This window comes from Gavia stellata, chromosome 9, assembly GCF_030936135.1.
Source record: "Gavia stellata isolate bGavSte3 chromosome 9, bGavSte3.hap2, whole genome shotgun sequence".
NCBI classification, from domain to species: Eukaryota; Metazoa; Chordata; class Aves; order Gaviiformes; family Gaviidae; genus Gavia; species Gavia stellata.
In genome coordinates this window covers 18,021,198-18,074,933 of record NC_082602.1, presented here as the reverse complement: position 1 = coordinate 18,074,933, position 53,736 = coordinate 18,021,198, and the positions used below count along the sequence as shown (strand labels likewise).

The following is a 53,736-nucleotide window of genomic DNA, read 5'->3' as shown; positions in this document are numbered from 1 at the left end:
TAAAATGAATTGCATCAACTCAGGATTATTCTGCAGAGCTTTATGGAAGTGTACTTCCTCCTTCACAGTAGCTAGGATTAAAATAAATAAAAAAAATCCAAACATGTACATTTTCTTTATTTGAAAATGTTTTATACTCCGTATTGATTCTTGAAGAGGTGACTTTGTACTTTATTTTGGCAGATTATTTTTTTGGATAATTGAGTTCAAGACTACTTAAGCCTCACGCTGCAACCTGAATATTTTAGAGCTGTATTCAAGCAAAGTGTCAAATACTTATCCATGCCCTCATTTGCATCCTGGGGCTACAGTAACTTTCTCCAACTGCTGAAGGTAACAAAAAGCTGAAAACAAACAGGGGCTGCTTCTGCCCAGATTCCCTCTACTCCAATAGCATCGTTCTACCAATAAGAGAGAGAGAGAGAGAATATGAACAAACTGCAACAGGAATGTTTCTCTCCAAACATCCACCTCTGCATTGCAGTCGCTTCCTAAAACCGTAATTTCTACAGCTAGAAACTTAGCAGTTGGCTATGGCATGTCCATGTGCAGCCAGAGACACTAACAATTCCCTATCTGTTGGGAAACCTTAATCAAATAGTTGTTTCAGTAAAATAACACTCCATTGTTTATATATATAAAAATAGTAAAAAATTAGTACTGTTGAAAATTTCACATTATTGAATTGACAAAACCAGTATGTACAAATGTCAGAAGTCCGTAGGGCTTTTTTGGAGTGGAGGGGTGGAAGAAGAGAGTGCTTTGTTCTGGTAACCACACCTAGTGAGGGCAGTTAAGCACAAAGTGTGCAGCATACTCCCAAATGTAAAACACAATTTAGCATGATGTAGTTACATGAGATTGTAACAATAACAGACATAATGGCAATTATTTAGAAACAATAAACTGAGCAATGACATTTATTGAGATGAATGAGACTCAGACTAAACAGCAAAAACTGATGAAATTCCATCAAGCACTGAAGTGCAAAACCTGAAATTAAAATGAAGACCCTGACTTAGAGCAACAACTAGAGCAGGTTAGCAAGAAGTACCATGCACTAGAGGGCAGCCTAGACCTTCCGCTGCCTGGCTGGGCTAGAATCACCACAGCTGCACCCACTCACAATGTAAGCATGTAACAGAAACCCTCCACATTTTTAAACAATCATAACCACCACACCTGAAACCATCTGCAAGACCAGGAGTGCAACTCCTATTAAAATGGTACTTCTCACTACACCAATAATTTCTAATGACATTTTTCGTGTAAGAGTCCTATCTGCATACACTATGATCTTGCATGGATTCTGTAGTTTTCCCTCCAACAAAGAAGTCTCAAAATACTTTTCAAAGGACACTGTTAATTACTGACCGTTATGAGGGGAAAGTTAAGCACAAAGTAGTGACAAAACACATAAAATCCAGGGAGAAAATTAGACATGTCCTCCAATCTAACTGAGTATTTATTACATAAGCTTTGTTAATGAACTAAACAATTTACTCATGTTTGTTAGCATATAGAAAATAAATCAGCAGTTTCAGGCCAGCTGATGAGTAAAGCCAAATAGTAAAGAAAGCTCATACACAGACAGGTAAACAGAACTATTTTCATAGATTTATTTGAAAAATACTTACAAAAGCAAGTATGTTTGACACTAAAATAGTTAAACTTACTCTGTGTTTACATTGGTGTAATTAAGCGTGCAGCATTAACAGTCTTTTCTGTTTGAAGCATTGTTAGTTTGCTTTAAGGAAGTGAGGAAAATTCTGGTTTACTGATGAACAATATCTCCCTGCCACTTCCTCAGCAGCAACTACAGCTGTGATCTCTCCCCGAGATCTCAGTTCACTGAAAACTGGGTTTGCTTTACTAACTGCCAGCCTACCAAGTGCAGATTTACTGGAACCTGGAAGGTGGGTCAGTTTTTTTCCCCTAGGAAGGAACAGGAGAGAGGAAGGCAAGGAAAACAAAAGGATTGGGTTTTTACGTGAAGAATTTACCAAAGCTACATTTCATGAAAGAGTCCTTAAAAATGTCCTTTTTTTAGTGGCCATCTTCCTTCAAAACATGCACGTACTTCTGAACTCACCCGTAAACCAATGCCCCTGAAGCTTATCATTCCCATAGCACTTTTTTGCTAGGAGAGGCCAGGACTAGAAAAGCTAAGGCTCCCCATCCAGACAGCAGTTCAGTAGTGTCAGAAATTAAATACAGTGCAATTAGTTTCCACATACTGTATAGCTACATTTTAAGACAAAACTGGCACAGATGCTGATAGAAAGAGTTTGCTGTCTCCATGTAATCCATGCTCTAGCAACAGCTATAGTCTGTTCACAGAGTGGTTTATCAGGGCACATGGAGTGGATGGGATCTCACCAGCCATTATTTTGCATGGTGCCAGTAGCTGCTGCTGCTCGAGCCAGCGTATTTCTGTGTGCCTCTGAAGCAGAAGAAAAAGTCCCATCCATCACATGCATTGGCAGCATTAGCCTTCTGCCAGGCTGAGGGGTGTAGCTGTTCTGTCGCCAGTCATCTTCTGGGGGCATATCAACTCTCCTTGGACCCGGGGCCTTAACACAAGAAGGAGGCACAGGACAACCTTGAGAGGCACCGGGATCCCAAGAAGGCTCACGTGGTATTCTTAAAGTGCTGTAGTCTGTGCTGGCTGGTACCCTGCGACTGATGGCATAAGATTCATGCATTTGATGTTGCGAAGGCTGCTGGAGGAAGCCTTCCTGTAAACTCTTGTCTGACTGGCCAGCATGTTTGCCCCAGAACATAGTTTGTTTATCTGGTAATGTGGCTGTTTGCCTGGCAGGGTAGCTCGTGTTCAGCCAATGGCCAGAGACACTTGATGCTCCACCTCCTAAATGCGGATTAACAAGAGGCTTTTGCCCCTGGGAGAGGGTGCCTTTGGGTGCGCAAGGGAGACTCCCATAGCTCAGTGCCACACCTGGGTAGTCTTCACCTTGGAAAGCTTCACCCCTGTCAGGCACAACCAAAAGTTTCTGGATGATGTTGTTCTGATCTCCTGGAAAAAAAAAAGAAAAGAAAAAAAGGTTTGCTTAGTTATATTTTTTGTTTCGTCCTCTCAGAACTTTCAGCTGTGGCCAACAGGTGAGAGAAGAAAAACAGTATCACTTGTACATCCAGTTACTCGTTGACATGCAATTCTGAATAAAAGCTAGCTGTACCCTTTCTAGCATTCACTTTCCTCACTGCATTTCCACAGCTGCTGTCACAGACTTCAGATTTCTTTAATAGTCCTTGTGTCATCAAGGAGGAGCCCAACAAAATATTTCAAGGCTGGTAGATGAAACTGGTTTTGACAGCTGTCACAGGGAAAATAATTCTCACACAGGAATTAGTTCTTTCTATTGGCACAATTACATGTGTGATCTGCTTGAATAAGTAGCTTGTGGAAGTACTCACATATATGAGAACAAAGTGGTGGGTCTTACTGCTACTTTTACACTAAAGAAGATACCTCACAAAAATGTGAGTATAATTTTATATAAAGTCATCATAATGTTTCCATAACAATTATTCCCTTTTGTTATGTTCACTTAGCACAGAATCATGGAACAACTCAAGAGGGCAGAGAAGAAGAAAAAGAATGTGATGCGTCCTTCCAGATTTCTGGAGGAATTCAGGCAGATGGTGAAACGTCATTATGAAAGACAAGATCTGAAGAGTTGTATTTCAGCAATATTTCTGATTGTGAAGGAGGGTGAAAAGTCCTGTGATTACCTGACGGTTTACGTGCCTTGCCCACCATGCTGGGCATCAGTACATCATGGGTTAGGTGCTGCACCTGGTTTGGGTTGTGCTGGGGATCAAAGGGAAACACAGGAGGATCATGGGGGAAAGGAAGGGAAGTGGAGCTGGAAGAACGGTGGCTGGTGTCCGCTGGCATTTTCCTCGTATTTGGTGCTTCCTTTTATAAAATGAGAGAGGAGAAGAAAAGAAAATAAAATGATGAGTAAACACAGAGTTGGGTTGAATCAAGCAAAGATGGTGTTGATGCAAGGAAAGGGATGAGTCACTGGAACAAAAACATGCATCTGTATGTGAAAAAGAAATACAAATAAAAACTCCATCAATTCAGTAAGGCTCTTACTGCAGTGATGGGCTACTTAGGAGGATCATTTGACTGGAAATATACCAAGGAGAAAAATCCAAAACAAACGCAAACCAGTCATGGAGGTTTGGTTTACAAACTGTATCCACAGAATGATGGCAGACCTGTCAGCATTGGAACTGCCATGCTATGCAAGCCATGAAATAAAGAAGGGTATTGCTGATCCTTCCTTCCTATTTTCTAGCAGGCTTTACTGAAAGCTCTGATTCCGGAGTACAAACAGATTTAGCTGTTGCAGCTGAAGAATTTACCAGTGCTCTACCATTTCCCTCTATTAGGGAGTACCTACCCCAAAGCAGGGATGGCTGAAAGGCACGATAACAAACCATCACAGACTTGAGCCCAGTGACTAACTTAAAGAGTGGTGACAGACAACCATCCTGTCAGACCAACCAGTCTACGTAACTGATTTTACAACTGAGACTCTTCTACACTTATTACGCAGTTGGTTTCAAATCAAAACTTAAACACAGTTCGCAAAAAATTCAATCCACACCAAACCTTCACATTATAATCTGGCTATGTTGCTAAACACCAACAATAATCTGTTACTGTTTTCCTCACCAGCAGTTTTAACTTGCACCTAACACTACTTAACAGAGATAACAAAGGAAAAAAATCAATCTCCCTATTTTTAGCTACTTCCTGTATGTAACTGGCTGCATGTTATGTACCGAGTCTTGAATTGCCTCCCCTTTATGCTTACTTTTACTTTCTAAAAATCCTACTTGCTGAGTATACCCACAAGAGAGCAGAAACTTTCACATTGTTAGTGGTGTCTTTTTAAAATTATAGGTGTATTAGAAGCTTTCTTGAAAATAAGTCAACTGAAAAAATGATTATACTGGATGTCTTCGTATACTGTCAAGTAATATTAGCTCACATGCTTATCAGCTGCAGCAGGTACTACTCTGCAATGATTCCTCCAGAAGATGGCTTTGTACTTAAATAAAAGCTCATTCTGCTTGAAAAAGAGAACAAAAATTCACAAAGACAAGCTTTCGTCATGGCTTATTATTTAGCTGTCTGCTGTCTTGTTTGTTAACTACTAAATGCAGACAGAGAAAACAGCAACCCTACACACAGACGATGGCTCTTTGGAAAGCTGCACATCATTCTACTTACAAAACTGTGAGAAGAGACCAAGGTCTCTTCTCTGTTTGAGATGACTGTCCCACTGAGACTGCGAGCAATGCGACGGAAATTCTCTGCACTGTACATTTCCTCCTCTTCTGGTTCCCTGCTATGTTCTCCGGTATACATGACCTGCAGATGATAACACACATTTCAGAAAAGGCTCCCCATAATATCAATTTTGTATAATAATTATAGGAAGAGATCAATATAAATCTAATAGACTACTTATACTTCAATGAAACTCCATGACCTTCTCTTGTTCGAAATCCTTCATTCAAGTACTACCTTGAAAACTTACAGCAAATGGGTCTGTTTGGACCTGGTGATCAAAAATATTATTCCTCATAGTCTTTGTTTCTTTAGTAAATATATGCTGATTGACTTGTCTAAGTGAGAGTCATTCTTTTATAAATATCTAAAGCCAGGACAAAAAGTCTCTACTGGGATGAATCTACCTAAAGGACTGACTGCTGCTACAGGTATCACTGCCCCTGTAGAGATAATCATGGCTGCAACTGACAGCCATCCTATGATACAGTCCTATGGTCTTCTCGTAACTAAAAAAAAAAATCTAGGGTTATTTGATGAATGCTGGAAGCTTGTTAATCTTATGTTAGCAAGGGAAATGCTTATTCCTTCTTTCTTTTTCTCTATTCCACATAAGCAAGACCATTTAAGCTCCCTTTAAGGAGTACGAAAGTATTATAGGAAACATCATTTCCTCTTGAAAATACCTTTTTTGTTTGCTTGTTTTCATGTACAGGCACTGATATGTAACTGCCAGTTATTTAAACAGTTTATCCCCAGAAAAAAAAGAAAAAGCATCTTCTCCCACTCTGAGGTGACCAACTACCAACTGTAGCAAATACCAAATTATCCCCCATTTTCAAAATATGTAGTGACAGTCTGTGCCCCTGCAAGTGGTAACATCCAGAAGCAGTTATCGTAAGTTGTGATGCAAGGCAGTTCATGTCAGTATGTTCAAAGAGACTAGATCTTAAACTTTTTAGGGGTATGTTCCTCAAAGTCAGAATTTAGATAATTTGATTGCATCCAAGCTGCATGTAGCATGAGTCACTCATCTTTTAGCTAATTAATCCTGAGCTAGACTGCACTTAAAATTCTCTCTAACATTAGTATCAATGACCCCAGTACCTTTTTCAAAATATATTCCATTTCTCCCATCGTAAATTCTTTCACTTGCACAGGCCAAGCCCTTCCCCCTCTAGCACATCTTAAGTAAAAACATGTCACCTTGGAGACAGAAGAGACAGTGGATCCACACAGACTGCGCTCGATCTCCGCTGTTGGGGTTTTCGAGAGACCCATGCCAGCTATAGCATGCAGCTTCCTCACATTCAGGTTCGCACAGACTGGGAAGGAAAATGCTATGATTAAATTCAACGCTTGACTGCACATTATGGGACATTTCTGTCTTAGGTCTGACTCCAGCGAAGACAGACAGACTATACACGCAGAACGAGAAGTCATCAGAGAGCCTTTGAACATTAATACATAAGCTAACTCTGAACATTTCAAGGGGAGACGGTCTATCAGGATACTCATGCCTGTTTCACTTGCCCTTTTGCAGGCTGCTGGGGAGCAGTTAATTGAAGTATTTAGGTGGTAAATGATTTAACTGCACATCAGCACTTGTTTGATACAAAGGTGAGATAGTTTAGTGTCCCAAAGGGACAGAAAATCAGCTACCAGGAGCAAGTTACCTAAAGTTACTTGAGATTAACAAGACTCATCAGCTTTAAGTTCCCCACACATTCCCCTGCTTGTTCCCACTCAATGCTAGTTTGTCAGCCATTTGTTGTGCTGATTAAACAGTTAAAAGTGTTATTTTTAACTAGGACTGCTACAGCTACTTCACTTCAGTGTAATCCCCACCAACCAGTTATAATCCTAAAATTTCTCATGGAATAGACAGGCAGATGGATGGCCTAATAAAAAGGGTCACAGGGAATCTCTCTATAAAGGAAGAAAGGTGATATGCTGGTAATGACACATTTTCTGCATTGAGGTGGCATTTGGAGGATCAGGTCTTTGCTTTAATCTCTGTTGTAAAGTTCCAGTAATGAAACAGAGGTATTTTCACCTCTGAATGCAAAAGATCTGACAAAACCAGTTGATATGGGGCAGAAAGCTTAAACAGCATTTGCAAATGAATAGGTAATCCAAGTTAAAAGTGAGAAAGAGCTGTCCTAGACCCACTCAGGTGATTTTCATCCAGTTTATCACAGTAGATGCACTGGTTCAAACTTTTTGTTTTCATAAAGAATTTGCAGAACACTTAGGAAGAAACATCTGAAAGTCACAGCAAACCAGAAGTAAAGATCTCAAACACAAACTTCACTTTGGAGGAACATCTGTATCTCATAACCCTCATATACATAGTGGGGAAAATAGGCAAGAAAAGTGTCAGCATAAGAAACAGGGCATTTGATGACAGAACTCTGAAGCTCCAGCTAACACTAAAGCAACTGGGCTTTATCCTGTTAGATTTCCAGAAAGAGCCTCCAAAATCAGTAAGCTAAGTAGGAACACATAAGACCTTCTGACTCAAGCCCATGCGAGAGAGTATCTGCAAGGTTGTGAGGTCAGATCTTGCCTAACTCTAAAAGAAAACCAAAGGACAACAAGTGGAAAATGGCCACCTTCGGATGTGTCACCTGCTCTGCCAGTGGACTGCACGACAAGAGAGTTTCATAGAAAACACGAGCTGTTGAATAAAAGCCTGTTCAAGAGTTTACTGCAGTATTAACTCTGGTCACAGCCAGGCTTGGTTTGTCAGAAATGACGGAGGCTCCACCTCCATGGGTGCAGGGCAGGGGAAAACCTGTCTTGTGTATATATTGCAATATATATCACATCTCTCTATATCTATCTATCTCTCACTTTGGTATCCATCAAGTTTCAGGCTGCTTTGTAATTAACCAGAAAATTCGTAGCTCTAATGCTATGACATGGATTATAAAGAAATTGACTTCACTTATGCTAAGCAGAGAATCAAGGTTGCCCTATCTCAGGCAGGAGATTAGATCAGCTTAAGTGCAACCAGACTGCTGTCATCAGACTCTAATTTAATGTCTCCAGCAACAGCTGGATGTTCTCACCAACAGCAACAGAATCTGTTCATTTTCTTTCAGCACCACTGATCCAGAAGGTCTCAAGGATCTTAGTGCAGATCATGTACCCCCAGTGCTGCTTTCACAAGTAATTTTCCAGAACTTAAAGCAGGTAGTCCTTAGCAAAACACAAGTTCAACTCTCATAGATCTGGAAACACTTTTAAAAAGTTATTGCCCTCAACCAGGTACAGACTAAATTTTCAAATACAATACAATCAGTTAAAGTTCACAAATGTGGAGAACATTAACTTCAGGCATAGAAATAGTTCAATAAATTCCAGAGGTGATGTAGGACTTTCAAACAGCAAAATTCAGCAGCCTGACCTAAGCAGCTAGCTTCCTACTTGAAAACAGGATCAATTATTTCTATGTTTCTCTTAACAGATGTTGCTCTCCATTTGCCAACAGCAACAGCTACTCTGTAGCCTCCCCAGGCAGTGCTATCACACTGCTTCTCTGCCTATATAGTTAAGAATGTTTTCAGGGTCCACAACCCGAATCTTTCTGCATCTGTGCACAAGTTCATGCCCATTTAACTGAATCAACTGGAAAACATACCTGGAGTACACAGGCAGGTCAACCAAGAAAAACAGCTGCATCGTTCTTACCTGATTGGTCAAATGGATACCTAGCACTGTCCTGTCTTCCCAAGAAAGGCCTAGTGGCCTGAGATGCCTGCAGACTAGTCTGATAGAGGGATTCCAGTTCTGAGAGCTCCTGTTCTGTGTCTTGATTCCACTGTGGATGCAGATGTACTGGGATCCTGCTCAAGTCATCTCCAACTGCTCTCTGATCAGAAAGGGGTGGACTCCTCCTCCCAGGTACAGGAAGCCATTCAGTATTCTTATTAGCCTTCTGAGAACTGTAATACCTAGTAACATTATCCACCCAACGGTCCACAGGCATAGAGGCAACCATGCTACTAGTAGCTCCATCATCCACCTGTTTCATTCCTCCATCATGACAGTGCCTTTCCAGGTAGGGTGCAGGGTCTGCTATATTCTGTCCACCTCTTCTACACAGCTCTTCACTGTGAGAACAAATACTCTTAGAAGCAACATGTTGGACACTAAAACCCTCCAAAGAAACTACCCCATCCCTAATATCCACAGTTGAATGTAATTTTTCAGAAGACTGGTTTTTGTTCTCTTGGTTTTGATGGATTAGCTGTCTGTAACCAGAGGATGAAGAGTTGATGAAAGATTTTTGTGTTACCTTTGGAGACTTCTCATCCTGACACACTGCAGCAATCCAGCCTTTTTCATGAGTACCTTTTCTCTGGGAGACTGCATGCATTTTCTGAAACTGCTCTGCCAAGGAGCGAACATGTCCCTTCGTACTAAAAGCCCCAGATTTGCAACCTTCTGCTGTGCCATATTCGTCCTGTGAAGGTAATAAAACCTCATGGCTGTTTGCTCTGGAGTACTTATTTGTTTTCTGCAAAGGATCCAAGGAGCACTGCTGTGTAGGGGATGAAATTGCAGGGGTCATTGCATGATAGGCCCCTAAATGATCAATGCTGGGCCGCACTGGAGAGCTTGCAAGTTTGGAACAAGGACTGTGCTGGCTATCCTTTTCAGGAGATGCTGCTTGTGGTGGATGTGGACAGGGAAACAGTGTAGGCAAAGACCCAAAGTTTATTGTGTTAGCCTTGGATTTGTACTGAGGTGTGAGAATAGGTGTTATGTTACGAATCTCTTCTAACTTGCTGCTACTGCAGCATTCCCTATAGTCTTTTGGCCCTGTGGTTGTGGTGTCAGCAAATTCCACACTATGGTGGGCATCATTCTCAGTTCTTGCAGACCTCTCTGTCAGCCCTTGCCTATAGGGAAAAGAGGGAACTTGGTCATGAAAATCAGCAGAAGCAGACTGGAAGTTTGGAGAGATCCTGTTGGATGGATTGCTTTCAGAAGGGGGCAAGGAGGAAGACTCTGGATATAATGATGAGTGCAATTCATGGCAGGAAGCAGGTGGGTGGAAGAAAGAACTGGACCCAAATTCCACTTCTTTGTTGGGTTCCAGTGGTACCTCCTGGCTCAGCAGTACTTGGAGCGGGCCAGTCTGTTCACTAAAACACACAGAAGGGTAAATGATTAGCAGTAGTCATTGCTTACGTTTATCCCTAGGGTGCAGAACTTGCACTAGGTGACATACACCTCAACACACTTCCCTTTGCTAATGGTATTCAGATGAAGACTTTGCATTAATTCAGTAGATACAGTGTTAGTCCTTTGCTTCTAACCGTGTTAGTCCTTTGCTTCTAACCCTGATTTCCTACTGTAACTGATCTACTGAATCCATTTCATATTTTTAAGAATATTTTGCTACCATTAGGCTCTGTATAAAGTATTCCTGTACAGCACCCTAGGCACTTTAACCAGCAGACTGAGCGTGTGGGTAGGGATAACTGTAAGAATCGTAAAAACAGAATTTATGTAAAATAAAACAACTGTTTCCAACATTAACACCTTAGATATTTTTGAAAATACTTTGGACATTTTCATGATCTGAACATGAACTGACGATTTTTCCATAAGGTCCCCTCTCTCCAGGCAACTTCATGAAGAATGACTTGACAAATGGAAGGAACAGGTTGAAATCTCTCTCATATCATCTTTGTATTCTAATCTTTGAGATATTTATCCAACACATTAAATAAAATTCAAGCTAAATTTATAACTATTATTTAGTAATAATTTGTATTCTAAGCATACTTCTAAAAATAAGTTGTATTCTTTTATGTACCAATGCAAGACAATTACATCCTTGAGTCATACATGTCCTTGGCATTTTTCTGCATTTAGTTAGCATTTTAATACGCAGACAGAAAAAACAGTACCAAGTCCACGTGCGTGTGAGAAAATGACAGGCTACCAACAGCTCAGAGAACTTAAGGAAACTGTAACATCATTGCTTTGTTTCCTCCTTGAGATACATAGAATTAAAGTTATCATGAAGATCTAGTTGGTATGTGTAGCAGGATGACCTTGTCTGTGAGTAATGGCAAACTTTGCACCATCTACAATGTTATTTATATCAATGCAACAGTAAAAAACTCTAGCTATGAAGAGATTCTTTTCATTGGGTGAGATATTAACATTTGGTTGGATATAACTTTTTGCAAAAGTAATGTTCTTTTCACAGAGCAGCAGTGAGCAAGTTCAGCATTAATAAAATTAGTTTACAAGGTTTCTTTCTTTCATTTTCGTAGAACCTTCCAAAATGCATAATTTGGATTCTGCGTCTCTGTTGTAAAAAAGGATATAATGGACTCTTGATTGACAAAAAGATCAGCCCTCATTACATGTAATTCAGCTACTGCAGGAAAAGAAAAGAACATTATGAACTATAGCCTGGCAGGTGTGCAAGTTAACTGAGTTTTAGTATATAGCTGTATGTGGCATTTTAAAAAAAGGAAAAGAAAAAGGATTCTCATCTGAGATTTCATCTAAGCTTCTGACAAATACAACATGTAAGAAAGGAGAGAGGGAAGAAAAGTAACAGTTCAAGAAACAGCCTAGAAATTGGATAGGGGTGGTCTAGTGCTAGGAGGGAATGGCATGGGAAGAAATAAGGATTAAGCTGCATGATAAAGAGGATAGGAAGAAAGGATCAGTTACGGCAGAGAGTTAATTATGCTATAGTTGTAAGTCAGTATGGAAGAAAGAATCATGAAGAGACACTGAAGAGGCTGCTAAGCCAGGCTACAGGATGCTGGGAAGCACAGAAAGAAAATGAAGAATGATACAGGATCAGGGAGAATAGTCAAGGTGACAGGATCAGGATCTGGATCCAAGAGTTGTACCAGTGCACCACTAGAGAGGTGGACTAGAAAGAAAAGATCAGTGTACTTTCAAACTACAGAGCACTAAAACTGGTTGCTGTTCCCAACATAAAAGCAATTATAGCAAGATTTTTACTGTAGTACACTCTTGCTGACTGAGTCCTGAAACTGCTCCTGATTGTAAACAATTGCACATTTCATCCTAACACACCCTGCCTTTTTAGCCAGGTTATTGTCTGTTGTATTCTTTCCCCTCGTGCATAAAATATCGATGAGTTACAGGCACCGACTGCTACAATTCTCTGTCACAGGTCACATTCTGAACATGTGCACATTGAACTATTCTATAAAGAGTGGGGGGGGGGGAAAAAAAGGGTAGTTCACCATCTTATAATAGGATTTGACCTAAAGAAGAAAGGAATAGGAAGTAACACTGTAGGATTTGGACTATCCAGAGGAATATATATAGTTTGCTATTTCCTTCCAGACTGCACTGCTCATAGATGCAGCTCAGATCTGGGTCTAGGTGATATACTTGGACTACCTTGTAGACTGGGCCATGGTGCCGCCCTGTGGTGGGTGGCAGGCTGGCGGCGGCAGCGGCTGCGATGGCTGTTGGTGCTGCATGCGATCCTGGAGGCTCCGGGCTTTTCGGATACTGATTTGCAGCTTCTTATCGACTAGGGCTCTGCTGTGAGTGCTAGCGCTGGCATCATGCATGGCAAGTCTTAGTTTAGCTAAAATGCAAAAGAAAACATAGCAGAAAACAAACAGAAAAAAGGAATAAAATTGAAAAAGAAAAAAAAGAAAAAAGATGCAGCAAGAACATAAAACATGGACCATGCAAATACTGCCACAAGAGTTCACAAGGATGCTATTGTTTCCATTAATGCACATTCAGCTTAGCCAGGTGTCCAAACACATTAATTGAAACTAAACCAAAATAAAGTAAAAAAAAAAAATTATCCATGTTTTAGCCCGACTTCTCATCCCCTTCACACAGGCTCTTTCCAACCCTGCCACACTGATGCTTCATTCTGTCATCTACCCTTCTTCTGTATCCTCCCAGAACTCCCTTTATGTGCAGGAATACTCAGCTGGGATTTGAGATGCAGCATATACCTTGCTGGAATGGAAGCTAATAGAGCTCTCGCAACAGCTGTATGCTGTGCCTCTTATTCTGCAGTCCATAAGAGCTGATTTCTAAATGCAAATGCACAGGAGCTACCCACTCTGTCTGCAGCCATTCCATACAGACAGAGAGGAGCATGGGGTGAGACAGCCAGCCAGTCATAATGGAAAAAGATCAAAAATAAAACGAAATCACATAGCACACATTCTCAAAGGTCACAATGCATTTAAGCACTTCAATGTCCTAATGCTTTTTTCTTCATGAAAGTCAGGTACAGCATAGCTCATTTCTGTTAATGCAGAGGACTCAAGAGTGCGCTACCATTTTCTTCCTACACTACACCTTCTATGAGAAACAGGGGAACTTAATGCCCTTTGTAATTTGGTCTGAGGATTGGGAAAAATTGTTAATTGAGGACTGAGTGGCAGGGGGAGTTACCTACTAGGTGCTTGCCAAAATTCACCATTTAGCACCAAAATGGGCACATCAGCACCCCAGTGCTGTTACTGCCATAGTGCTGGAGAGAACAACAGAAATGGATGCAAACATGAAAAAAAACAGAGATCAAGAGGAATAGGACTAAAGCCCCCAAAAAGGGAATGCTTGAAAACAGGAAAGATTCTGTCTCCCTGCACATTCCTAAAGACCAGCTGGATCCCCATATTACTACCTGACCATTTAACGTGATTCAATGTTTCAGACTTTTTTCTATGATATTAGTAAACTGTCAAAAGCTCAATAGCTCAAGCGGTTAGAGTTACTTACATATAGCTTCATTACAGAGAGCCAAAGCTGCAGCACAATCCCCCTTCTGCTCCTGATTCAGCGACTCTTCAAAGATTGAATCTGCCTCCTGCATCGACTTCTCAAAGCCATCACTCCTCCCTGCAATGGGCAGCACCCTTCATTTTGGTTTCATTTATTGCAGAACCCTCACTTACCCTCATCCCATTTGTGATTGCCAAATTCTTCCACATACAGAGTCTCACAGAGGCTGCACATATCACAGACCACACCACCTAACCTTCCCTAAGCAGAAGTACAACTTGAGCACCCCGGTATGCTTGACATCCACACAGTAAAACAATGTGAACCACATTTTTTTCCTCAAATTTTTCTTACTTGAGAGAGTTGTACTGTCTTACTGTATTACTTTCAACAGTCTAAATCAGTACAAAAGGTGGTATAGACATATCACAGAGTCAGTTCAGATGACTTCTGTCAAGTAGGAATTAATCTAAATTTAGAATTAAATCTAAACCAAAATACATCAGTAAAAGAAATACAGCAGGTCAGGGCTTTCCTTGTACATTATCTTAAGTCCCCTGCCAAAAATCATCTGACTCTTCTTCAGATATCCAATCACTTCCATACAAAATGGAAACAAACTGAAACAACTGAGATGTCTGGAGAACAAAAAACTCAGACTTGAGTTTGAGTGTGCCTGCACGAAATACTTCTACAAACGTGTGTTCAGTGCATACACTCAACTGCTGAAAGAGACATATAGAATATGAGAACCCAACAGCCTTGTAGCTTTAGGAGGAAAAACACATGTGTAAGAAGCCAAGAAGAAAGGGACAATTGTCAAGAATTCTTTTTGCAACAATTTAGAAAACAGTATTGGAGAAGAGAAGGGTAAGTCATCCTTGGACACAAAAGAGAAAGATGAAACACTGTGTCCTGGCATCAGAACATCCAATTCTGAGAGTAGGAAATGCCCAAATAGTCTGGTCTCCTCTATTAGGCATTATGCAAGTTATGCACTAAAATGTATACGTTCAAGTGAGGCAGGGGAAAACAGAAAATAAAACTTGACTTTTTGTTCTGTTTAAGGGTGGGTTTTTTTAACAGAATGTCTCTGTCATTGTGGTAGAGAACATGAGTATCTTTATCAGCCAACAATAAATCATGTTTTCTCAACTTGTATAACATATGCTATGGCCTGGCCTGCTCCCCAACACTCTCGTGCACAGATGCAAACACAAACTCTCTTATACCATAAACCCCAAAGAACTTGCATGAAAAGCAAGTACTGCAGAGAGAAGTCAGAGTTGTTAGAGCAGTGAGTTAATGAAGCAGCACATTCAGTTTCAAAATCAAGGCTACTGAGGCTTGTAATCAAGGCCAGTATACTAAAGTTAGCTTTCTTTGCATGAATTTAGCAGTTTACTTGAGGGAAAATGAGTCACAAGTGTTCTAGAGTTCTGTGTACTTCCAGGCAGTCAAGCAGTCTGTTAATGTTAAGCTATTACATCTCTGACTGGGGTGGGGAAAGGCTTAAAAGGAATAAACAAAAACTTTCCCAGATCTCAAGTCAATGCCTGTAAACTCCTCAAACGTTCTATTGAAGTCTTTTTTGATTAAGCATTATTCTAGTTTACTTTCTTTTGAACAAGGAAAAGCTAAGCAATTTTTGCTTTTACCAACTAATACAACAAGAGATCAAAGAGGAATAACATCTTGGAGAATATACTATTTTCTTTTGGGCAGGAGAAGCAGAGAAGACAACATCCTCATGCTCAACAAGAGAGGTTTACTTTTCAATTTTTACATCATTAGCATTTATGTTATAAAAGTAAACACTAATACTAATAAAAAGATATCTGTCTACTCTGGTACATCAGAATTTTTCACCTGGTTACTGGCAGGTCACAGGAGGACTGTAAGGTATAACTAAGTGGCTCACTGATCGTCAGCAAAAATTATAAAAATATTCCCACAGTCAGACATTCTCATAAAGCTCATATTTTTCAGCTGCCATTGACACAGTGACATTCTGGTCACTGAGCAGTTGGCAAGTGGTAGGCTGCAGAGCACTGGCTGTAATGTGCCCAGAGCTGGCATTGCTGTGGGGTGCCCCTCTCCTTCCTCTCTGTCCTGTAGCAGTAAACCAGCATCTCAGCTCTTACCTACAACAGGTTTGAACAAGCAGCATGGGGATAAAAGGAGGCCTGGCAACACAGGAGGACACAGTGGGTTTGCCCCAATCACGCATGCATTTGTGGGAGCAGGGCCTAGGTGTTCACTACACCTTCCTCGGCTCTGCTGACCTACCAACAACCCCCCAGTTAAATGCTCTAGAAGGCTTCAGGCTTCACTCTCTACTGGGTCAGTAGACTTCATCCCACCTTCTCTTTGACTCCCCTCACTGGCTGATGGAGACTGAGAGCTAAAAACAAAGTTGAAGGCTAAAACAAAGACACTACATGTGAATCCTGTCATCAAGTTCCCTCTGCTGTGGCTCCATCCTTCCAATTAAACCTTTTGTGCTACCATCCCCTGCCAGAAATATGAGGAGTCATGGAAGAGACAATCAAACTTAGTATTTGGCTTTTTTCGATTCTTTTTCCTTAGAAAAAGATATGTAAGCTAAACTCAGCTCAGATTTTCAACATTAGATCCAGCTTAAGCCTGCCACAGTACTTGTTCCCATCCCCGTGCCGCGGCTGCACAGCCCAGGGAGAGAGTGGTAAGTACAAGGGCAGGAACAAGCAGAATTGCTTAGGGCAGTGATGCTACCAGAAACAAAACAATTGCCTAAATGGACAAGCTATGCTGTGGGTGGACCTGAGGCATCTGAAAGGTACAAACAGCGCTGCTCATTCCAGAATGTTGGTTGAAGCTTCGTAGTTAAATCTATATATCAATACTACTAATGGTGCATGTCACCACATAAAAATGGAAAGGTGCAAATATATTAAAAAACACCTCTGCATTACTTTGTTGTCTCATTTAAGAAGGAATTCGGTCAAAATACCAAACACAGTTTTTTGCATCCAACAGGTTTGAAATTGATGGTCTTTCACTAACTGAAGGTACAAAATTTTAATGGAGGGGGAAAGAGATAGAGAGAGAGACTTACAATAGGAAATTAAGTTCAAAGGTTCAAAAAACTTCAGCACTACAATCTTGCAAAACATACTGCATTCAAAAAGTTACCCTGATTCTGCAGTTCATCTAGATCCATGAACCTGCTGGGACGGGGATTAAAGCCCATTGCTGCCTCCATTTCCTTTTCTCTTTTTCTGCGTAGCTCTTGTTCATGCGCTCTCCTCGCCACCTCCTCTTGCAATTCATCCAGTTCACTCTTTAAAGGGACAAACATCTCCCCACCTTCCAAAAAAAAAACCCCATATATTTTTTGATAGTAAAATCTCTTAAAGTATCCCTTAAAAGACAAAGAAATATTAATGAAGAATACAATTAACATTAGAAAATAACAGACTGATCAAGCAAAGACCACAGAATTTCAGATCACAAATTTTGCTTTGTTAAGTTTTACTTTTAAAACCCTGCCCAAGCCATTTTGTTTCCAACTGCCTTCTCTGTGTCAGTGACTGGCAGAAATGCTGCAATATTGCTTCAAGCTCCTCTGCAGCACAGCCCATCCCTGGATTCACTGACCCAAGAAACAGCAAACGGAACAGAGTCATTGGAAGAGATAACCCTAAGCTGATGCTGAAATCTTGAGACTTCTTACTGTGCTTGTAATTTGTAAATAATACTATGTCAAATTAGCCAGATCACTAGCTTTAGTAAATAAAATGAATTCCAACTGAGATGCTTTTCATCTAACTGCATAAGCAGATGAAAATGGGAGGAAAATAAAGCATATCAATATCCTAGTCAACACAGCAGAAATCAATCAATCACCATTCTTACTTCAAGTACAACCTGTATTCAAAAAGTGTCTCCTCTCCTCCCTTTCCCTTCCCCAGACATTCTCTGGAATAAAGTATTTGCTCAGAACGATACATAATCAGAATGCATATCTGCAGAAAAGCTCAGCCTTAGCCCAAACATCTTGTAAATATCCATTCTCATTTCTGACAATTTTGAATTTTGTATAGCATTATGAGCTTCTTTTCAGGACTCATCAATCCTACAAAGTTACTATGAGTTATGCTTGGGAAGGTGTTTTCCACTGATGGTAGATGACTGAGTTATGGGAAAGAATAGGAAAAATAGCTTTACTTTATCAGTTAAATCAATACTCAAAAAAGATGCCAGAGCAACATGATCAAAGGAATATTCCAACAAAGTTTTTTGCAACCGCCTTTGGTAAATCTTTTATCTTGTAAAAACTGTGTTATGTTCCTCAATGTTTCTCTTACCTTTCCTCAATTTCACTGTGAAGATAAACATCCAGAAAGTAAAGAACAACTCCAATACAATTCACCTTGCAAAACCACTGCTACCAAGGAAGTGTATCTTACCATTTCCAATGGTGTGTGGGCTGTTTGCCCAGCTCCCAGTTGATGAAGTAGACTCTACTTCCAAGATGCTGCTACTGTGAGACTTTGGGATGTTACGCCAGGCAGGAACCAATCCACCTGCTCGTTTCGTATGAGCATCCCTCCAAGAAGAGATAATTATAGTTTACCATTTTACTAATCTCTCCAGGAGAAATTATATCTACCTTTTTAATCATCACATAAATACTTACTTCCATTTTAATTTCATTAAAAAAAAAGTCTACCATAAGAAAATCTTGGGAGAAACAGGGGAAGAGAAAGTTAATAAAGGGGAAGACAATAATTCTAATCTCCTCCATAAAGAGTATGCAATGCATATTAAAACCATGGTCTGATAGCTGTTCTCAACAGATTCTTACAGCCGAAAATCTACCATTCTGGCCATAAACAGTCCCAGTTTGTGATTGCCTGAAGCTTCCTAAGCCAAGGAGAGAAACACATTGTGCTGCCTATTTATTTTTGCATATAAATATTGCAAGTGTCTTGCAAGACTTCAATGAACCTCTCAAACTGAAAATGTCAAAGATTTCTGTACAAGACTGCTAATTTCTCATTTTCTACAAGGCTTCTATCAAGCAATGGCTTAACTGAAACAAAAAGGTCTATGAGCTGTTCAAAGGACAAGCACAAAGTCTGTTATTTCAGCTGAGTTTTTAAGTCATAGACTAACGGTAGGACTACTTCAGATGCATCATTTTAGTCAACATTTCTCATTCCACTGAACCCCATTTCTTTTCCTTCTCACTAGCAGTAAGCTATCAATATACTGACAAGAAAAGGAATCAAACTCACTCGGTTTCCTATTTCCCTTCTATTTCTCCCCTGCCCCAATAAACCTGTATTACAAGTTAGGAGCGCTGTTTTGCATTTTTTAAAAAAATGTTCTACACCATTATGTAACTTCAAAAAAGAAATCAAGACTTCAATCACTCCAAAAATGAAGTTTGTTGAAATCTACCTGTGGGTGCTTGAGCTTTCAGACAAGGGCATGTCCAGACTAACTGGGCTGTTGCTGTTGCGTTCACTGCTTTCATAGCCAGACTCCATCCTCTGTATTAGATGAGGATGTTGATCCACCACATGATGCTGGGTGCCCCGGCCTAGCATACCACGCTTGTATCTGGTATTTGACTGGCTTGATCTTGTTTCTTGAATAGCGTGTTCCTTCACCTCATTCTCAGTAAGCTCTTTACCTGTCAAGACAAAAGAATATAGCTTGGTAGAAGATCCAAGCTTCAATACTAGCAAATCATCTATACATATGTTAGCTTCTCAACCATGCTTAAGCCAGAAGTGCCGCCTTTAATTTAGCGTAAAACTAGCAATATTAAGCAGAAAAACACCCCAATATTTTCACAGCATTCCTAGTAATATTATGCAATAATCTATTCAACAAATTTATTTTTGAATCTCTCCCCTTTAGTATAACTTACCATATTCCCCCCCACGTAACAATCAAGTCTAGAAAGAAAATCCCTTCCTCCCCATAACAATTTGTATTTGTACAAGATCATTTTACAGTATACCCAACTGTATTTCCAGTTTATATTTGTTATTGTACTGTCATATCTACTTTAGATGCTGCACTTCTTACATTACTTATTGCCACTTATGATTTGATAAGGCTTATATAACATTAGTTTATTGAGGACAGGAAAACAACTTTTTTTTTTTTTTTTTAATTCTTCTTTAGTGATTTCACTGTGTATTCTCACTTGCCTCTTGTTTGGTCCCCTTGCTTCCTTCCCTGGAGCTGCGTTCTCTTCTCCCTTCATCTTCCCTATACAGATTTCTTTATGCTTCGCAATTCTTTTCAACCTTTAACTCCTTCTAGTCGGTATCATCTGTCCCTCCCTCCCTCTCTCCAGGCCCCCAAATTTCTGCAGCACTAACCACAGCTCTACTGCCAGTCACACAAACTTCTGTACTTCAAGCACTATGAGAAGGGAGCGCAGCAGCTCCAGTAGTGTAACAGCATAAAATCCAGGAACTGGTAAACTGTTCCCCCCACCCTTTACAGTTTCAGGAGTACCCTCCACTTGATAGGGAGTAAAATAACTGTTACATTCATTTGCAGACTGAGAAAAGGGAAGTGGGACACTGGGGCAGGGACAACAAAAGATACCCAAAGTTGTTTCACAACAGATTTTATTACCTTCAAAACCAGCAAAGCCGAGGACAAAGGCTCTATGTAGAAGTTGCATAGCTCCTGTGGTGCTAAATGGTCCCAGATAAATCATGACTGGGTGACAGGCTCTTGTCCTCACAAGAACTCAGCACTGATACACAAGGTACTGGCTGCACCATAGTCTGAGCCGTCATGCAAAAATACCACGATGAGCCAGAGAAAAACACAGACCAAATACAAAAGGCCATTCCAAGGGATGAACTTCCAGATACTTAGCAGGCTAGCCCTGTGTCCATTTAAGCAGCGCAGACAGTAATGTTTCCCTTATTATTTCCTTACATGTGAAATTTAGCACACAGAAAGCAAACAGAAGTATCATACATGCAACATGAATACCCACACAGAAACTAGCCTTCAAGGACATGATTCACCACTGACCTAAATGCCACATTCAAAATTTCACTTTCCTACTTCACTTAAAAAAAAACGGATAGTGGAAGATTATAAATTCCACACATGCTGAAATGAATCTTTCTTCTCAAACTCTTACCTGCCTCTTCAGAGAAGGGGATAAGTTGAGTGTAGCCACAATGTTTCCTCTTGTCTTTACTGAAGATGCTGTCTATATTCAGAGACTCTCTTTTGGGTCTCCAGGTTGGCCGGTACCTGCTAGACGAACTGGATTTAGACTCACTACTGGTACTCTCCACTTCCCAGTCTCGAGAGTGTACAGACAGGCTTTTTGAGGGTCGTGTTTCTGCCTGATCCACACTACTCCCTCCACGAGGGGAATTCTGGATGGTTTGAGAAATCTGCTGTGGTCTGCTGTGGATCATATTGCTCACTGTCTCTTTAAATTCCCTCAGCCTGCTGGTGCTGCTGGATGGTTTGGGGGCAGTTCTGGGGGCTTGTTTCTCCTTCAAGGTTTCTCCTGCAGTTTACAGAGACAGCAAAAGCCACAAAAAATAACTTCAGCTTAAACTAGCAGCCCTGCTTGCAGCATCTTCATGCAGACTTCGAAAAGTAGAAAACAAAACAAAGAGCCCCCCAAAAAATTAAAAACACCCCAACTGACACCCCCCAAACAAACAAAAAAAACCAGCCAAAGACAGGCAAAAATACAAAGATGTAAGAAACAAGGAGGGAAATGCATGTACACACTGAGGATCTTAAAAACATGCAGAAAGAGATACTGGTATTGAAGAGATATTGATATTTGAAGTAAAGTAACATCTCTTGCCTTCACTATGGTATCCTGACGACTGAGCCTCATCTCCTTTTCGCCGAGACCGGCTAGAACTCCTCTTACGGTCTGCCAGCAAGCCCTTTTTGGAAACATGTCTCTGATTGCACTCACTGTCAGTCAGGTGCCCTGAAGGACAGAAGAACACAGTAGAGATGACAAGAGCCTTCGGACCGAGTCTTCTGTGTGCTAACAGCAGCAGGGCTCTCCTGCTCCTTAGGAGCTGCAGACGCTCCAATACTAAGTGGCAGGTTTGGGTAAGTTTTTGTATCCGAAAGTTTTTGGTTTTGTCTTGGGGAGGGGAGGGTGTTTCATTTTTAGGGTCATAAAAAAGCAATACAGCCCCTCCGAGGACTCTGGTTAATGAGAGTTCATCCACAGGGAGAGGAAAAAGTTGATTCTGCCTTGTCTTCTAATAGTCTAAGGACATCATTCTCTTGCTGTCTGAATACTTTTTCAGTTTTAACGTCCAGGAACACGAAACTCCTAAGGATAGCTTGCTTGACATTGCTCTGTTGAATGAAGACTCAAACACATGAACGAGTTACCACGTAATAATAAATTACTGCACAACATGAGCTGCTCTGCACTAGCTACCCATCTGCACTCTCTTCGCCTGTATCAAATACTAAGTAATCTGAGTCAACTTAGTCTACAGTGAAGAAGCCTCAGTTGGCTCTCAAGGGCTAAGCCAGCTAATTCACATCTGCCACAAGCTAAGAGCATACACACAAACCATCAACATGGATCAGCTGACGCACGACAACGTTCCCTTACTACAGCTCATGTGTCTGAATGCTAATAATTGTCTCTTGCACACAATTTATTCCCCATTTCCTCACATCAATTGTGAATTAAGAGTATTTGACATCACAAGTTTTCTGTATTGCCTTTTCTTAATTTTATGATTCTCACACATTCACAGTCCTAAACCTGCAAGCACAAACACACGCATGGCTTTACTCACGTGAGTAGTCCCAAGCAGTGATGCAGGATAAGAAGGGAATTTATGAATAAGCTACAAAGACTTTTTTCTAGCCTTTATATCACGAACTTTCACCTTGCATAGAATGATAGCAAAGGAAAATCCCTACTACCCAATAGTGGATTAACAGCCCCCAGACTACAGCGCTGGCTGTTCTGAGCCTTCCCCCTTCTGCAGAAATTAACATAAAAATAGCAACATTTAAAGCAGATTTTACACATAAAATTGTACCTTCAACAGCTGAAAAAATAATTCACTTCAACTACAATTGTTACAAAGATACTACAATAAATGCGTGGGAAGGAACTCAAGCAACAAAAAGCAAGATACGCAAGACTCGCATTTCTATTCATTTACAAAGTGGAGAGTGATTTTGTAGCCAAATTCTTTAGAAACAAGCAGATTATATAAAAGAAAAGAAATTAAGCAAGTAAAAGAGAAATGTTGGCAGTGAAGATAGATGATGTGCAACATTTAGGTGACTGAGCATGAGTCAGAATTTTTTTTTTTTTTCCCTTCACAGCATGGACTGTCACACATCTTTTAGGGACGGGAAGAACAGTATCTTATACCTTGTAGTGGCTCCCCTCAAGATAGAAGAGGCTTATGTTTCACTTGAGAGTGTACATCTTCTCTAGTTAAACATTTTTCTCCCCAAAGTTCTTTCAACCTGATAGGGAGTGCTTGGTTAGCATCCTTCAAATACTGTAACAGAAACTATTTAAAGATACTTAGTGCTGCTGGAGCTAGCTTAGGGTCTGCATAGACTAATTAGAGCCCAACTTAGCCTGGTAGAATGAAGGCTGCTGGCTTTGTGTAAATATTTTCTCCCCTCTTCATACATTGCAAGTTTTGTCTTATTGTCTCTGGACATTTAATAGCCATGGAGGAGATGCCAAGAATCAAAAATCTGCAGGACACAGGCTTTGTTGTCTTTACCCGGACCCTCTGGAACAAACACTAAATCCAACATAATGCATGAATATAGGAATTACAATCCCAAGAATATTAGCTAACACTTTACACTAATTTTTTTTTAATTCACTAAAATAACAAGCCAGGATTTCTGTCTGCCCAATCATATGCTTAAAAGGTGTCCTTTGCTGAATGTATCACTTAAATACCTCATCCTCTAGAGGTAGGATGGCTTTATAAGCAAACAGTGATATTCAAAGGAAAAGCTTGTTTTTGTAGGGGTTGTGTGCATGTCTAAGAATATGTCAGAGAAGAGAATGAAATCAAACAGGTTAAGACAGAACACCCCCTACTCCCTCCCACTGAAATCTCAGTTGCATGAATAGGGCAGCCAGAATACGCACATTTTTCTCAGCAGCACAGGTTGGTAGGAAGAGGAGAGGGCTATGCAGCCACTCTTCATACCCCCATTCTGAAGTACCCAGGTGCCTGAGGTCATACAACCCAACGGTAGTCCTTCCCCGGAGAACGATGTGGGATAGAGTCCGTAATTTTCTGGGCTGGAGTAGTGGGTAAATGGCCATTAAATGAACAATCCTGCTCTTGCCCAGAATGACTCAGTTGACAGGTCAATGTGGATGGCTTCTTTATAGCCCCACGGATCAGCATTTGATGATTGAGCAGTTGTGTAAGTTGGCAGACTGACTTTTTTGGAACAGTTTTGGGTAGGTAAAAAAAAAAAAGGGGAAATGCCCAGACAGGTGGTTAACTAAGGGGACAGACTGACTATAGGTAAGGCTGAATCAGGGAAGATGAGGACAACTGAATTTAGGTGGTGAGATGGGCTAAGCTGAAGGGAATAACATAGGATAGAATCAATAGGAGAAGAAAGAAAAAGAGAAGGAGAAAGTCACTAAAAATGATAGAACAAAAAGGTTACATGCTGAACTTCATGCTTACATGTTTGCAATCATCCCCCTATCGTCATCCCTTGTCTGCTGACTTCTGCATGGCAAGTTTCGCAGGGAGGAACCTAATCCAATAAACTCTGTGCCGGTTTTGCAGACTATATAAACAAAATTCCACTAGCATTTTCGATTTTGTCATCTTCATACTCTGAAGATCATCATAAATTTTGTTTCCTCATCACTCAAGTTCTGCTTCAACTTTCCCTTCTTTCTCACACTCTAACCTAGGACTATGACTGGAACCTACAGTGTTAAGTATTTGCTAAAACATTAGAAGTATTCTCGGGCCATCTAAAACCATGTGTTACAGTTACTTGGACCTCTGATGAAGAATGAGAGTACTGAAGGAAACCAACTTGATTTTGATGTGAAAAATATTTGTACCATAGATTGTTTCAAATTGAACAAATACGCACGTATCATCACAATACAACTATTTTGCAACTAAAAGGACAAAGTGGTATGATAGCTGTTGACACTGGTACAACAAACAGTTGCTGATTCAACTGTTATGTCTTCTTAGAAAGTCTACTTAAGTAAATACAATAAAGTAACTTTTCAAACAGACTTAGCAGATCATATTTCTGATGTTTGAGAAGTCTGACCTTAACCCATGCACTACTTTTTCAGAAGTGATGTTAGAAGTTAGTACTGTATGCAGAAACAGGCTGACTAGGGTCACTGGACATGAATAATAGAGGAGATTCTAAGCCTTCAGACTTCCAGTTAACCTCTCTTCAACTAAAGAGTGTTCAGGCAGACTGCTCAGTTGCCCAAATGAACATATATACAGATTGTCTTCTCATTGCAGATTCTCATTTAACTGCTGCCATGGCACAGGCAGGAAATCGTCTTATGCTCCTCCCTGGTGCAGTAAATACTACCAACACCCACTTACATAGAAAGTCCTTAGTGCTCAAGTATGGGAGATTCTGGTGATGAAAACACCTTTCCCAGACAGCTGCAACTCCTGAAATGAAGTAACTGCCCATAGATGAGTAAGTAGCACACGCAACACTTACCAAACCATACAACAGACTCCAACTTACAGAATTACATAACAGAGAGCAGGTGGGATTGTAGATAACAGAAAACATGTCTGTAAATGTTTGTCTGGCTAGATACAAGTCTACAAAAGCCAACAAGACATTTAAAATTACGCTTATTTTTTGTGAATGCTAATGGTTCATTACAAACCAAAAACATTTAGGATACTAAACACTGTTCACTATTCTGTTATCAGTTGCATATATAGAGATTTTTCACTGGAATCCACTGCAGTCATCATATTTAATGACAATGATCACGCAGATATAATGGTATCTGCTACCTGTGTCCCTGCTGCTTTGTGAAGCTGCATCGTTCTCCACATTGTAGATGACCGTCCCCTGCGAGTCAGAGGAGAAGCGACTGACCACAGACTCATGGTGCGCCTGTTTATAAGGATAGCTGTCTGTAGAAGAATCTGTCCTGGTGTCACTTGAGATGGAAGGTTCTCTCCCTAGGGAAGGAAGCAACGTCAAGGAAGCAATGTCAAATTTCAATCATTTGGGGCTATTATAAAAGTCAGGAGAGGCTAAAAAAAGAAAATAGAAGTGGAACAGAGGAAACTACTCAGAAGTTAACAGAAAAACAGAGTATCAAACATACAAACTCAGATTCAAGGATGCCAGAGCTTACGGGAAAGGGCTTCTCCTTTGGAAGGGGGGAGAAAGTGTCATTCCTTCTGCAACTCTTTATTTCTTTCTCTCTGACAACTCCACATTTATCAAATCCTTTTATTATGCAAAATTAAACTACATCCATTGGACTGAAAGTACCCAGTAGTACCACACTGAAATTATTCTTCATTAAATTTCACCACTGTCAGGTGTAATTAAAATACAAAACACACTGCTTCAGGGGAAGTCAAAGTTAAAACATTAGCCAAATACAAAATATTAATAAAGGTAACAAGAACATCACAAGTTATAATAATTAACACATTTCACCTACTATGAATCAAAAGCTTATCTAGTACAACTTTATACTGAAATTATATTATCTAAAGCAAAGTAACCTGCTCCTTCCCAAGAAGCTAGCATTGGTCCACTGCGCAAGTGGGATGCTGAAAAGCATGAAGCGTCATGATTCAACTTCAGTACAGTAATTCCTAAAGTCATTAAAAGAGGAGAAAAAGACAAACCTCCTCCCACCACTTTCAATACATAAAAGTAAAAATCTGAACAGTTTGGAAACTGTTGGCCATTTTATGTATATGATGTATACATTGCTGAATATTAAAGGGTATTCAGTTCATACTCATTTCTCAAGTGGAGAAATTAAAGAAGAAAGTAATTCTTATGTCTAACGGCAAACACTCAGCCTGAGGGCACTTCATGTTTTCAGTGAGAGCAAGTCCTGTAGCTGATGTCCTGTTTCAGGATGCCTAACAACTTTTGAAGTCAGAAACTTCCCCCCATCTCCCTAAAGGTTAAAAATCTTATTGGTCTAAAGAAATACAGAATACAGATGTTAACAGAGATGACAGTCACAGAAAGGTGAATGTAGGCAACAGAATCAGTGTTGCGGAACTGAGTACTGGAAAACAATTTGTAAACTGAAGTCCTTATCAAACCAAAAACATTAAGAAGAGTTATTAGCACTTAGCTTCACAACATTTCATACCAGCACCTTTTACAATCTTTCCTCCCTAATTTGTAGTATCAGATCTTGATGTGATTAGATGCATATATCAGATTCCCTTGACAAAAGTTCAGGTACAATATTGTGATTAACAACTTAAGAATAAGCAATTTCTATTAATTTCTGAATTATGGGCTGTGGATATCTGGTAACACTGAGGAATTCAGAAGAAGCTGTAGTTAAACTTAGTGAGAGACAAAAAGACCATTCTAAAAAAAGGTATATTAGGGTAGAAAACTCTGGATATCAACAAGGCTAGAAAATAATTCACTTCTATTTGACAGGAAAATGTGATTTCTCCTGGCACTTCAACCTACAGTATCTCACAAATTCTCTCAAGAGCTTGGTATCAATGTTGAACACTGCAGACTACAGCAGTAAGCCTTGAGAACTCACCAAGTGTTTTTGAAATGAAAGAGCAGGTTACTCACTATAGCCTTCTGATTTTTATCTGAAAGGAAACACCTTTTTATATATATTTTTTTGTATTCAGCTTCCTGAAGTCATTTTAGAACACAATAATATTAGATACTGCAGAGACAATGAGCAGAATGGTTATCTATGTACTTCCTGGAGATCAACCAGCAGAACAGCAAGGCAAATTTACAGCATATATTGACCTGAAGCTTGCAGAAGTGCTCACAACTGATATATAGTACTGAAGGCCCTCCTATCCCTTCTCCAGACTTCCCCTTTTTTTTTTTCCGGAACAGGAAGACAGGTTTATAAATCACAATGCATCTTGTCAAGTGAAAAGTGAAGGTCGTCTTACCAGTGTTTTTATTTGCATTTATTTTAAAAGGAGTTGGGGATTTATTTCGTTACTGGTAGATTGTAAACACATAAATAAGGAGACAGCAGATGTTCTCTACAGATTCATTTACCAGGAAGCATAAACTTAGCTATTGTCCAGGAAAACTATAAAGCATTCTTGGAATTACAGTTTTATAAATAGACTAAAATCCTGGAAGAAAGGTTGTATTTCTGGTTTTAGTCTCGCCTTGCTGTTCTTGGCAACTTATAAACCCATCTCTAATTCAGGTTATTCTCTGCAAACACCCGAAAATAGAAACAATCTTCTTTTGTAAAGCCATTACAATATAAACTGAGACCCAGTTTTTATTTTCACCCTATCTGGATTGCAATTGCGTATCTTTCTCAGAATTTATCTATTCCTCTTCAAATGAGGCCTCAACCCCCAATGGTGTGACAAATGTCCAAAATTACCCAGAACTTCAGTAAACCAACAGCCACTATTGATATCTTAAGCAGACCAAGTTCTAACTCTGAAGGACCTTATTTGGACATACCTTTCTGATTCAACGGACTACCATTAATACAAAGAATTCAGGAAGCAGCAATGTGTTGAAAGCCTCTGAGATGTTAAGAGCTACAAATCTATAGCTGTAGATCTTTTTTGATGAAAAAACAGACTGTGAAAAATGAAGAAGTAAACATGACCTATGGGCATAAGCCTTTGCTAATCCCTTCCTCTTCAGCCTCCCACAAATCAGTTCGTATCTCTTACACTGCTTTATCTGAGTAATAGACAAGCCAAAGGCTGAAGATAAGGCGCACTGATTCTGTCTCCCTCATAACCCCCACATCCCTTCACCATCCTAGCAAAGAACCGATTTATAAATGTTTCCTTAATGTTTCTTTTCCCTAACTTCCCTCCTGAGTTTAATTCTGTAACTTCCTTTAATTTTTATGTGTTCGTGCATCTCTGCTCTTGTTCCCTTCCTGTTAAAACACCTGATGGATTTATTAACTCAGTCACTGAATTCATCAGTTATTGCTCCTCTCTACACCCACGCCACAACAGGTCCTTCAGTCCCCCCCTCCTCCAGTTTCTTTCTTCAAACCTTTTTGGAAAAGATTACTACCCAAACAATCAACAGAGTCTTGGACTGAGAGAGGGGTTCGAAGGTGAAACACTGGAAGTCCTCTTCAGCATTCTAGATCAGCTTTGACAAGCAACAAGGACCCCTGCTAACAAAACCACACCCAAAACAGAAGAAAAACTTTCCACATGCAGCATTACAGCATAAAGGTGTAAGTTATATAGTCTAGATTGCTTACCCGAGTCTTCACTATCATAGCAAGTCCTGCTATATTGCTGTAAATCCACTTGAGGGGGCAAGTCTTGTGTTGACACTGGAGTTCCTCTCGGATCTGCATACAGCAGCAGCAAAGGCTGATAATGACCCTTAATGCACTTTGTCACAACATCTTTCCATTTTGGACCAATCTGAATTAATAACAACAAAGAAAATGATGACAGAAAACCTTTCTTGTGCATTTTTTATAAGCAGCTCTCTTTTTTTCCCCTCTTACTTCGTTCAGAGTTTGATTTTCCACTGACATTCTTTAACTCCTATATCCAGCATTGAACTGGACTCACCAAGAAAACTCTGACTGCTGGTCGCACATTGGAAAACACATCAAAAATGGATATGAATTCTAAAATGTAACTGAAAGTAAACTGTCTCTTAAACTTGACATTTCCATTCCTCTTTCTGAGATTCACCTTACTTGAGAAAAAAGGTACCACTTGTGACACCAGCTGGTCAAGAACGCACCCTTGGAACACCCTGGAACCAATCCAGCTAAAAATCAAGGTATTCACCACCTTATGGATAAACAAATTACTGTTGCTGCTAAAAATACAACTACAAAAATAATCTTTCCCTTTCAGATTTCTTTCTTCCCATGAAAAGCTTTTCATGCTCTGAAATGTTCTAACTTTGCATCAGTCAAAAAAAAAAAAAATTGTTAACAACAATTTCTTAATCCATCCATCAGCATAAACAAAGTAAACAATAAAAGACATCAACAGCATGACAGCAAATTCAAGTCAAAGCTAACCACTTTGGTGTGCAAATATTTCTGCTGTTACAGATCCTCTGCAAGCATTTTGATAGGCCAAGGCTATTCATATAGTTATATTAATCTCAAAAACCTTTCCCAGGTACTAATACAGGTTTCACCTAATACACTAAACATCTATTCCAACAAATTTGCTCCATACACTAGTATTCTACTAAAGCACTGCAGTATCTATCCTTGGCAAAGTTTTGCTGCAGAGAAATGTGACTGTGAACAAACATGGATTAGAGTTTTCCCTTTGAGACTGTGCTTGGCATGACTACAGGAGAAAATTTTCCTCTCTCGTCTTTGTGCTTCCATGACTAGAAGGAATAAAAGGAAAGTGGTATGAAATAATGCCAAATAAACTAATGGGATGCACTAACAGTGTGCCAAGATCCCAGCACTGGTATCTTTAATGTCAAGGACCTCATGCTTGCTGAAAAGGGGAAAAAAAAAGCACTAACAGAAGCAGCAGAAAATTTGTTGTTGGCAGCAACCACCAGGGAAGACTGGCATCTATATACTTCAACAACGAACCCAAAAAGTGGGCACTAAATAGCTATACTGCTTGTCAGCAAGGGAAAGAGATGTATGGTTGCCGTGGGCACAAGCAAAACCGTAGGTTTTCAAACAACAGCATAAAAGAAAGACTGGCAGCAAACAGAACTAAGAATAGGGCTTCTGAGATTTCTGGTATGCTTTTTTGAGAATGCTTCACTTTGTTCAGAAAAAGGAGTAACAGAGTTATGGATCTTGAGTGGAAAAATAGCCAAAAATCTATCGAAATCTGTAGAAGACAGTATGGATCTACACACAAGTAGCTAACAAATTTCTAACAGATTAGTTTTCTAAACAATATTTTCTCACCTCTTTGACATGAGCATCATCAAAGTACATCCACTTGCGGATTTTGGTTTGGAAGAAGAAGGTAGAATAGTGTTTTCCATAGTAACAGATCATTCCCACCAAATACAGCTCTGAGTGTTTTGCTCTGTCATCAGTTACTCTGAAGAAGAGCTTCAAAAAGGGAGGTAAGAAAAACGAAAGGAGAAATTAATAAGATGCCCAGAATTTTACATACTGCTTTATGTTTGAAGACCTCAAAATACTATACAGAGGTGTCAGGTTTTTACTTCAAGAGATAGAGAAAACAAGGCAATAAATACTTAAGTAATTAACCAATGTTTAAGCAAATCCAGTGACATAGACCAGGAACAGACTCCTACCAACTCACCAGATGCTCAAGAATCGAGTCAGTCTTGGAGACTGTGGCTGTACTTTAAGGAAGACATTTACAACACCAATATAGTACCTTTGCAGTATTTGAAGTGTGCTTCTATTTGTATTCTCTCTGTCATGCTTGCTGATTATATCAAATACTGTTTAAAACATGCATTCCTCTCTGCTTTGTAGAAACAAAGCAGTTCTGAAAATGAACAGCTGGCATTTATTCTGACTTAAGCAAAGACAAATTTATGACAACACCACATAAAAGATGAACTGAAGAAATGAGTAGGTCAAAAGAATTCAGCACACAGAAAAATTTGTTTTCTGACTATTTAATTGACCATGTTTTATTTAAAAATGCACAGGAATAATTTTTTAGTGCATTACCACTTTACTGTGCAAGGACCACACTGTTTCATAACCATGTTTCCATTAACTTGCATTGTTTTTGGTACACTATGCACTGGCCAACACTTTTTTTTAATATGTGTGCATGTATTTTTTTATTATTATTAATGTAATACCTCAGTGCTACAATAAGACACAGCTACAATTTGGTATATCAATAATTCAACTCTAAAGCGTCAGCTAATGCAGAATAAGTGAATCCTCTAAGGGACAAGCCTCCGGATCCCAAACACTACTTAATTTAATTTATCATTCAATCACACAGTACCAGCCACCATCTCACAGAGACTGCTCAGTTATAACTAACTCATGTTACGACCACACACTTCAAAGAAAAGAAGATTTAAAGAACTTAAAAAATAAAACCAACCCCAAACTAAATTTTGCCTTCAAAAGAAATAGAAATAAACTTATGTTCTTCAAAATGAAAGAGTACATATGCATTTTCATAGAAATAGCAAAAACCCTAATCCAAAATTTCTTTGCACTTGAAAATATTTTTTGATTCAGACAAGCTTTGTTTTCTGGAGTAATTTTTAATTTTCAGTCATTTCAGAAATTCAAGAACATGCAATTAAACTAGTACTTTCACAGGTTTTGTGAAGCATTCAGAAACAGGTCAGATGCTTGCATCCGCCCTCTATTCCTCTATTTATGGACACCAAAAAGGTAAAGGTGATGACTTCCCCCCCACCCCCCCGAGCTCAATCCACTACTATAGACTATCATGAGAAAGACTGTGTTTGTAGGTAGTGTCAAAATATAAAAAACTCACATCTCCCAGTTTAAGACAAGTGCCCAGGCTATGAATCACATCCTCAGCCAGATCAGAGTGGTCCGAGTCCCAAACCAAGCCAATGGTGATGATCTGTGGAGAGTTCATCAGCACACGACGAATACGGATCTTTTCCCCACAGTTACTCTGAGGATTTAAACCAAACAAAACATTGAATACAATCCTTCTCTTATTATAATGTTAGGACAAGGCACTAACAAGTACAAATTTCTAAAGTACAGCTTCCAAAGAGGTGGTGGTGAAACACAGCAGATATAATATGGTTAGTGTCACAATATGAGCTTCTTATGTCACAGATGAGGAGCGTTATCAAGACTATCTGGTATTCACAAGCTTTAACGTGAACAGTGCTGATTTTTCCTCATGCTACTGATAATGACTAAAAGGTACAGCACAGAAGTAGGCTTATTCAAAAAAAGATAAGCAAGCATACACGAAAGATCCCAAAAACATTCTTAGGAATTGGAGGGAAAGCTCACTTTCTCTTGATTAGAATCTCCCATTAAAAACTACATTTACAGAGACTGATGCTTTATATGACAGTGTCAGAAAAACCTTCAAGGTGCTGCTTTGCTGTTAAAATTGGGTGGTTGTTCTAAAAGGTACCTTGAGCATCTCATCTTAGACAGGATAGTTAGGTCAGTATTCATGTAAGTGAGAGCAGCAGCTGGAAGATCAGGAGAATATAAGAGGTGCTTTACTAACCCATAACAGTTCTTCAGTTCTTATTTCCTGTTTCTCTCCTTTCCCTCCATTTTTATTTTTTAAATAACTACCAGTGCTTATTGACTGGCCAGTCTCCCCTCACTCCCTAGCCAGATAGATACCCTGCACGGCCCCCAGGGAACAGGCACACAAGCTATTCCTGTTAGAGCCTGTACTGCTTCACTGAGGACTAGTGAGGCATCTAACAGTAGCATTACATGAAGCAGCAATTATGCAGCTGTTTCCTGCCCTACCTATTAAACAATATGTAAAAAAGTTTGATGATAACTCTTCTTGAAAACATATCTAAAGCCCTGGATCTGGACATACTTAAATGAAACGCTAGAACAAGACAGCAAACTCTTGCTTTAGAAATCAAGCCCTTATGATTTTTATTTTCTTTTAAATCATTTTATATTTAGGTGAAAAATTTTTATTTATCTTAACCCAACTGATACATGGACCTAATTCAGATGAATTTTGTCAGACTTTTACTGCATAGCAGAACAGAACATTTTTAAGAATAGCAGCCTGTGACCACCAACTGGACATATGCAGTAATTGTTTTTAAGTGGTTAAACGCCAGTCATCACTCACAACAACTATAGCCTACATTTTCTAGTCAATATCTCCCACACTCTGAACAGCAAACCTCACTCAGAAAAACAAACCAATGCTCCCTCAAATTTTCTGTGACGATTCCTGCCTTTGGCGTAGCTCTTGCAGATACACTGTGTAGCCTATAAGCCCTTCACTGTTGGGATATTTTCTGGTAGTGGGAAGTGGCAGTCCTTTTCTCTTTCCCTCTGACCAACATTTTGGCTGTATGATGCAGGTACAGCAGTTTGGTGAACAGTTCAATTTATTCCAACTGAAAAGTAGTAATGAAATTGAATGGAAGCTTATCTAGGCAAAACAACCGATCTTGTACACATGATTACAGTGACTGGTACAAAGTTCCGCTCCCTGTGCCATAGCATGGTACTGCTGAAGAGATTTTACAAGAAATAAATACTCCTTTTCTCATGCTATTATTACAGGTGAAGTACACTTCCCTCAACAGAAATAAACACCAGAGAAACAGGATGAACTGTGGGAACACTGTTCTAAAGAGCCTAGCTAATCAAAAACCACTGACAACATACAGAAATCTTATATAAAAAGATACCGCCTCCAAATTCTTTGTCATTTCTGTTTCTTTAGGTAAGATCCCAGGACTTTCATCATAGGACAAAAGCAGCATGATTGCAACTTCATGTAATGCTAGTGTCGGAGGCCTCACCAACTCTCAGTGAAGTTGAACAGCAAACATATGATAGGTACTTCTAGCAGCAACACAGGCTTGAACAGGAATGGATTGTGTGGCCATTCCCTGGAAACTATGTAAGCATTTCCAATTTATTCCCCCTCATCACCTTTTTTTGTGGTTTCTAACTCCAAAACATTCACTTTTAGTTCCCATCCAAACACTACGTCTATTCCTGTTCTCACTACTTGTGTCTAGTCAAAGAAGCACTCAACATCAGTAGTTATTCCCTTCCTTCATTGAATAACTAAGAGGTACTGAATTCAAACCCAAAGAAAATCCTTTTACCTACCCTTTTTATCATGATGAAGTAAACCTTGAAAATGCTCATGAGTAAAAGGTACACATCAGTGTTATCTACTAAACCCCTTCTGTCCTGTCTGTCCCCCCCACAAAAGGAAAACTAAGGATACTAACTGGACAGTTTCGCAGGTCTCCCATAGTGCTGGCATTCTGTAGTAGCTCTCCAAACATATCTGGAGTGGGTTTCTCTCGTCTCTCCAGCATACAAATAGCTTGATTGCTTCAGTATGGAGAAAGCACAGAAAACAAGAGTTTAATAATAAAATAAAAACATAAACCCACATTAAGTAAGTATGCGTTTCACTTAAATTTTATGAAAATAACCTTAAAATACACAACATTTTTTATATTTAATATTGTAGTACAGAAAAATCATACTATTAAGTGTGAATTACTACACCTTCCACGATAATACTGCATAAAGAAAACAAGTAAAACTTAAAATAGAAACAGTTTCTAGTTTAGCTTAAAATTTAGATCTTAAAAGCAAGCTTTAGCATTTTGATAAATACTTGATTTCAAAATGAAATATTTGCTTCAAAATGCTTCCCTTCAATAACCACAACCCTAAAAGTAGCATAGTAAAGCACATCCTTAATAATAAAACTATAGACAGAAAATAGCACGGTATCCAATTGATTTCAGTGTCCACGTTGAAAGAAAGAAGACAATAAATACACAAGAATACCAGTGCTCAAAGCATATTCAAGCTTAGAATGGTTTAAGAGGTAAATAAATATATCACTGTTTATTGGTGTTTTTAAAATAATGCATGACTTAAGATTTATTGAGATATTTCATATAAAATATTGAATACCATTTAAACAATTCTTTTCCTGTTTTTCTAATAAATAATATTCTGATACACAGTGTGCAAAAAACTACAGCTCGATGGAATGGCAGGTAGCAGCCACAAGGGGGAATGCCTTACAATACTCCTGATACACTGGTAAAGTGGTAGCTTTTAGCAGAGATCAGCATGAGAAGAGCAACTAGCAGTTTTCAAGGCGATTTTTTTTTAGGCTCTGTAACTACATGTCTCACATGCAGGACAAGAAACAAAGAGAAGTTTTCATCCCAATCAAAAATTTCAAGACAGAAGCAAATAACAGACGCCTGCCTCGATCAGATTTAAGCAGCTTTTAACTGAGCAGCCGCCTACTAAAAGAAGAGAAGACTTCTCTAGCATTCATTCAGATGAACTACAACAGAGCTAGAGCTATTGCTCTGTGCACCATCTCCTTTCATGAAAGGTCATGGTGACCAGTTGAGTTGTGTTCCTCAGGGGTTAATGTGGGACTGATGCTATTTAACATTTTCATTAGAACCTAGATGATGAATCAGAATACACCCACATCAAGTTTACAGACGACACCAAACCGGATGGAGCAGTCAATATACAGAAAGGGAGTGATGCCATCCAGAAGGATCTTGACAGGTTGGAGGAACAAGCTGACAGAAACCTCATGAAATTAATTAGAGGAAAATACAAAGCCTTGCACCTCAGACAGAGCATGCTCAGTGCAGCAGTATTGGCTGGGCACTGAATGGCTGAGAAGCAACATCGCAGAAAGCTGGTAGACGAGCTGAACATAAGCCAGACTCTTTGCAGAGGCGAATGGAGAAAGGACAAGAGGCAAAAGATGCAGAAAAGGAAATTCTGTCTGAATATAAGGAAAAAAAATTCACACCAAGTAGCTAAGCACTTGGAACAGGCAGCCCAGAGAAGTCATGGAATTTCTGTCCTTGAACGTTTTCAAAACTCCGCTGCACGAAACCCCAAGCAACCTGGTTTAGCTTTGAAGTTAGCCCTGCTTTGAACAGAGGATGGAGTAGATGTCCCTTCGAGCATAAATTATTTTTTATTTTTCTTACCTTGCTTCTTAACTTACCTGCTCACATATTAAGGTCTTTCAAAATGTACACAAGTCCTTGCCAGTACAGTTGTCAGATTCAGACTGATAAACAAGTAGACACGCTGATCCATGCCTAACTTGATAACTTCTGCTCCACTAAATTCTCATGTTCTTTATCATCGTTATCAAAGCTCCACCAACTTTGAACAAACCATATTCTGGACATTTAATCTTGTGAAGGTAAAGATCAAACTGCAATACCAGTATGAAAAAAAAAAAAAAGAAGTTCTCTTCCTTGTAAAAATCTCAACTCACCAGAGTGAGGTTGTGGAAATATAATGTACCATCTGGATGAAAGGTAACGGGTCAGAGGTGGCACCACAGCTGGTACAAACACACTGAAGAGAAAGAAAATGTAATACATTGACAAGATTAAACAGGTATTTCCACAGTAACACTTCTGCTTGTATCTTTTTTACCATGGCAATGCATGTCTTAGGAATGAAAATTTGAAACTTGAGAACTGGTGATTTGTATAAAGCATGTATCATTACCCCACCTGTTCAAACAAGGTCATTGCAAACTTCTGATGGGAAACACAATGTGGTGCAGTGCAAATATCTTCCTTTGTCTCATCTGCAATGTGGAAGTGAATTCGCATTAACAGGTTTTCCTAGCCAAAGACAGAAGAAAAAGCAAAACCAGAATTACATCATTTCAAACGTAGGTAAAAGTTAAAAATACAAATTACAAAAGCATGTCACATGCAATAATGTTATAAGCGTTATTTACAGAGACAGAAGGCTCCTGCAAATTTTTGAAAGTTGCTTAGAAAACAAAGAAGTTGGCATTTCTTTGATATAAAAGAAAATGGCTACCCCTTCTGATTTGAAATGCTATGCCAAGTAACCATTTATTTTATTTACCAACACAGATGAAAATTCTGCCACTGATTATTTTGTCCAATTCTCAAGCACCAATGGATTTGACCAAACATAACAGGCAGAGCAGCTCTGCAGTTTTAAAATCACTGGGTTGCCACTAACTTCTCATCAACACAAAGTAACCTGAATCAATATCTATATTCCACAAGGGCTTTGAAATATGGCAAATCATCTACATTCTATCAAAAGGGGGAGAACTAATAAATGAAGAGGCAGACTTAATTCTGCGTGAAACAAAAGCACTGAACATTTTCTAGATATTATTTTCAGACAACTCCATCTGTTTTCAAGTCCCCAAGAGTTCTTGTCCTAAGACCTCCTTCTCCTCCTACCGTTGCCAACATTAATCTGGAGGTGCCAGAGGTGTACTGACACCTCTTCCAGCAGCACACTTGAGCTGCCTGGATGGTTTATAGGTCTGCAATAAGCAGGTCAAGATTCATTATTAGGCAAAATAGCTCTGACCTCGTACAATTTCCCCTGAACTTTAGAATCTAAGCTCTTCTGCCATTTAAATTAAATCTCTGCCTTTAGGGCTGAAAAGGTTAACTAAGTGAAAAGCTACGAAATTATCTCTGCCTTAAAGCTTAACCTCAAAGAGAACTTGTACCCATTTTAACTGTCCTTGTGCCAGTATGGTTAACCTAACAAACCTGCTTGTGGGGACTCCCACAGCAGTATTAGATGGGCTATTTAGATTAGCTTTCTCAAGGAAGAAACTAAATCAAAAGTTCCCACAGTCTACTACATACAGAACTCTATTCAAGTGCTGGACTGCATAAATGATTTGACATAACTGTGCTCACAGGGGCTGCTGTGTAGACTGATGTAATTTATTTCCCTTTGAGACTTTATTGGTATGATCTACTTCCATTTTAAGCAAGCTCATTAAACTATACTATTTTGCTATATTAGTATTGTACAAACACAGGATACATTGGGTTATCATAAGCCCATTATCAGTCCGCTTAGTTTACAAGAAGAACTACAATAGCTACCCACATTTATCCCATTTCTATGATCTCTTACAGTGCAAATGTCAAATTAGGTAGGTACAGGAAAAGAAAGATTTAACATACAGAAAGGACTCCACTCTGATAGGTGCTTTACCTGAGAGAAGTTTTACCTTGCAATAGTAATTCCAGAATTAACATCTTTGTTAACAACCAAGTAGGATACAAACGCACTTGGGCCACCCTATGGACACTATAATTTCCAAAAAGTGAAGCAAATTTAGGAGACTGAAGAAGGAAACGGAGGAAATGTGGGTAAGAGTAAATTCTTAACATAATGAATACGAAGAAAGAGTTTGACTATAAAAAGAAAGCAGGTGGGTAAACCTAGGGATGTAAGATTTGTGTAAAAGCTAGGGATGTAAGATTTGTGTAAAAGCTATCTCCCAACTGCACTGGTGATATTACCAGCCTAAAAAAAAAAGGTCACATGGTTTACAAATACAGCAACAGAAATATTTGGAGATGATCCATTTTACTGTTGCTTACCTCAGCTTACAAACATAAACAACTGTGTTGGGTTGTGTTTGGTTTATTTATTTATTTTTAGCTAGAGTTTGTGAAAACACGATTTCAGAATAACTGGCAAACAAAATGTCCTTTCACCCTTTTGAGGTGATCCTTAAAACTAGAATCATGGATCTTTGCAATTTTTTTTACCATTCATATCCAGACACACTTGAGACTGCAAGCAGTACATAGGCAAAAGTAACTGTAAAAATGGGTAACCATTGATGTTTCCATTTAAAAAATCATTAACAATGACTCTCCAACCAAATACTGGTTCCCCAATGGATCACTTCAAGCTTGGGGATCTCTCTGTGAACTTTCCCAGGCCACACATGCAAAGTCTGTTAGAATAAACAGATTGTGTAGTGGCAGTTCGCATCTATGTCTGTCAAACCATCTTTCAGTTATACTCACAAAACATTCAGCAGCATCATCCATGATGCCCAGCTGGAAGCGTTGCTCATCCTGAAATGTCTTTGCAAGAGCGGTGCGCAGGGCATCAGAAGGCAGTACCTTCTCACTGCTACATTGAAACTGGTTGAAGATACCCTAGTAAGAAAACAAAAACATGTTTTCATGTTTTTTCAAAACATGACTCAAGTTATCTGAAAACAAACAGCAAACCTTTAACTCACTTTGATCATGCAACACACAGATATTTGTATTGTACAGGGACTACAAGAGAAAGTCCTAAAAGTTTCTCCTTCGAAATCATATGCACCTTTAGGTATTCCTTCCTTTCATGTATCCAAGGGAGGGTGGGGAGCTCAGGGGTAAATTTCCCTCAGAGTAGTGCCCCTTAGATCTTCCTCCAAATTTGATTCCCAAAGCAAATACAACGGACACCAAAAGTTCCTCACCTTTTATTCCTATTTCTCCCTCTCCAGTTCACTTTTTCACTCCTACCTCGGTAGCTTTCTTTTTACATGTGCCACCTTCTTTCCTCTTCCAAGCAACTCTTTCCAAATGTCTTAGCTCTTAAACAGCCACAACCTGCTGCTTGCACTCTTTAAGGAATTTACCTTCCAATAAGTCAAAGAAGTGGGTAAGAATTAGATGATTTTTGGGTCAGCATGCAGGAGGGAAAAGGCACAACATGAACAGCAGTTCCTATGTATGGCCAGCTGTTCACTTGTTGCCATAAACCTGCATTTTCATAACTGTAACTCACAGGTCATCTGGGTAATCATTTGCAAGGATGAGTAGTTCTATAAAGATGCACTGTCATCTAAAGTGCAGGTTATATGGATGAAAGTTCAGTACATATTCCCAACTGATTAAAAACCCACTTTTATTTTTTGTGTGTGTGTAGCGCATGCACATGCATTTGTGATATCCAAAAGATCTTCTGAACAGTTATTTAACTTTTATTCATTTCATATGACAAACAACCATCTTCATCAGTGTCAATCCCAAAATTCTGCTTGTCCTTTCCTATAAAACTTTCCTCACAATTTCCCTAACGATTGCAGAAAAGCTCCATTCTTACTGCAAGAGAAAAAAAGGATCATCTTCAGTTGTGCACAACTTGGCTCTTCCACCTTCTAAACTTAGTCAAACAAGGAGACAGCCAGCCTCAAATTGGTTTGCCAGTTTGGTTTTCTTTCAAATCTATACTGAGAATCTGTACCAATGTTGATTCATGTATCACCTTCTCCCTTCATTACAGAAAGCTTCTCCGCAGCATACTTAGGATCTATATTAATTGGAAATAAAAAATCTGAATCTTTCTCTCCTTTCACTATTCTTATTTGTTTCTTATCAGGAAATTAACAGGTAAACTGGGAGGTTTGCCAAACTCTGCAATCTTGGCTGCTTCGAGGAAGCTGAAAGACTGCAGAACACAGCTTTCACTGCACAGCCAGAAAACCAACCTCCATGCCCCTGCCATTTCTGGCCCTAGAAATGGTACAATTTATGGTGTTGATATATTATCTAATACAGATGTAAAATGCCCATGTCTCTTTACTGTTATTTGTATTCTGGTAGTCCTTACGGTGCTCATTCATGGGTGAGGGCCCACTGTGCTGAATCCCATAGCTCTTCTAATACTGCCTTTATTAGAGTGTCAAATAATGATGAGGCAAGTCGTAATGAAGAGAAGGCTGGGAAGCAGCAAGTCTCACACTTCATGAATTACAAATGATACCTCTCCTCAGTTACCTTTTATATATACATATATAAAAATGGAAAGAATTACAAAGTCTCTGTACTTAACAACATTGATTCCCATTTCTGTCAGTCTGGTAACAGAGCAAGTTTCATGTTTCATTAGTAAACCTTCTCATTTCAGTGGACCTCAAAAAAAAAAGCTGTGAAATGTAATTCCATCCTGCTTCAGCACTTTACATTAAATAATTTAAGAGCACTTGAAAATATTCATGACTGTGCATTAGAGATATGTTTATTCTGGTTATCATCAATCTCACTTCATAGATCTGGAAACTGAGACACTCGCCTAGCAATTGGCCCGCAACCTCACTGTAGGAAGCTGATGGACACGACCTGTTTTGCTTCAGTGAGAGCTCTGAAATGGCTCTGCACTCTTGGGGGGGGAGGGAAGTGAGAAGCAATGCAGGCTCCAAACTAGGTAAATGCAGAAGCAAGCAAGCAAACCAAAACTCTTATTTTAAATTTCCATCTTCAAAGAAATAGCATACTTTACTTTTAACCATAATACACTTACTAGTTAACATAAAGAGATCCAGTAAGAAAAAAGTGATCCTCATGATTATAAGCAACTGTTTTTCACGAGACCCTGCATTTTAAATTTTTTTGCATCCCAAAATAATTACAGCCTTCACAATTAAAACCAAAAAACTTTCATTAAATATAAACAGCAGAAAACTGAAATCTGTTATCACAACCTCAGAACAGAAATAATTCAGGAACATCAAAGAATTCTGTGAATAATTCTAATATATAAAATCAAGGAGTAAAAGATTCAAAGAATGCTTCCTAAAATTTGTAATGACGTAGCACACAATGGTACAGTTTATTTGGATTACAAGGAAAAAAATGTCTTAAAACCAGTGAGTAATTGTGCATTTTAATCTAATAAAGACCAAATCTTATCATGTCATTGCACAGTGCAGTTTAGAGCACATTGGAACACAGTGCTTGTAGGAAGCCCCAAAAGCACCTCAAATGGAGTCAAAAGCACTTTAAACACAGAGGGGTTTGGTTTTCGTTGGGTTTTGGTCAGGGGGTTTTGGTTGTTGGTTTATTGTGAGGTTGTGGGGTTTTTTGGGGGAGGGGAGGGGGTAGAGTTGTTTCCCCTTTTCCTTATTTTTCAAAATAGGTTCTTTGCACACCTTCAGAACAGGTCTTTCTTGTCTCTCAGCCTTAGATGGACAGGTGTGGCATTTCCTGCAGTTTCATCACTAAGTTATCTAAGTCAGATCTCTCTCCTTAATGTCAGGTCTTGCCCTTGAGTGATACTGTTAATCACTAACATACTTGCTCCATATACAGGTCTGAAAGCCAGCTGGGCGCAGACCAGGAAAGCCCTGCTGATTCTGCCCCAGGAGTTTTCATGACGCCTTTTCTCCAAGTGTTTCTGGAACTTAATGAGAACTTTATATATGAAACATTCAAACTTTGTTCTCTTTCAGAAACTTCTTCACCTGAATCTGAAGATAGTCAAAACCCCATTAATGTATTCACCACACTGATGATCTCTCTCTATAGCTACATTCCAACACAAATAAGCATATCCCTAACAGCAGCAATAATATGAAAAGACACTGCTAAAAGCTTCACGAACAAGGGAAGTCTCTCCTATTTTACCACTTTTCAGTAACCAAAATCAAGAATGCAGAACCAAAAAAAGATAACATACATTAGCTTAACATAAAATCTGAGCAATTACTAATATTGAAGTAGCAGCAGTACTTTGATTTCTGCACTGATGACCTATTGTCAGCATGTTGTTAAGTCTACAAGCCAAGACAGAGAACAGCATGAGCAAGGGATTTTTCAGATAGGAAGTATGCCTTCTGGTTACACTGCATTCCTGAGGTCTATATAAAAAAAGAAGCCCATCTCCCTCCGTATCCCATTCCCTACAGATCTTCAGAGGTCAGGAAAGAGTAGCAGAGACAGCAGAATTAGGAAGCACAAGCATTCTTTAAGAGGAATAAATTGCCAAAGTCCATCTACTTGCACCTAGTACTTCCCCAAGTACTAAGTCAAGATCAACTACAATTACATAGTTCATCTTTCACCAGCTTGCTCCGAGAGGCATCCAAATCTGGAAATTCCTCATCCACCCCAGGCAATCTATTGTAGGGCCTCACTTGGCTTTTTCCTAGTTTTGTAACTGGAAGCTTTGTGTCCTTTCTACTACAGGTCTGGGCTTCTGACATATATCAGAACAAAGGCTTGCAGAGTCAGTGGTCTCCCAAAATAATCTCCTCCAGTTTGGGAAGTGTGGGGATCAACATAAACTTTCTAAAGCTTCAAAGGAAAACAACCTAAGGTTTGAGACAAGGAACCTTTATCATACAACTATTCAAGTTAAAAACTGGCTTTCTATTTCAGAATGCTAAATTTCACATGCATGATCATAAAATGAGTTGTTCTTCATTTGGTTAGAGAATAAAGATAGTAATTATTCTTTGAAGTAATACATGGCATCGACATTTTAGAGTTCTTTTAAATTTTAAAGATATGGAAGCTGAAATATCTGTGAATCCCCCCATAGTTTACAAGATCTCCTCCAAATTATCTCTAACTGTTTGGAATCTATTTTCTCCCTAGGAAAGAAGTATTCAATTTATTTGGGGTAAATTGACATCTGCAATGTGTAACTAACCATACTGATGAAACAAACACCCCAGACTTGATACACATGCACATACGACTTTTTAATCAAGCATGCAGAAACAGGCTGGCATAAGAATAAATTGATGGCTCAAGACAACAAGCAACAGCTACTGAATCAGATCAGTGTCCATGCAACTATAAATCTGAGTTCTGTCCTTGGCAGTTTTCTGAGAACTAATTATTCTCTTCCAGAATTGTGCAGAAGTTCCTTCTGGATGGGGATATCGCTGCAGCTCTAGCAGTGGGGTATTTCTTTCAAAGAACAAAACATGTTCCCCCCAAATGCTTTAGTATTCCCTACATGAACAGTTTCTGTCTTTTAGCAAAAGCTACAAATATTAACATGGCCAATCCTCACCCTTCTCTCAGCACATCGATATTATTCTTGCTGTCACTCAATTGTGACAGTATTTTTTCTTTTCTTTTTTTTTAAACTTTCTCTTCATTTCAATAGCATGCCCTTCTTACTCCATTCCATTTATTGGACTTCTTTTTTTTCTTGTCTACAGTACCTAATCTCTCATCCACAACATCAGACACTTCTCCTGATGCAGCCTCTTACGCAGGATAACAACCTGTTTCAATAAAAATACTGGCTGCTAAAATCACTTTTCTCCCATCCAACCACATCAGCCTCCACCCACAGCATTTCCACTAGCTCACATTTCTTCTGCACATTTCCTCATGTTATATTTGCCTTCAAGGGTGCAAATGATTCTAGCTCTATTTGGTTTTGTGTCTTTGGATCTCTTTCCAAACCTCCAAATCTGATAACAATCAATGTACATTTCCATTATTCCTTTCTTTTACAGTCTCTCTTCCACTTTTACTCCCACTGTGCCCTAAACATTAACATAAGGTCTGCAATACGGACTGTAAAGTCAGGCACCCCTGGCTATTACCAAAAAACAAATAAAAACATACTTTCCGTGAGTTTTGTTTAGGAGGGTGTCAGGAAAAGAAACGCAAATCCCAGAGTGTCCACATCAACTATGTGACCATTCATTAACTGTTTGATCAAGATCAAAAAAGGCAGTCATTATTTGGAAGCTTTAATTACCAGTTTATTAACTCAGGAAACTGTACTTGCTGCTAGTTTATTTGTCAGGCAGGTAACTGCAAGTGCCAACTGAAAAAAAAGTTTTTATTACTGTTTTACCCTGAAATACTATCCTGATTTGAAAAAAAGCACAAAAGGGGATGAAATCTTTGCAACCAACCTATTACTGTCTCAACCATATAACGAACTTTTCATAACAAATCCTTCCATTTCATTCAAGTGGCTAATCAGAACCACGAACTATAGTCATTCCACTTCTTTAAAGCACTCTAATATCCTATTGTTCTCAGTTTCACCTTAGAAAACAACATCATTTCTATACAGAAAATTCACATTCTTCCTGCTTTTGTTGCACATGACAAAATTACAGAAAATACCAGCCCTACTGGAGTTTATCAATCAATAGAGCATTCTTCCTTGCAAACTACAAAAAACACTCTGTCCTACATCCTGGCACTTTGGAGCTCCCAGTACAATCCCTGGAAGGAGAACAAACTCTCTGTGGCATGCTCAGTACAGTGGACGGATTTCCCCCTTCCTGCCCTCTTCCAGCTGTGATAAACAAAGACCAAAGCTAAGTCATGCTCTAGAAAAAGGAAAATAAAACAGAACACAGTGGACTTCAAAATTAATAATAAATCAAAAAGCTGTTCCAGTGTTACAATGGGCAAACCGCATAGCAGTAAGGACAGCTTGTGTACTGAAAAAAACACTTAAATAATGCCACATCTTAAGGAACAGTATTTGGGATTCCAGCACAGAGTCTGCAGCTCTGTCTTGTCTTTTTGTATCTGTTGATGCAAGGTTCCTTCAAAATAACAAATGAACATATGTCTGGAATGATTTCAAGGTTCATTTTGCAGCCATGTAAACATAGTCAGGTAGCACAGCAAGTTTTAAAATCACTTCAAGAATTTGTGCAATGGATGTCTTCAATGCGCTACAAAAATAAAATGTAATTTGATATCAGGTACGACACCACTGTCCTGTGATCCCTCATTTTATAAATAAAAGTAATTTAAAATGACAACTAATAGTTATAGAGCTAGCTGAGCATTTACAGTAAATACTGTGCATGACATCAGAATCCCTAGGAACAGTTGCAGCAAGCCAAGAAAGTGTGAAAAAAAATAAAACTTCTTTGGTGTTATTCAAAGGCTGAATTTAGCTTAGTGAAGACTATCTTCCTCTAAAGTCAATGGGAAGAGAATGTCACCTTTAGAGCAACAGTTCAAAGTAGGGGAAGAGTGTGAACCCTCTCTGCACAACACAGGAGGTATCCTGCGAAGGGAAGCTGGAGGTGGAGGGGGACACACAACATAGATTATTCCCCGAAAGTACTGCCCTTTCCCAGGCCAGGCTGGAATCTGAACATGCCAGCATGCTTTGGAGAAGAGTAAACATCTGCTTCCTTCTTGCTTGGTCTGGACAGGTATTTTGGGCAGATCCACCTGACAGCATGCAAGGCTAATTACCTCTCCCCAGACCCTAATGGGAGATTTTCGCATGGTATAGAGCTCCAAATTCTTGGGTTCCCACTGGATCCAGCCATATCTTCTCCCTCATCTTAGCAAAGCCTAAGGCAAGATTCAAGAGAAAGAGGATGTCAAAGACCTGGAGGCTAAGCTGGCATTACCCTGGCAGGGCAACAGTTAAAGGCTTCCAGAGCAGATGGGAGGGCTGGGGAAGAGATGAACACGGAAGGGAAGGGATGATCCTGCTGCACTGGGACACAAAACATGCTCTTGGTGATGCTAGCAGTATTAGGTGCGTATTAAGCACATTATCCCATTTGTCTTATACAAGTTTACACATAGTATGTGCCAGAAAGCCAGACTTTTACAGGCAGGAAAAAAAAAAAGAGCAGTTTGAGAACGCTGATCCAGAGGGCAGCAGAGAAAAAGTGAGTATCGTAAACAGCTTTTTTCCCCCATCCACTGCCTGCTTAAGGAGTTTATGAAGATGAATGTGATCATCTCCATGGTTTGGGGCTATCCCTTGTGCATACCTTTATCATTTAGTAGCCCTACCTTTTCAGTTGCATGCAAGCAAAACAGCCTATGTTTCTGGTGTTTGGGGTTTTTTTTGGTGGTGAGGGAAGGTTTACATCCCCAATTTCACTCAGAGTTAAGTGACACCCTTTATTACTCACCTTTATAATATTTGACTTGATAACAACATAAAAATGGGGGAAAATTTTCAAATATTCATGTATACACTTCAACATTTTACACAAGTTAATAAAGGTGGAAACTTGTCATGGTATAACCCAGAGAAAAACATAAAATTGTGAGTTGCTTTATGAACATAAGGGAAACAGGAGTAAAACAGTTCTGTAAGTTCTAACAAACAAATTTCTTCTTATTTTTTCTCTTGTATAGTTTTACAATAGATGTCTGTAAACTTTCTGAAGGTTCTGGAACAGGGTTGGGGAGAAGACACTGAAATTTCCCACTACCAACAGAGAAAACACTAACATTTTGGTTTGGATTAAAGCCAGTTGGAATTTATTTACTTTGTCAAGTACTGGTTACTGCCCATATTCAGAAACACTCATCCAGATAACTCTTGACTTGTTTATGCATTTATTTAAAGTTCTTCATTGTACATTGAGTTTTGTGAGCTACAGGAATTCTGCACACAAGCTGATGCAAGTTCTCTAAGATGCACACAAGAACTTGAGGATTTGGTGCAACGTTACAGCTTTGTTGGAAACTAAGGGTTGTAACACCTTCTGGCTAAGCAGGCCATTGGTTAAGAACTTCAGATAGGAAACAAACCAAAAAAATCCTTGCAGATATCTGGGAGCAAGAAGAGAGAGCAGCAATTTTTTTTCCAAAGTTTGCTTAATTGAAAAAATAAGCATATGGCTGCAGGCATCAAATTTGTGAATTCTGCCACTCTGCCTGTCACTTTAAAGTTTATAATAGCATACTGCACACTTCAGCAAGACATCAAAAGCAAGGATTTTATCAACAAAATTAAACACTCTTCAACCCAACGTCTGTTTTTAATACATATATTCCATCCTGTCATCTTCCAGTCTTAGTGTAGTGCTCTCCCCTCTCAGACTGGTACTGCTAATCCAAATGCATCTTTGTCCAGAGTTCATCTTTCAATACCAGTTCCCCCAAGGTACATCCTCTCCTTTTTCTTATAACATCTTTTTTTTTTCTCCCTCCTCTTTTTCAGTACTCTCATTCAGACTTTTTAACTATTATCTTTATACTAAAACCTCTCAACTCTGCCTCAGAGTCCAGTCTACTTTCATTCAAATGGCAGAACCTGTCTGATCTCTTGGTATTTCCTTGCCATATCTTGCTGTTAGGTTAAACCCCAGAACAGCAAAAGCTTACATTAGTGATAATTTCCTAAATCCTTTTCTTGCTGTCTTCATCTCAGCTACCAAAGAATGCAACAATCCCCTTGGCAATACTCAAGGGCATAATCCAAGAATTAGCTTCAAATTATTTATGACACTGAACTTTGTGAACTCAGACCAGATCAGCCTAAGTCTTGCCACTTCCCTATAAAGACAGGGATGTATTTAATACTCCAACTGTTCTTTGTCTGGATAGCTGTATTTCTCACTTTGGATGTGCTATCTTGCTCCTAACCCACTGTCATATTCTCTTCTGATGATACTGCTGTAAACATCATCCTGTCTCATCATTTCAACAGATATGTCTTGAGACAGATTTCCCTTCAGAAGGAAATTACTTATCTTCTTTCATGCCTTAATAGTCTCCTCTTTGCTGTTCTTTTGCAAGAACAAACACTCAACAACAGTCTAAAACCTCACTAGATAACTCATTTAAAGCCTGTCTCTACCAGAGCACCTGTAAAGTCATGTAACAGAAGCAAGACAGCTATTATACTATAAATATTGCCTGTGAACTTCAGATGATCTTAAGTCAAACCTTGCACTCTCTATTTTGCCATATTTTTTTAAGACATGCTGTCTGTCCTTTTCACTACTGCACACAGAATTCATGACACAATAAACTCTCTCACAATGGATTAAATATTTAGTTGCATTTTACAACCCGCTTGCAATCAAGGAAAATGTCTCAGTCCCAATTTCAGAAAGAAAAAACACTGCTAGAGAAAATTAAAGTTGGCATTTTCATTGTGTTTGCCTCACGTCCATTTCTCCCACAAGGTTAGAGGGAACTGTGGGTTTGAAGTAGCAAAACTTAGAAAAGAGAGCACAAAAAAAACAGAAGCGCTAAAAATTAATGGGTAGAGACAAATGGAGATGTACGATTGCACAATTTACTCAAGTACATAACAGTACTCAGAATCAGAGATAGCATCTAGATCTTACTGTCTGGGCAGCATCTATGCCAGTCAGTTATTGTATCTGCATCTACAAACAGAATTGATGTTTTTTAAAAACAGAGACCACAAAGAGCTGAGCCATTTAATGCAGGCATCAATATTTACAGTAGAAAATATCTTTTAGTCTTACATTATCCACAGTTTTGAATAGAAAGGCTTAAAGCTAAATGGCTTTCTCCATGCTGACATTTAAAAGTAGCTCTGAAGGAAAGGTAACTTCTGAAGAGCATACTAACACTATACAGTACAATATTAATAAACGAAATGATAAATTAGAAGAAACAAAAGCAAAACTGATGTTTTACTGGCTGAGCTAATCTTTCAAACAACATGGAGGCTCACAATGATCTGCACTCCATTGATAAGTGTCCTTGTATTTGAAACTTCACCTACAGTATTTTCACAATTTATTGGCTTGAACATATTTTAAAAACAGTACTATGAGTGTCCTGGGCCAGTGTCTATCAGATTTACCTTTGCTTTCACAAATTTCCAGATGCAAGTTTCATTACACATATTAATCAAATATTGGAAATATTTCTGTTCAATTTTTTAAAAATGGTTTTTAATCTATTTCCAACTTTTACCTTAAGAGCACAGAAGATGCAAGAATCGCCCATACATTTGTGCATTGTGATTTGCCGGAAACTGCGTCGAAAAATGTCCAGGTGCCACAGAACCTGAAACACAGAAAGGGGCACAGCCAATTTTATGCATATGTAAAATAAAATACTGCATAAAGCTCTGACTGAAACTGCACACACTAAATAATCCCAGAAGTACACTACTGTCAGTGAACATCACTTTTAAAACAGGATGTCTTTTATCTAACTGCAAGTTGACATTTTCATCTTTCTTCCTCAACTGTAGCATTCACACACATTCATTTACAGTAGGACATCCCTCTGAATTTCTTGCCGTGTGCTTTTAGATTAAAAAAACAGCTTCTTTGTTCATGTGGTGGTGCCAGCTTCAACAGCACTTGCCCTGACTGCTCTCGCACGCTGGCACCACTGCCGGCTGTTGTGTGGCCATGCGGTGAGGCTGGGCAGAGCTGCCAAGGACACCACACCAACAGCTGGGCCCAAAACTTGCCCGTCCTTCTACCTCCTAGGCAGCCTCCTTATTCTGAGCAGAAAGCCCAAACGCTGGAAAAATGGAGCACCAACAGCATATACACTAACAGGTTATTGCACGTCAAAATAATAAATTACTAAAATCTGTTATGCCCAATATTATCATTAGTAAGTGTATTTCTATACCATTATTACTGGCAGATTTCTAACCCTAACCTGTGTGGGCAGTTATACTTTTCTCTCAGGACAGCTATGGTGGCAATACCAGGTATGCGACCAGGTATGGTCACAGCATATAAAAGCCTGCTTGCTAGCAACAGTGAGAAGCAACATTTGCTGTAGCAGCACCAAAGTTTTATTAAGTTTTACCACTAAATCTGTGCAATCTTGGGCAATTCTCTAAATTCATATCTATAAAATAGCAACAATACCAATCTCCGAGTTGTTTCACAGTCAGCTCTTCATATATAAACGTGGTCGATGCTGGCTATTTCAGCTTCAACTAACAGTAACTTTCTTGTAAGCTTCAGAGCCACCAGCCTTTCAGGAAGCAGAAGCTTGCACTGAAAGAAGTCCTGACCTAAATCACGTCCTGCTCTGGACGTCCAGGTTCTGGACAGAGCAGCAAGGTCCAGGCTGGCATGTGACTGGCTAAATGCTTCATTAGCATAAATGGAGGGACCAAACTTCTTATTTCTGATTAATCTGTCCAGAGCAACTGGCTAGAAAAAAAATGTAGCCCTCTGAAAAAAGTTGTGCTGGTTTCAAGAAGTGTTTCCAGCTGGAACAATTTGTTAACTGAACCACAGCACACAAATATTACCTAAAATTATATTTAAAAACACATTTATTGAATATTTAATCTGTAAAGTTTCCCAAAACTTCAGAATTGTCATGGCTATGTTTATACCCAATCTCTCCCTATACTTAAGGGCCTGGGAGGCAACATAAGCATTGGAACTATCTGATTACACGCAACATTCCTGAAGAACTACTGCAGACTTCACAAAAGTACAAAAAAATTTTGTCCATTTAGGAACGAGTCCAATTTTTCGATGTAATTGCCTTTGGAGTTTATATTGAATGTTTACAGAAATACTTAATAGTAAGGCGCAACAAACATTCAAGAACCTCTCAGACTAACACTGAATCTTAAAAAATTAAGATTAAAAAACCCCAGAAGTATGTATTTTATGAAATTATTACCATCTTGGGTTTTTTTAAGTTCAGCTTTGACTGTAAATATTTTTGGTATCCTATCTCTCTTTAGAATAAAACAGTTTATGTAGAAGACTAAAAGCTGGGTCATAGGCTTTCATCTTCATGCATGGCATGCAGCTGATGTTAGGCTCTACTTATTTCTAACCTAGGTTCAGAAACTCAGCATTAGGAGGCAGACAATGATTACACCTTATAACTTAACAGAAGCAATTAATACGGTACATCACTGGAAACCCCACTTTTCTTCTAATCAGTTCCCTTTGTACCCAGTCCTGTATTTCATGGCATATTAAGCCTATTGAGGATCACTGGTGTTTCCATTTGTATTATTTGCATCACAGGGCTATCCTGAAGCCTGAAGTTAGCTGAGAACCTAATCGTGCCCATGGGGAAAAAAAAAAAACAAACAGTGACACAGCCTGTGCTACACAGAGAAGTCATTTGAAGGAAAGAAAACTGATGTAGAGAATGGGTTTTAAACCCTGCAGCCAGAAGGACTGAATCTCAGATGTCAGACATTTGAAACATCTAAATGGTGATAATACCACTATAGCAGCCATACCACTCCACTAAATTTTGACACAGGAAAAGTTTTTTCTTCTAAATCAAAAGGTAAAGACTCAATCACCTAAACTAAGCTATGAATCAGCAGTTAGAAAGAAAGCTGGACTACATGCTTGACAAAACCAGTCAAGTACAACCCTTGAAACAAAAAATGTTACATTTACTTTTAAGGAGCAGACATACTGCAAGCTATGCAATATTCGATTATTTTAAAAGACATTTTCTACATACATTTTCATCTTGGGTTGACATATTACAGGTTTACACAAACAAGAGATTCAAGTACACTAAGTGTACATGACAACATGAATGCTGTTGATTTCACCAGGAAAATGTGAAAATTAAAAAAAGCTGTTCTATAACTCAACTAATTTGCATTTCCAAACATAGCTTTATTCTATCTAGGCCCACAAACAATTATGCAGTCAAGCCTGGCTATACTTGTTGCACAGTCGAGACTAAGAAAATACTGCAATAGACAGAGGACAAACACAGAAACGTTTTTTATTACATGTTCTTACCTGTAGTGCACTATTCAGGAAGCAACTGTTCTGTCCTGGTTCATTGCTGAGACCTTTACTGGGTGCTATTGAGGTTGTATTTCGTGGAGTAAACATGCCCTGTACATTCCCCCGACCCACAGAAAAGTAATTTCTTTTCCAAGACATCTTCCAGTTTCAGCTGTAGAATATACAGGTTTAGGCTGGCAGAGTATTTGACTTGATTAGAACCTTCCTTTCTTTCACCAAAATTCAAAACTGGAACAACATTCGATCTTCTTTAAATTATGGTTTAAACAGAATTTATCCTTTCATCAGCACACAAGCAGTTTGTTTCTTTTAAATCCAGCCCAGGATGCTATTCTTCATTTGATGCTTATGTATGCAAAAACCGCTTTTACAAGCGGCCACACACAAAGTTTGTAAAGGGAAGGAATCCATGGTCATGCACGTTCATCTGTTATGCTGCTTCTCCCTTTTCCAAACAGGCAGTGACTTCAGGGAACAAATAGCAAATTAAGGAGGTCCCAGAATCGAGAGGAGAAAAACAACAGCTACCTCCCACACCCCGAAAACCCCAGCTTCTCTAATCCTTTTATAATCCTCCTGCAGAAGATGGGAAAAATCCAAACAGTAAGAGAGCAGAGACACCAAAACAAAACCTCGGCAGCTCCCTTTCAGTTACATCTGTCT

At 39.1% G+C, this 53,736-nt stretch overlaps 1 protein-coding gene across 3 annotated transcripts; it reads right to left on the bottom strand.

The window, feature by feature from the left end:
* Positions 1-1,497: 1,497 nt before the first annotated feature.
* USP54 (ubiquitin specific peptidase 54) lies at positions 1,498-53,334 on the bottom strand. 3 transcript variants are annotated; one of them, XM_009809924.2, is made up of 22 exons: positions 53,065-53,334; positions 50,270-50,362; positions 39,869-40,003; positions 37,547-37,660; positions 37,303-37,385; positions 35,246-35,351; positions 32,797-32,943; positions 31,254-31,403; positions 29,598-29,766; positions 26,161-26,331; positions 21,960-22,091; positions 21,270-21,650; positions 19,550-19,784; positions 18,553-18,692; positions 17,276-17,449; positions 14,099-14,218; positions 12,746-12,938; positions 9,026-10,485; positions 6,536-6,654; positions 5,270-5,410; positions 3,754-3,940; positions 1,498-3,034 (listed from the first exon to the last, which is right to left on the bottom strand). In XM_009809924.2, the coding sequence occupies exons 1-22, from the start codon at positions 53,209-53,211 to the stop codon at positions 2,376-2,378; spliced, it is 5,256 nt and encodes a 1,751-aa protein (XP_009808226.2). In that variant the 5' UTR covers positions 53,212-53,334; the 3' UTR covers positions 1,498-2,375. The 3 variants fall into 3 exon arrangements, with proteins under 3 accessions (XP_009808226.2, XP_059676888.1, XP_059676890.1); XM_059820905.1 differs by lacking the exon at positions 14,099-14,218; XM_059820907.1 differs by lacking the exons at positions 1,498-3,034; positions 3,754-3,940; positions 9,026-10,485 and having other exon boundaries at positions 5,357-5,410.
* Positions 53,335-53,736: the final 402 nt, after the last annotated feature.

Bases quoted from the DNA above. Each gene is read 5' to 3' on its own strand.
- USP54 (XM_009809924.2), bottom strand. From the start codon at position 53,211: ATGTCTTGGAAAAGAAATTACTTTTCTGTGGGTCGGGGGAATGTACAG. The intron at 10,486-12,745 runs GTAGTCCAAGTA...TGTGTGTTTTAG, and splicing joins ACCATGGCCCAGTCTACAAG to TGAACAGACTGGCCCGCTCC. The intron at 6,655-9,025 runs GTAAGAACGATG...TTTCCTTCCCAG, and splicing joins GTATCCATTTGACCAATCAG to TCTGTGCGAACCTGAATGTG.